The sequence below is a fragment of the Zootoca vivipara genome, chromosome 10 (genome assembly GCF_963506605.1).
Source record: "Zootoca vivipara chromosome 10, rZooViv1.1, whole genome shotgun sequence".
Taxonomy (NCBI): domain Eukaryota; kingdom Metazoa; phylum Chordata; class Lepidosauria; order Squamata; family Lacertidae; genus Zootoca; species Zootoca vivipara.
In genome coordinates, this window is record NC_083285.1 from 43,772,456 (window position 1) to 43,838,881 (window position 66,426).

Genomic DNA, 66,426 nt, shown 5'->3' on the forward strand with positions numbered 1-66,426 from the left:
GCCCTACTTGGAAATATCAAGGACTGCTGTATACGATGCATGTGCTCTCTCGCAGAGCCACAGAACTTCCCCCAATGTCATGAGGGTGACCAGATGCAAAAGAGGACAGGGCTCCTGTACCTTTGATAGTTTGTTCCACAAAGTCAACATTAAAGGTAAAGGGCCCCCTGACCATTAAGTCAAAAAGCACTGTGCAGTAGTTTATTTTTAAAAGGATTTCCAGTAGTTATTCCTAAAAGATTTGTACGAGTCAGGCCCTGGAATTTTCTCAGAACCCCTTTAACTTCCTAAATATTTCAGTTTCTGAGGATAATAAGACTTCAGATCACTGCTTTCATCAGCCTTCACGTTGTGGCCTAACTTATATGTTCTCTTGGGAGAGGAAGAGGATTAAAGTAAGAGTCCATTCTACACCCTCACCAAATGACAACCCAGGATTTGGAAGCAGGAATGGAGCAGTGGCTATCTGGGCAGACATCTGGTCTCCTAAACCTGCTTGCACCCAGGTCTGCCTCACCTATGGACAGCCCTTTAAAAAATGCCTGATTTGAATCCGGCCCAACCAGTTCTGTTGACTGATAGCAAGACAGGTAATTTGTTTTTTAAAGCATCATTCTTACACAACAGGAACATTCATTTTCAGATATGAATGCATATCAAGTGAGCACTGGCTTACTTAGTAGATAGGGGAGATATCAGCTGCAAATCTTGGCTGCAACTTGACAGACTTCAGCTGCAGCCGGAGGCATGTGCACTAATTAGTTATTGTTATTAATAATACTTAACACAATTATTTAAATGTATACAATTGTCTATCAATGAATATTTCCTGGGCGGCATATAACAAAAAACAGGAGGGCCAGTAATCTTAGTGACTTGACACTAATAACTAAAGTGAATTAGAATGACATGCTGCATTTAATCAAGTGCCAAATATGCGTTTAAAAGTCACACCCCACTTACAACACTTTAACCAACCTGATTATTAATCAAACTTATATACAAAACTTCATCCAAAGATCACAGGGTGGTTTACAACATAAAAAATACAAAATGAAAACACAAAATACATACGGTACCCTAACAACAACCAACAACAACAACCACCCCCTTTCTCAACACTTTTAAAAGAACATAGATTGTTTAATCAGTTATATAGTTACTACATAACACAGATTAGAGCCGAATACACTCTGCTGCCACCTGCCTCTTGGTCCTTTCCTGGTCTCTGCTGCAGAGGTGAAAATTCTCCAGGTAAAGTCAACTAGTGGAAGGTGGAAGAGCAGGTAGATCTCATTCCCTCTCCCCCAGTCTCTCACTAGTGCCTGCAAACGCCTTCTTCTTCTTTCCTGGGCATGCTGCCAAGAACAGTTTGCACTGGTTCAAAATGTATTGCTGTGGGGAGCCCACCAAAGTAAGTGCTTTGCTGAGAGGCAGTGACTTCTGGAACTATGATGACCCTCAACCACCCAATGGACCACCACTAAGTGCACAGCTTGCTCATTGTAAACTGGTTAGATTAATGAAACTTCCAGGTTTTCAGTGGATAAAATAGTGGACAAAAATGACGTCAGTATTTAAAAAACCCCACCTTGTTTATTATCATTTTATACCACTGAAAGACTTCGCTGTTAAGTATGCAGCTTTCAAATTACCTCAGGATGCTTAAGCAAAGGGTGCTTAAATGTAAACATCTTTATTTTAAAAGGTTTCATTATCATCATCATCATCATCATCTATACCACCCTTCTTCTGAACATCACAGGGCAGTTAGCAATGTTCTGATTTTCATGGTAGGAAAAAAATTGCAGACATAAATTCAACTGGTCTCTGCATAGCTCAGCGATTGGAAGTATGTATGTACGGTATGTATGTATGTATAAGACACCATTAACAATTAGCTTACAGTCCAAGTTTTTGATAAGAAATCCAGCAAAGGCTGTTTACAACAGATGCTACATAAATGGCTCTGGGAAGAGCAAGGCATGAAGGCAACAGCCCTCCCATCTTATTTCACCTTGGGGATCTAGGTAGTCTTCAGCGGTACACTGCCTTTGACGATGGAGGTTCCATTTAGTTTAAATTTATTTCAAAGTGCGGGTGAGTTTTGGGGGTTAAATGGATTTCGAGGCCACATGCCCAACCGTAATTTAGGGAGGCAAAACTGTGCCCTCCTTGGTTTTTTTTTTTTTACTCCAAGTCCTCCACGCCTAATGGAGAACCTTGTCTCACAATTTTTGTCTGTTGGTTGGCAGAGTTTAATAAAGTGGTACCTTGGTTTACAACCATAATCCGTTCTGGAGGTCCGATTGTAAACCAAAACAGGTTGTAACCCAAGGCGCGCTTTCGCCAATGGGGCCTCCCCCCCCAAAAAAGGAGGGGAAAAAAGGGTTGTAATCCAAAATGGTTGTAATCCAAAACGGTAGCAAACCAAGATACCACTGTAGGAGTAACAAGGCGCAGCTCCTTCAGTGCAGGGCACCCTCCTTGCTTCATTATTTAGGCTGAAATGCTAACCCCTGCTACCTGGGAGTAAGCCCCATTGAAACCAATAGGACTTGATTCTGAGTAGACTTGGCTAAAATGGCCCTGTTAGCATTAAGGGACTGATGCTGGAATTTTCTCTCTGTGTGTGTGTGTTTGTGTGACATTATGCAACAGGTTCTTATGTCGTCTTCACACTTTGAAGACCAGTATATGATTCTCCCCGCCCTCCAGCTCTTCTTTAAGAAGCCTCCTTAGTTTCTCCTCCTCCCTTTTTTATTTTCTAATAAGTGAACACTTGACCGTTAAAACTGTCAATTTAAAGGCGGGCAAAGGGCAACAGCGAAAGCGTGCGCCACTCTTTGCCCCTTCACAAAGATGGCGGCGGCGTCCCAACCGCGCCATCAGATGCCCGAGGCAAAGATGGCCGCTCCGCCTCCTTAACGTCGAGACGCAATGGCCTCACGCACGGAACTACGCCACCTTCGGATCCTTTGGCTGGCCAAGCAATGAGGTGATCGACTAAGCGGCGGGGAGGAGTCGTTCCGACGGATTGTGGTTGGCTGAGCGTCGATCACGTGAGACTGCCGGAATTTGTTCGCGGAAGTAGTAGTTGGGGTGAGTAGTGGCTAATTGAAGAGGTGAGTGAGTACAGTACAAGTCTTAGAGGACAGGGGAAGGGTAGATATCTCTTCTGCGTGTTTCGTAGTCCTTAAAGTGTGGGTCTCAGTGGCTTGATAAAGGTTCTGGGGTCTAAGATAAGCAAGGGGGTGGGGAAGCTACCCTTTCTGCTTTATTTTCTGCTGCGATCGCCCATTGCACTTCTTTTCCATATCCCACCTTTAAACCAGAACCCCAGGAACTAGGTGCAAAAGACATAAGTTTTATAGTTCGCCTCTGACCACATTCTGAGTCCGGGAATTTGCTTCCAGTGCCAGAACTGAACTGAGCTCATAGTCCTTTCACACAAAAGCCCACTCATGATTATAACTCTCATCATTTCAGCAGCCCAGTTTAGGTAGAAAAAGTCGTTGCTGTTGTTAAACATAACAGTTGTATCTTAGTGGAAGTCTGCATGCCCAGCAGCTGCTAAAGGCAAAGGAACCCTGCCAGAAAAAATAAGGTGATATCCCCATGTGCTGTGCCTAATTGAGTGGAAGATGTAAGGCTTTTAAAGCCTTCCATATTTTTGAAGTGTTAAAAGTGTTGTGATCAGATAACTACTTGATGTGACTAAAAAGCTTGAACTTGTAACCAACCTTTTTATATCTGTTAGTTGAACTTCACATTCACTTTAGGAATGTGCACACTTTCTTCATCAGGTAGAACCTATGCAGTGCTGCATTTCATCTTGGAATATCATGCAAGAGATGCCATGTACAGTTTCTTAAAAAAGTTAAGTAAAGGAAGCTCTGATGGGTTTCAAAAGGTAATGTTTTCCAGCTGGAGAATTGGTTTGTTGCTCAGTGGAAGACAGATTCACATATGCAAGAGTTGGAAACTATGTTAAGATCTCCAGACTTTGAGCACAGTGTATGGTCCACAGGAAAATGTGATTTTGGGGGCTCTGAATTGCCGTAGTGAAAACATGAACATGGTTCAGTACTGTAAAGAAAAGTGTAAGAGTTGGGCAAATGGAAATGTTGGAGACATTAAAACGGCTCCTTTTCTGAAAGTTGGTGGAAGGAAGTAACAAAACGGAAGTTACTTTAAAATTCCAAAGTTTGCCAATTTTTTTCCCTTTGTTGGTTTTTAATATGATTGAATTGGCTTTCTGTTCCTTTTCTCCTTCTGTATGTATTTATTTTGTGAATATAAATACATTATGTTGCTTCTCTTGCTTGCCCTTTTCATCTCCTGGAAGTGAAACCATGAAAAAGGAAAGACTGAATGCAAAAATGTTAGGCTGCTTATTCTAGTTATCAGTTTGAGAGCCCACCTCTCACCCCTCTCGGTCAATGTTAAGGGGCAAGTTTTGCCATCTTCCCTACTTTGTAGGAATGCAACAGCTGTTTGTGTACATGTCGGTTTAAACACACTATCTGCTTTGTGTGAACCCTAGCTATTATTTTAAATAAAGACCTCATATCTCAATAGCTCCAACCCTTCATCTTCAGTTCTTTTTCTTGGTCACTCTAAAATGCAATGGTGTGGGACAAAATCTTAATGAGCATAAACTTACTTGCCATTTCCCTTTATACACTCAAAAGTGAATTGGAGAAAGTACAAACCAAACACACAAAAATGAACAACAGTAACATTGCTTAGACATAATAATTAAGCAATATATAAATGCCTTAAATAAATAAAACAATAACATTACAAAAATACAATTGAAAATTACCAGGAAGCTGCATAAAATAAGTGACATTTTCACATTGGAGAAATGGTTTTTAATACAAAATAGATCTTCAGTTGTTAGTGGAAAGAATATAAATGTGTCTCCTTACAGATCATCCTGGGTGGGGTGTTAATAAAGTACAGTAGGCTCCAATATATTGAAGATATATTTTGAATGTGTTGCCTTCCCCTTACATCAGGAATTTATGAAACCTGTGGCCCTCTAGATATAGTTGAATTCTAAATCCCATGAGCCCCATCCAGCAGTGCCAATGGTCAGAGCTGATTGGAGTTGTAGTTCAACAGTATCTGGAGGGCCACAGGTTCTGCTTCCCGGCAGTAGGGAATATGATATTCCTCCGTCATGTGATGAGAGAAAATGCCAATTGTTGAGCTACACAGAATTTCAATTGTGCTTAGCACAATAAGGATAAATACACTACACACAAACTAGTTTTATAAGGAAGGTATAGGAACTAGCTGGATGAGTTCTTCTTGGTGGACTACTAATTGAGCTATAATGAGTCTAGACTTGTAGCTAGGATTACCAAATTGCAAGCCAAGTACTTACAGTAATCAGGAATGGGGTACTTGTCGCCCTTAAGACGTTATTGGACTCCCATCGTCCCAACCAGTGGCTGTATGGGGTGCCTCTAGTAATTTCTTGCCCACTACTCTACATGTCTTAGATTCTCTACCCCGCTCACAAAAGTAGGCACCAATTTGCATAAACTTTGTATATGCTTTGTGTCATATTCCAATTTATATCCTGTTTTGTTGATCGGGTGGAGGACTCAAAAATAAATCCGTGGCCGCACACCAAGTAATAAAATGTTTGACCAGCAGAATGTCAACAGGTTTAACCTGTTGAATTTCTGCTTGCCATGCAGCTGTGGAAAGACAAGAGCGCCCTGCTTAATGCCAACCCTAAACCGTGGAAATAATTCTAGTTTCATGAGATGTAAACTTTTATGTTACAATAGGTCTTTCATTCAAGATTCAATTAAAAAGCAACCAGTGTTTTTAAATAGCATTTTTGGTGGGTTTTTAAAATTATATCTCTTAATAATTAGGGCAGTGTTATTAGCATAGGTCAAACAGACAGCCATTCTCTCTTAATTTTTAGGGTTTGTATCTTTCACACAAATATACCCATTTAAGTGTTCATACCAACAGCAACAGTCCAAGAATTTTCTCTCATGGGAAAGCAATTAATCACCCCCTCCAATACAATCAATGCTTTCTCAGTCACAGAGAGAGAGAGACGCCGACCCACCCACAGGCAATATGAAAATACTAATTATGGATTTTATTTGCATTTTTTTGGAAATGTTTACATATAGAAGAAACAAGAATTTTGAATGCATGAAAATGAACCTGAGTTAGAAAGGGCACAAACTCCTTGTCTTTGCTGATGCTTAGTCACAGCTGTGCTAAAACTCTGGATTTCTCAATTGTTTTTCACTGGACAATAATCACTTCCTTACCAGGAAAGATGTAAAAACGGTTTCAGAATAAGCCAAGAAATCCCCTCGGAACTAAGAAGGCAGCTCTTCTCTATTGTCTAAATTTAGAATAAAACTTGTCTGTGACCCAGACATGAAGTCCTCTTACTCCACTGTCTTGAGGAGGGGTTCACTGGGTCCTGTTGAAGCTGTTTTGAGGTCTTCTCCTTGGGTTTCTATGAGTAACCCCACTAAGAGTGAGCAGCCTCCCACCTATCCAGTCTAGGGAACCACCCACTAACAGTGCCTCAGACTTATATGGATGGAGCTTCAGATTCTTGGCTCTCATCCAGTTTATTACCGAGGCAAGACAGTGGTCCAGCACATTCACTGCCACATGGCAGTGTCATCAACATTTTGCTGACGGGGTAATCCAAAGCTGTGGATGACCCCCACTCAGCGGTTTCATGGAGATGTTAAACAGCATCTCCTGACAGAGGCGCTCCTAATCTAGTTGGGAGATTCATTTGCTACATGTTATATTTAATGGGATGAGTTACATTTTTGAATTTAGGGATGGGAATTTTATCAGGCTATGGAATAGATTTGCAGCTCTTTCTAATTTATATTTTAATCACATGTTTTTGCTGGTTTTTTTTTTTTAAAGAATAAAGATGTTTTATCATACTTTGTTTGGCATCTATAGATATCTTTACAGTGGTACCTCGGGTTACAGATGCTTCAGGTTACAGACGCTACAGGTTACAGACTCCGCTAACCCAGAAATAGTACCTCGGGTTAAGAACGTTGCTTCAGGATGAGAACAGAAATTGTGCGGCGGCGGGAGGCCCCATTAGCTAAAGTGGTACCTCAGGTTAAGAACAGTTCCTGGTTAAGAACGAATCAAGTTCTTAACCTGAGGTACCACTGTATTTTAAAAGGTTGCGTAGAAGTCTAATAAATATTTAAAATGTTTTTTAAAGACCAGGAAAATGATTATGCTGAGAAGATGATGCATTTAGTGGATGATGGCATTATCTGAATGCGAACTTTGATCTTTCCACAGCATTGAACGAAGATAGCTTGCACTGCTTTTTAAAGACATGCAGTTCTTTGGTCGGCTTATGAACACTTTAAACAATGTCACCGGCTTGTTTTCAAACCCTTTCCGGATCAAGGAGGTATCCCTGGCTGACTATGCATCTCTGAAACCTGTAAAGTCTGAAGATAGGGTAGTGCTGTATGAAAAAAGTTCATCTCACTCTTGGGAGTGCCTTCTTCTTAACCCCAATAATGCAAAAGTTGCTTTCCGGTGAGTGGCAGGGAGACCTAGTTTAATTTTTAGCTTCAAGACCTTAAGAAACTCTGATACAAAACCTCTTCCTAGTAGGAGAGGGTGAAATTGAGGTTGGATTGGGAAGAAAGGGGATCAAGGGGACTATGCAGGAATGAGAGAACATTGCTATAATAGCATAGGTTTTCATAGTTACTGTCCACCAGGGTTATAGGTTAGGCAGGTGGGGTGGAGGACAGTGGTGGCTGGTGACTATTGGTAGGGTGAAAGGCAGGGTGGATAAAAATCAATGATTTTTTTAAAAAAATCAAAAAAATCGGATTTTTTTGATTTAAATCGACTTTTTTGATTTAAATTGGATTTTTTTAAATAAAATGCTTTTTGAGGAAAATATATTACCATCCAAAGGTTATTCCATCATGAAATAAAGATTAGTTTTTTAATTATGTAGAATAAGGTTGTATATGTTTAATTTTTTGGGTAAATAAATTTCATTAATCCATTCACAATGTCATGCTCTTCCAGAGGTTTTTGTAAGATTATTGGGCAGTTTCTCTGCCTACAAGATATTATCACAGATGCTTGGTTTACTTTTGCAGTTCTCAAAACTGAATTTGACTTAACAGAGATCACATGCCTCTTCTTCACAGCAAAAATGTTATAACATGAACAGAGTTGAGAAAAAAACCTTAATCCTATTGTTCTACAAACCTATGAATACAGAAACGACCCCTTCAGTGCTAAGTTTCAAGAAGTTCAGTGAATAGAATAGAAACAATATTTTTCTGATTGTTTGGAGTGGACAGTATTTAAGTTTTTCATGTGTAGGCTGGGCTGACAGTCTAAGTTTCTTTATATATATATATATATATATATATATATTGTTTAGCCAAATTAGTTAACAAACATGGATGTTTGTTTAAGCAAATAACATATGCTGTAATGTTATTGTTTCAGTTGAATAAATCTATTTAAATTGTTATTATTAAGGTAATGATTATTTTTCTCCTTCCTAAGTACAACAGTAAAGTTGTCCAAATATGAATAACCCATTAAACTGGGGATAAAAAACTAATATGAAAAGTTGTTATTCTAAAAAATCTTCATCTACTTGCATATTAAAGTTATACCAGGAAGAATTAGTCTTTATGTAGAAAACTATGATTTAAATCAAGCCTTACTGACTAGTGATTTAAATCGTGATTTAAATCAGATTGATTTAAATCAGATTGATTTAAATCAAATCCACCCTGGTGAAAGGCAGGGAGACCAGAGCCAATGACAAGCAGAGGCAAGTAACTTCAGTTTGGCCACCATCCTCCTCCCTGCTGAGTTCTGCAAGGGCAACACCCAAGACTAAGGAGGAGAAAGCTGGCAGAGAGACCCACCCCCTGGAGTTGTTGTAAGTAGGAAGGCAAGCAGGCTGGCTGAATTGGAAGGGGCCACGAGGCTCATCTAGTCCAAACCCCTGCAATGCAGGTATCTTTCACCCAATGTGGGGTTCGAACCCTTGATCCTGAGATTAAGAGGCTTCTCTATCAACTGAACTATCCCTCAGGTGTGTTTTGGTTCTTCTCTTTAAACCTTCTGGAGAGGATATATAATTGTCCTGTTCCAATAGGACTTTTTGACTGCTAAGTTTGAGTGAAGTCAAATATTTGCAGCAGCAGCAAAACATTAATAGTTCCTGCTGATTGACTGGGGTTGTGGGTGTTTATGGTTTTGCATATTCTTTTATTGGATTTTTCTTAATTGTTTTAATCTTTGTTGTGAGCCCTACCGCAAACTGGAGAAGCAGGCTCCAATTGTTCTAAATAAATTCATTTTGTAGGCTCTTCCAGGTAGACCACGAAGGATTTGCCCTTGAGCACTACGAGCTGTATGCAAATAAGTTGCGCCCCTTCTATGAGAGTTCCCAGAATCCTTTGCAGCTGGAGGTTTTGCAGCAACTGACGGACTGTTTTCGCAGCCACCCTAGCTGGTCGCTGGCTCATGTAGCGGTAGACGTTGGTCTCCTGGAGAGCTTCCGTCACAATCACATCCTGAGGTATGAGAACTTGGGCTCCTTCTAATGGGGAATGACTTAGATTGCAAACTTAGTTCAGGGCATTTCAAATGGGAGTCTGGGGGCCATCTTAAAGCCTTTTGCAAATCTCCCCTCCTCTCCTTTTAAGCCCCCAAACTCAGATGCTTAAAAGGGAACCACGGGAAAACTTGGAAAAAGTTACTATTGATTTAATAGGGATGGGGTTTTAACTTACCGGTAGGTGGGTGCTATTTTGTTTGGCGGGTGGGGTGGTTTTAAATTGTTATTAAATGCCAATTTGGATTTTTGGATTTGTTGGCTGGAGTATTGTTTCCCAGCGTGGGGCACACACCCCACAGGAGGGCAATTTGATTTTTAAGGGGGGCAATTTGAGAATGAGTTATTAACAGTTAATGGCCTTTTAGGCTTCCTCCACGTGAATAGGAGTTCACTTTTTGAATAATATGAATTATATGTCACGGGGAAGGAGGGCATCAGGATTTTAGAGATGCTTAGGTGTGGCATGGCCAAAAAAAGGTTGGGAACCACTGGTTTAGGGGCTTTTGTTGGGGAGTGTATTGTTTATTAGTGTGTATACATTAGTATTGTTAATTGTTTGTTTTTATTATGTGCTTTGTGTTTTGATTAAACTTATTGTGTATTTTATGCTTCATATATAGTACCTTTGTGTTGTGAACCGCCCTGAGACCTATGGATATAGGGCAATAAACAAATTTAAACAACAACAACAACAACAAGCTCTGTAGCTCTCCTCCTGCTCCACTTTTAAGTTTCCGAGATTGAGTACTTAAAAGGGGAGCTGGGATAGACTTGCAAAGTGGACAGGTTGTGTGTCCTTGCCCAATTGTTAAACTTGACCCTTGAGGCAGAACCTGTTAAGGATCAGGCCTGTGGATCCCGAAAAGTCCCTGCTCTAATGATTGATTTCAATGGCTCTGGCTGGTCCCATTGGAATTGAACAGGACTGGGGTGGCAGTTCTTCCAGTCACTGATCTTACCCTAGATCCTAGATGTTAATCTTTCCTAGAGTACCGAATATTGGAAGAGCAGCAGCGGTAGAATTTAGTTTGCTGTTCCACAAAATAACGTTAATGAGCTTTTCGAAGCAAACCGTTTGGGGGGGGGGGTATGCGGTTCTGGCTGGTTTTGCCCTTGGGCCCGGCGGTGTGCCCAGAATGTCTCCATCTTGCATTGCAGCTGCATAAACAGCAACAGCGGTGACAATGAATGCACTCCGGTGCACATGGCCTGCCAAAAGGGAGACATGGAGTGCCTGCGGGAGCTGGTGGAGCAGTGCCATGCCCGTCTAGACGTCACGGACAAAAATGGAGATACCGTCTTCCACTACTCTGTCCGAGGGAACAACCCTGAGATCATAGAGGTGAGAATGTTAACAGAGAAAGGTAGCTTTCCTGGTAGAAAGAAGAAAATGACGGGATAGGTGTAGAAGCAGAGGAAATAGGAACTTCCCATGTCTGGAGAAGCTGGAGGGAAGGGTTAGACAGCGGCCCTTGCCCATTCACCAATTTTCTTCTATACACAATTTCTGGTCTGGTGTTCCTGCTGAGTCATCTTATCCATCCTTCAGAGTCTCTACACTTGAGTGACATTGTTGAATTGTTGCAGCTCATGGGCAAGAGGTCAACTGCCGCTTTGGACCACGTGAACGACGAAGGAAAGAGCCCTTTGCACCTGGCCTGCCAACTGGGCAAAGAAGATGCTGTTCATGCTCTTTTGAAGGTCAAAGCTAAGTGCAGCAACATGGGAGTGCTCGGCTACCCCATCCACATTGCTATGAAATACTCCCAGAAAAGGTGTGTCTGCTTTTTCCATTTGGATAAGAGTGCTAGAAAATAATGTTTGCTAATATTTTTGCATTAACTATATTTTTATTCCCCCCCCTTCCTCCCAAAGGAGCCCAAGGTGGCCAGCAAGGAAACAAGGCCAACATCTGAACCGCATTTAAACAGAAACCACCTTTTCTCACAACAAATATGTTTCAAGAGTTTGCCTGAAGAAATGGCAACGTTCAGGCCACACATTTAAAGCACTGTGGTGACACTTTAAACAGTCACAGCTTCCCCCAAAGAATTCTGGGAGCTGTAGTTTGTGAAGGGTGCTGAGAGTTGTTAGGAGTTACAGCTGCCCCGCCCCTGATTTAACAGTACAATATTAAAGGGATACATGACTGACCCGTGGAGTGGGCGTAAACCTGGACCGGTTTTCCTTGGAGCCGTTGCTGGCACACCTGCCACTTCCAAGGCCCAAGGCACCATGCTTCCCTCTTATTTCACATGCGCATATCTGCAAACTAATTTATGGAGCCTTGGAAGTGTCCCCTACCTACTGAATATTCAAGGATCCATGCAGTCAGCGGGCAGGTGTTTGTCGTATCCCTTCATTCATTTCCTCCTTGTTCTTCTGTTCCAGATGTGCTGAGGCCCTTCTTGATAAGGAGATCAGCCAGATTCAGTTGCTAGACCCACGCTATGGAGCAACACCACTCCACTGGGCCAGAAATGCTGATGTAAGTGGGTAGTCTGCTAGCTGGCCAGGCATCTTGGCTTTAGCTTTTAAGAGTCTTGCTCTCCTAGCCATGCCTTTACAAAGAGCTCCTTCCCCATCTCTGACCTTCCGATCTCTGTGTAGGCTTGCTGGCTCCTGGGTCTTTAATACCTCCATGGCACTAAGATGCTTGGGAGGAGATGGTGGCATGTCTTTCCCTGCCAGAGTATGTCAGAAATGGGATAAGCTTGTACCTGCTGACTTTTTCCTGATGCTAAAAGCAGCCTTCCCCATCTTGGGTTTGGGCTACAACTTCCATCTGCCCCTGCCAGCATGGGTTGATGGGAGTTGTAGTCCAAATAATCTGGAGAGCATCCCTTCCATATGGACCTGTTTATCCTCTCCTCTTCCTGACCTTCTCCAGCTGGAATCCTCCTGCAAAGGCGACTGTGGAGATTAATAGGGGTTCTATTGCAGCATGCAGCAGGCATTCTGTGGAATTGCCTCCCAAGGGAGTCTAACCCTTTTTATTGTTTTTAGAAGGACAATAAAGCTATTAATCAACAGGGCATTTAGAAGTAGTTAGGGGACTTGGGTGGCATTTTTATTAACTGGTTGCTCTCACTGCCAGTATTGTCATTATTTTGATGGCCTTGTTTGAGTTGGTTTTTAGAGTTCCATTTGTAAACTGATTTTTGTTCAATTATATGACACTCCCCATCCGACTCCCAGTATCAGGTGATTTACAGTTTTATTTATGTATTTACAGTGGAACCTCGGTTTATGAACACCTCGGTTTATGAATTTTCGGTTTATGAACGCTGCAGACCCATCTGGAACGGATTAATCCATTTTCCATTACTTTCAATGGGAAAGTTTGCTTCAGTTTATGAACGCTTCAGTTTATGAACAGACTTCCGGAACCAATTACACCCATGCTTCAGTTTATGAACGCTTCAGTTTAAGTACTCCGCGGACCCGCCTGGAACGGATTAATCCACTTTCCATTACTTTCAATGGGAAAGTTTGCTTCAGTTTATGAACGCTTACTCCGCGGACCATCTGGAACGGATTAATTCACTTTCCATTACTTTCAATGGGAAAGTTTGCTTCAGTTTATGAACGCTTCAGTTTATGAATAGACTTCCGGAACCAATTGTGTTCATAAACCGAGGTACCACTGTATTAAAATTCTATATTGCCCTTCATCCGAGGATCACAGGGTGGTTTACAATATAAAGACACAAAGATACACAACATAATAACAAACAAAAAAGCAGTAATCCCCCAGTTTAAAAGGCCATAGATTGTTTTGAGAACAGCAACCTGAAAATAAAGCATGCAAGAATCACAAATATAATACAGAACCAGCTACCTCAGAGTCCAATGCCAGCTTGGAAAAAAAATGCTTTCATTGTTTTATGGGACAGAAGAAGAGAAGCAAGGGAGCAAGAATGCTCAAAGTGGATATCACAGGCCATAGGACTGAAATGTTTTCAAGTATTTATTTTTTTCTCACATAAATGTAACAGTTAAGTAAATATTTTGGTGTGCCTGAAATCTAAAATATTTATCTCCATACAAACACTGTAGTGCTTTTATCAGCACAGAGGGAAGTCATCTGATTAGCCTTGTGGAGCTTTGGGTATCTAAAAAATTAAGTTATCTACAGGGCTATACTGTGGGAGTTTGCAAACAATCAGCCTCAAAGTTGTACAAAATAGATTTCTAAGATAAGCCCATGGCTGCAACCCCCCCCCCCAAAAATACAGGCTTTCCTGACATAAACAGAAGTTAGGACTTTTTGCCATTTCCTGCAAAATTAAAATACTGGCTACATAAAATTATACATAAGCTTCCCAGACCCCACTATAAGGAAGCTGGATCTCCTGAAGGACTTTTGTACAGTGGTACCTCGGTTTATGAACACAATTGGTTCCGGAAGTCTGTTCATAAACTGAAGCGTTCATAAACTGAAGCGAACTTTCCCATTGAAAGTAATGGAAAGTGAATTAATCCGTCCCAGATGGGTCCGCGGCGTTCGTAAACCGAAAATTCGTAAACCGAGGTGTTCATAAACCGAGGTTCCACTGTATTAGAAGCCCTTATACAAGGCTACGGTATCCTGTGTTACACAAGAGCCAGAGCAAAAGCAAAACAGAATGTGATGAAGCAGAAAGGCACATGCCAAAGGGTGCAGTTAAGCAGAAAAACTACAGTATATTGTTATGGTAACTGAGGCATTTACTGTGAATTGGATGTCCCTCTTTCTGTTGAGTTTGTTGAGTTTGTAGCTCAGAGGGAAGCGGATGGAACCAGCCTCATAAGCGAGCGCAATGTGTGAAATCTGTACAATGTCTTTACTGGTGAGATAATGTGTGAGTTGAGACAGGAGCCTTAAACTTATCATTTTTGCGTTTCTATGAGCCATGGATTCATCTTTCAGAGCAATAATTCTTCTCTTTAGCCTTAAATCTAGGTTTTAAAAAATCCTAGGCATCTTCCTTTTTAAATATTTGTTTATTGTTTCCAAAAGAACATAATCAAAAGAGGAAAATGCCATCCCAGCCCCTGAGCACAATCCTATTCAAATACATGCAGTGATTTCTCATTTGCATAAAAAGTATATTCCCATATGCCCCTGGTACCGTGCTCGTTTTTATCATTGAAATAAATCTGACCTCACCTGTCCCAGTGAAGAAGCACTTGTGATCCAAAGGGTGGCTTTGTGCCTTTCCACCTTGTCCCCTAGATGACCCGGCTCCTCATTGACTATGGCTGCGAAGTGAACGCCCTCAGCAAGACAGGGGAGTCGGCCCTGCACATCGCTGCCCGACGGGGGCGCTTTGAATGCACCATGGTGCTGCTGACGAATGGAGCCGTGACAAATGTGAAAGGGGCGGATGGCAACACCCCGCTGCACCTGGCCATGAAGGTGGGCTTCTCACCTGCTGGGTGCTTGCTTTTCCAGAACTGAAGGGTGGGGCAGGGGCTGAGAGGAGAGAAGTGCATAACATCTGCAGAGAACACCCCCCTTTTTCTTGAGTAATCTTCTGTTGTAACAATCTCTGTTCTGGTTCAATATCTAGACATAGCCCAGGGGTGGGCAACCTTTTCGGCCAGGTGGGCCGGATCCTAAACTCCAAAAGCCCCATGGAGTAAGTTTGGTGGGTGGGGCACGGCAGCTCAGCTGTCTGTCAGCTGGCATCAATATGACATCAGGTGACAGAGGCACATCTGAAGGACGTTTCCAGGTGGTTTCAATGGAAGCTGCTTGCAGATGCACTTCAAAGTGAAGGCCACACCTTTCCCTCCCTCCTACCAGGCATCACATACAGCATCGGGGCAGGGCAGGTGAGTGTAGTTTGGGGGAAATGACCTTCCAGGCCAAATTAGAACCCATGTGTGCCTAATGAGGCCCATAGGCCAAAGTTTCCTTATCCCTCAATCTTCCTTTCCTGAACATTTTTGTTTGTGTCTCCACACGCAACCCGTCTAGTTAAAGTGAAGAGACTCACAGAAACCTAGCTAGGAAGCTGAGGCTGGAGGGAGCTCCTGGCAACACTTTTCTCTTTACAAGCTCTTTTCCTCCCCGCAGCAAGACCATCTAGAAATGATCAAGGCCCTTATTGTGTTTGGAGCAGATGTGGAGGTCCCCAATGACTTGGGGGAGACGCCGGGGCTGTTGGCGGCCAGGATCAGCAAAGGTGAGAGGGGGGACCTGTGGGGAGGGAAAGGGGAATATGGGAGCTGGGTGGAAGACAATGATCCAGCACTTCCACTGCCACAGCTACAGATGTAAAAGAGAAATAGAGCTGTGTGTCATCAGGATATGGCAAGCAACATACTCCATAATTCTAGATTTGGAGAATCCCATTTGTGACCTCCTGGCCTCTTGCACAGATTTGTTCTGCCCAGTGGAGGGATGGTGAGAATCTCAGGCCTAAGGAGCACAGACAAGGACCCAGCTGTGGCGTAGGATTCTGAGGCCCAGGCCATAATCTCAGCAGGTTGCTTAAACCACATTCCCACCCCCCCTTGAGGCAACCACCTGCAGCCCTGTGTTTTTTTCAGACCAGGTACATGGGATTAGTCTGACTCAGAGCAGGCAGCGGTGACCATTTCCTTTCTATTAATGGATTTTCCTCTCTAACGCATGTGACGCTCTCACCATGCCAAAGGTGCCAATCGGAAGGTGCTCTTAGACCTGCTGAAAATTGTAGGGATTGACCGCTTCCACCCACCTGACATATCACCAACTGCTTCCACTTCCCAGGAAGGACTACCGTCCCCAAGGAGCACTGACCAAAACCTAGGTAACAGACTACCTAGCCCTGTGCTTCTCTCTGTGTCTCTGCTTCACTATCACTGTTTTAGGACCACTTTTTCTTCCAATCTGGGAAGGCATTTACATGTCAAAATAAACGTGACACTTGAGCACGTGATCGTCACAGTTGAGGGTTGAACCATGGTTTCCTGATGCAGTGTGAATGTGCTGGGGAAACCATGGCCGGTGACTAATGGCACAGTGCTGGGATTCTTCCTTAAGGTCTATTGCAGGGACGGAGAAGCTGTGGCTTTTCAGATGGTGTTGGCTTCCAGCTCCCCATCAGCACTTGTTGTTAGCATAGCCAGTGGTCAGGGATGATGGGAATTAGCTTTGCCATCCCTGACCACAAACTTCCTGACAGTATCAGTCATTTCTCTCTCTTTCTCCTTCCTGTTCTTTTTCTGCTTTGCTATGTTTATATGCTAATATTCCAGAAAGGACCAAATGATGATGTAGCTCCTGGTAAGTGTTTTAGGGGAAGCAGGAAGGATTGCCATGTTCAAAAGAAGACAGGGCTCCTGTGCCTTTTGATAGGGATGTTTTTATTATATAATGGTCATGGCAATGGACTGTGTGCTTGCTATCTGTCTTCCTTTGATACAGCAATTAAAGGTATAAGAGCCTTGTCTTCTATTGCATAAGGACATTGGGGTGATGGAGAACTCAGCTCCTAGACTCTGATTCCTAGCCTGCTGTACCTATTTCTAAGCATCCTGCTGAACAGAATATTTGCCTTTCTTTTCCTTGCCTCCCTAGAATTCCAGGACATCATCCATGTCTCTACAGCACTTAGTACCTTGCTGAAAAAACAAGATGTAGTTGATGTTGGCACCGAGAGGAAAAAAAGGTATGTGGGTGTCATTAGTAAGATGGACTTCATCTAGTCTGCAATTCTCTGTCCTGATGTGAAAAATGATAAGACTCAGAGAGGAGACCTCAGCCCTGTATGCATAACATCACATGAAACCACAATTAATGGTGTACTTTGAGTGTGCTGATTCAGGAGAATGAAACTAGGATACCTGGCTTAGGGTTTCTTCTGCTCCAGACAAATCATGGTCTGTAACCCAAGAGCAAACCTTGGCTACAGACTATGGTTGAATTGGAGCAAAACAAGCCACAATCCTAGGTTCAGCCAGGAGTGCTTCTCCCACACACCAGAAGGAAGAAGTTGCCCCAATTTGGTGCGTTCATGCAAACTATAATGTGTGAATGAGGTCACTGCATGCCCAGAGAGGAGGGACCCCTACCCCCTTTTTTTCCCTGCCTGCTTGCATCTGGCCCTCCAAACATTGCTGAACTACCAACTCCCACCAGCCCCAGCAAGCACGACCAGTTGTCAGGGATGATGGGACTTGTAGTTCAGCAACATCTGGAGAGCCAGAGGTTCCCCACACCTGATCCTCAGCATACCTTTCAAGAACTACAGTTCTTCCTCACCTAGGGCAGGGAAGATATTTTGATGTTGCTCCATGAGGCACCTGAATCTTAGGAGTGAATATGACCTTGGGAACATTAAACTCCTTCTCTTCCCTCTTCCCTCCCCTCTCCCCTTCTCTAGTCAAGACCGCCTTTTGAGTCTGGATGGTGGGGGTGTCCGGGGCCTGGTGCTCATCCAGTTCCTCATCGCTTTAGAGAAAGCTTCAGGGCGTCCCATCCGGGATCTGTTTGACTGGGTCGCAGGGACGAGCACGGGGGGAATCCTGGCGGTGTCTGTTATACTAGGTAAGGAAAGAGCAGCTCATGTGGGTCCACAGGTGGAGGAGGAAATCTACCTGGTGTGGGAAGAGTTCTGGAGTGAAAGAGAAAGGATGAGTGTTGGGTATCTTCCTGGCCTAAAAGACTGTTCCTGCCATCTGTGAGAGAAATGGCCTTGACTTACTGCAGCTGGGGGATGCTATTGGACTTCCAACTCCCATCAGCCTCTGCATGGCCAAATGCTGAGGATTATGAGTAAAGCAACATCTGGAGGGCACCAGGTTGGAAAAGACTGGCTTGATGGATAATTCAAGAAGCTTTTCACAAGAGATGGTTGGAAGCGGGTTTCACATTTCTGCCCAAGCTGCCACATGGCCAAGCTGACTGTGTGGACTCTGATCCAAAATCTACCCAAATGTTTGCTTTAGTCTGGTTTTGCAATGCTTGGGATTTTTGCAGAATTTGCAAACAGGGGAGGCACATAAACCATACCCCTGCTCCTTGGTGGTTCTTCCCCTTTCTCTTTCATGTCTTCTCCACTAACCTTTATTCCACTTTTTCTATCCTTATGGCTGCTTTTGTACAGGTGAAACTCTGAAAATTTGAATATCGTGCATTTATTTCAGTAAAAGGTGAAACCAATATATGAGATAGATGCATGACATGCAAAGCAAGATATGTCAAGCCTTTATGTGTTGTAATTGTAATTATTTGTCGTTAGGCGGGTCAATTATAAATGGAATGTTATTAATGAAATGTACAGTAATAGCGATGTTTATTTTTTATTTTTTAAATATTTTTATTAATTTTCCAATTAAAACCAATTATATCACATTCAATATTTCAAATTATACACATATATATATCAATCAAACCGAATGTTATGCCAAATCATCTAAAGAATTTTTTATTTGGGTTCCCATGCTTCAAGAAATTGAGAATTCCTCGCAACTGTCCACTGCCGTCTTTTTTCTAAAGTTCAAATCGTCAATAGCGATGTTTATTTTTGTATTATTGTAACTTTGTTTTATTACAGTGGAATTTTCAAAAGAAAGCATTTGTAAAAAATAAAATAAAAAATAATAAGTTGCATTACTGAAATAAATGCACTTTTCGACAATATTCTAATTTTCCGAGTTTCCGAGTTTCACCTGTATATTGCAGCAAAACATGGGCCTTCATGTTTTCGCAATAAGTTATTTTATGGGTTGCCAAGCACTCCAGATGCCCTTCGAACATTATGGAGGAGGAAACATCGTGTGTGTGTGTGCGCGCGCACCACTAATTCCCTTCTGCCTCTCAGGAAAGCCAATGGAATACATGCGCTGCTTGTACTTCCGCATGAAGAACGAGGTGTTTCGAGGGTCGCGGCCCTATGAATCGGAACCCCTTGAGGATTTCCTGAAGAAGGAGTTTGGAGAGCATACCAAAATGACGGATGTCAAGCAACCCAAGTAAGTAAAACAGCAGTGACTGGTGCCCTTTGCAACTAGTGTGGAGGAAGGCGGGGGGGGGGGGCAACTGGGGGCAGAGCTGGAGCCAGTGATAGGCGGTTCCAAACCAATGACAGGCCATGCTGACTAATTCTAGTATTGTCCCCGACCCCCCTCCTTTCTACAAGAATGAAACTAAGAACGAATCCAACATCCAGGATGAGTTTTAAGTCAGAAGGCAGGCAGGTGGGGGCTGACTGAGGCCAGACTGAGGATAGGAGGATTGCCCTAATGGACTAGACCTCCACTGAGCCAAAACCAGAGGGATGCTGGCTTTGCGCTTAATCATGTTGGCTTCTTGATCTCCTGTCCCTGGAGGAGGGAGATCATATCTATGACCATCTGTCTGAGGCAGGACCAGAAAGCACATAACATGGTTTTTAATATTTAAAATTATATTATGTTTTTATATGTGCTGGAAGCCGCTTAGAGTGCCTGGGGCAACCCAGTCAGGTGGACGGGTTGTTACTGTACTGAATCTAAGCAGGTTTGGGTCACTTCAGTGCCAAGGTGGGAGGATTGCCTGGGGATGCTGCCTTAAAACCCCCTAGAAGAGAGATGGGATATAAATATAATAAGACGCCACCGTGGGAGCAGGGCAGGGGCGGGGGAGTGCTAGAATGCTGTCTGGTCAAGTTGTGTGGGATCAATTTCAATCTGTTACCTCCAAGGATGTGGACAGGCTGCTTGGACGAGTAAAACCAACCACCTGTCTCCTTGATCCTTGCCCATCCTGGCTTATAAAAGCTAGCCGGGAAGGGCTGGGCGATGGACTTTGCGGGGTGGTGAATGCTTCTCTCTGTGAGGGAGCCTTCCCACAACTGCTGAAAGAGGCAGTTATTAAACCGCTTCTTAAAAAACCATCTTTAGATGCGGCCAATATGGCCAACGATCGCCCAGTCTCAAATATTCCATTCTTGGGCAAGGTGATTGAGCGAGTGGTTGCTGAACAACTCCAGGCATGCCTGGAAGAAGCGGACCATTTGGATCCCTTCCAGTCGGGGTTCAGGCCTCATCATGGGACTGAAACTGCCTTGGTCGCACTGGTTGATGATCTCTGGCGGGCTAGGGACAAAGGTGAGAGCTGTTTCCTAGTTCTGCTGGATCTCTCAGCGGCTTTTGACACCATCGACCATAACATCCTTCTGGACCGTCTAGAGGGGTTGGGAGCTGGGGGCACTGTCATGCAGTGGTTCCGCTCCTTCCTCCTGGGCCGTGTTCAGAAAGTGGTGGTGGGGGATGAGTGCTCAGACCCCTGGGCTCTCACTTGTGGGGTGCCTCGGGGTTCTGTCCTCTCCCCCATGCTTTTTAACATCTATATGCAGCTGCTGGGAGAGATCATCAGGGGGTTTGGACTGGGTGTTCATCAGTATGCAGATGATACCCAGCTCTACCTCTCTTTCAAATCAGAACCAGTGAAGGTGGTGAAGGTCCTCTGTGAGTGTCTGGAGGCGATTGGAGGATGGATGGCGGCTAACAGATTGAAGTTGAATCCTGACAAGACAGAAGTACTGTTTTGGGGGGACAAGGGGCGGGTGGGTGTGGGGGACTCCCTGGTCCTGAATGGGATAACTGTGCCCTTGAAGGACCAGGTGCGCAGTCTGGGAGTCATTTTAGACTCACAGCTGTCCATGGAGACACAGGTTAATTTTGTGTACAGGGCGGCTGTCTACCAGCTCCATCTGGTACACAGGCTGAGACCCTACCTGCCCGCAGACTGTCTCACCAGAGTGGTGCATGCTCTAGTTATCTCCCGCTTGGACTACTGCAATGCGCTCTACGTGGGGCTACCTTTGAAGGTGACCCGGAAACTGCAATTAATCCAGAATGTGGCAGCTAGACTGGTGACTGGGAGCGTCCGCCAAGACCACATAACACCGGTCCTAAGAGACCTACATTGGCTCCCAGTACGTTTCCGAGCACAATTCAAAGTGTTGGTGTTGACCTTTAAAGCCCTAAACGGCCTCGGTCTGGTATACCTGAAGGAGCGTCTCCACCCCCATTGTTCAGCCCAGACACCGCCGAGGGCTGAGTGCCAAGGGCCTTCTGGCGGTTCCCTCACTGCGCGAAGGAAAGCTACAGGGAACCAGGCAGAGGGCCTTCTCGGTAGTGGCGCCCGCCCTGTGGAACGCCCTTCCATCAGAGGTCAAGGAGATAAACAACTACCTGACATTTAGAAAACACCTAAAGGCAGCCCTGTTTAGGGAAGTTTTTAATCTGTGATATTTTAATGTATTTTGGTATTTGTTGGAAGCCGCCTAGAGTGGTGGGGGAAACCCAGCCAGATGGGCGGGGTATAAATAATAAAATAATAATAATAATGTGTGAAGGTGCCATGTGCTGAGTCTGTCTAACCCAGTATTGGCTTGTCTACTGTGGTTGGTAGTTAGGCCCAAAGTCACAGGAATCATAAAGATGGAAGGGCCTCGGAGGTTATTGAGCTCAATTCCCTGTTCAGGCTGCCACTACAGCATTGCTGACACAGATGGCCAACTATCATCATCATCATCAACAACAACAACAACAACAACTTCTATTGCGCTAGCCATAGGCCATGGCATCATTCAGAAAAATAACGAAAGGAAAAACAGCAATAACCACAAAAACCTTCAGGCACCACACATACAATGTAAACCACGGTCACAACTACGAAGATTGTTTGTTGCATAAAATAGAATAGCAGAAGATTCTCTAGTAAAATGTGCCAGATTAAATACAGTATCCGAATCCCCTTTGCAGTTGACTGCTATCTTATCTAGTTATTTCTTCCTGATCTTCTTAGCTGCCAATGCTTAGAGTGCTACTTTATAAGTTACAAAGTCATCCGTATCGCTCAGCAGCCATTTCACCCTTTCCACCCTATTCAAGTGAGTTCCATTCGGAAACAGGGTTTTTTGTGTGAATCGGTCTCTTGGGTCTGTATATAATGAGCACTGCAATAAATAGTGGCACAAGTCCTCGCCACAGGGTTGCCCACACAGACAAAGTCTCTCTTCATAATGTACTTTGCCGTAGCGTCCATCCAACACCGCCGAGGGCATCGATTGGAATCGTAATTCTGTGAAAGCGATTCTAAGCACGGCAAGTGGGAGCTTTGACAGGAAGAAACTGGCCCGGGTATGCTCCGTTTTAATAAGTGGGAACCATGGTGAACTCTTGGTAGAAGCCATCATGGTTAGATGCCTTTCTGCATTGGACCCAAAGAGACAATCTCTCGAGTGCCTCTTGTCCATCTTCATAGTCACCTGAAAATCTTGTAATTGGTATTGGGACAAGAGGCGTTGGATACCGTCCTTCCAACATTGGGTCTGTTTCTGTTCTGTGTGTGACATAGCGGGGAATCTCTCCTCCAAAAGATATAATAATTTAAGCACAGGTAATCAATTCTAGCCTGTATGGCCAACTATCTCCAGTGGAGCCTTCACTACCTCCCAAGGAGATGGTTCCATGTCAAATAACTCTTATCATTGGAAATCTCCTTACGTTCAGCTGGACATTTGCTTCCCTGCCATTTCCGCCCACTGGTTCTAGTTCTGGTCTCTGGAGCAACAGATCCTGAGATCCTTTAACTGGAGATGCCAGGAATCGAAGCTGGTACCTTCTCTGTACCCTCCTCCCCTTACAGCCAAGCTGAAATCTTGTCTTCATTCCTCAAAAACCCCTTACAGACTCATGTTGACAGCGACGCTATGCGACCGGCAGCCTGCTGAGCTCCACCTGTTCCGGAATTACAACCCTCCAGAAGGAAGAGGCAAATCCCAGTACAAGTCCTCGGCTTTGTTTCAAGCGTTGACCAGGCCAGAAGGTAAAAGACTCGCTTGCACAGCGCTCTTGTGGAGTCAAGTTGCTTGTTGCAGAAAAGCAAGCTCCTACTCAAGGATGCTTCCTCCCCCTTCCTTGTCTTTTGTGTGTGTGCGTGGTCTCCAAGCAATACTGATCATATATGTTACGATGATCTCCATATAGCATGGATCATGTCTTGGGTGAAGTTGGAACAGTCTCCCTAGCTTGTGTACTTGCAACAAAATAAACCCTGTGGAATTGTGAATGCAACAGTGTACCTATTCCTCTCTTCTCAGAGGTTCTTTCTGTTCAATAGTGGCCAGCAGTACTTGGTACCACAGTAGAAGCATACTATGCAGGGCGGGATTAGTGACCCATCCTCTGCTATTCTTTCTCCAATGGTTTAGGTGCAGTCTCAGAAATGTGATTGTGTTCCCTCATTTGTCTGGGCTAAAAATCTACCTATGGATTTATCTTGTATTTTTGGAATCCAGCTGTGCACGTTCCAATCAACATATTCCCTGCCTTCATTTCACTTTGTGCAGGAAAGGTATTTGTGATATTGGCTGGCACAGTCAGTCCTCTCCTACTTTTTTGTGTTGTAAATGTGTGCAATCACAGTCGTTCATCCTTTTCTCCTCTCTGTCCATGAGCTTTTGCCAGCTGTTGTTCTAGCATCAGAGTTTGTCTCTTACGCCACTTCTGGCCAGTCTGTTTCATGCTTCTGATTGTTTCCTGGTCCTTATTTGCTGTTGCCGCCTTTAAAAGGTTTCCTAGGCTGTCACTGTGAAAGTTCTCTGAACCCTTGGTGTTTGCTTAGTCATTTGGATGTGATCCACTTTGTCACTTGGGCACTGGAGAACTCACAGCTGAATAGGGGTCTTTCGGCCTCCGCTCTCCCATCTTTCATATGGGGATAATAATGCAAACATGCTTTAGATCAGGCATCCCCAAACTCCGGCCCTCCAGATGTTTTGGACTACAATTCCCATCGTCCCTGACCACTGGTCCTGTTAGCTAGGGATCATGGGAGCTGTAGGCCAAAACATCTGGCGGGCTGCAGTTTGGGGATGCCTGCTTTAGAGATTGTTCTTATGTGGATTATTGAGAGATTTAAGCTTTTCGAACCTCTAACGCAGGGATGGGGAACCTGTGAGCCTCTAGATACTGTTGGACTAACATCAGGCCCAGCAATCATGGCCAGTGGTCAGGGATGATGGGACCTGTAGTCTTGCAACATCTAGAGGGGCACAGACTCCCCACCCTGCCCTGTAGTACTATGTGCATTCTTAGTAGCAGCAGATCTTGTCCTAGCAATCAGCTAGATGCACATAGTTTAGTATGTGGAAGGAAAGACACATCTTTCTTTGTTTCCCCCTCACAGATCAGCTGATGTGGCAGGCTGCTCGTTCCAGCGGAGCTGCCCCAACGTATTTTCGGCCCTTTGGGCGCTTTCTGGATGGAGGTCTGCTGGCCAACAACCCCACCTTGGATGCCATGGCTGAGATCAATGAGTGCAACAAAATCTTAATCCAGAATGTAAGCTTAAATGGCACTCCTCATTGCCCTTAAAATTCTTGGGTTGTGGCCCGCTCCTACAGAAGAAGCATTTCCTCCTTTGCTAAAAGCACCCAGAGCAGCATGCAACATAATCATAGTCAATACAAAGTACAGATGGGGCAACCGGTTTTTAGCAGCAAATAACATAATGCAGTAAAAAACAAACAAAACCCCTACAACAGCACCAAGTGTAAAATACACTGCACACTAAAATTGGCAGCAGTAAAACTAGGTGTTAACCCTTTAAAAGATGACAAAAAACAGCTTTGGAATAGGTTCAGCTTTGCTAATCGATGATCTTTGCCTCCCATTCTTCCAGGGTGAGGGTCACAAGGTGAAAAAGCTGGGAGTGGTGGTCTCTTTCGGGACTGGGAAGGCACCACAGGTCCCTGTGAGCTCAGTGGATGTCTTCCGCCCCTCAAACCCTTGGGAACTGGCCAAGACTGTCTATGGGGCTAAAGAACTGGGCAAGCTGGTGGTGGACTGCGTGAGTATTAGATGTGGATGGATCAGTGGAATGGAACAACCAGATGTTAGCAGAGAACATCTCCATTTGGTGGGGATGGGAAGGTAGCAATATGTTTAGCAGCTCAGACTCCCAATACATGTGAAGGAATTGCCTTGTAGGGTTTCGGATGGAGACAATCACAACCCTGCTTAGAGATGATGGAGACTGGACCCAAGAGCTTCTGTATGCAAATCAGACATCCCACCACTGATCTCCAGGCCCTTCTCCAGATCCTATTATAAGGGTTTCATTGCTAAGGAAAGTCGATTCATTGATTTGGAGGAGCCCTCTCAACCCCAATATATTCAACAAATTTTTATGAACCACGGGGAAGTCTCAAAGCAACATCTGGAGGGTATCGTGCTGGCTACCCCTGCTTTAATGTGACATGCAAGCACAACCACTGTAGACTCGCATGGACAAATTTGGCTGAAGTGAATGGACTCTGAGGTATTCCCTCATGACCCAATCTGCAAGTTGCTGCCACAATACAGACGTTAAAATATTATGAGTATTATGAAGGCTCTGAAAAAAACCCAATTCTGTTTCTACGTAGGGAAAACAGTGCATTTTCTTAGAAGCGTTGTGTTTAGGAGAAACTTCCCCCTCTAAGCCATATTTGTGCAATACATGCCTGTTTTGTCTTAGACTTCTTTTACCTTGTAGTCCTGGGTATTTGAGTCGTAGGATGGAACACTTCCTAATTGCATTGATGTCTCTTTGCAGTGCACTGATCCAGATGGGCCATGTGTGACCCGTGCAAGAGCCTGGTGTGAGATGATAGATGCCCATTATGTCAGGTACAGGACTTGTCTACCTTGATGTTCTATGCAGGTTGGAAAGAGCACGGTGGCTGGAACCCTTGAATATCCAGTTCTCGGAGACTGCATGGGTGGGTGGTTTGCACACAGAAAGTCCCAGGTTTGATCCCTGGCATCTCCAGTTAAGGGCTGAGAGAGACCAAACCCCCTTCCCAAACCCTGTAGAACCACTGCTGGTCATTGTAGAGCACATTTAGCTAGATGGATCAAAGGTTTGACTAGGTAAAGCAGAATCCTCTGTTATACTAAAGCAGGTTAGGATTGTGCCTCTGCTAATTATGTAAGCTAACAGCAGAACCTTATTCAGTGGCAGACTTTGGGCCCTCAAATTTCAGCGGTGCCCTGTGCCACGTTAACACACACACACACACACAAACACACACACCTTTTGCACTTTGTTCTACAGCATTGTTTTGGTGCCCACACATTGCACGCTGTTCTGTGCAGCAAAATTCTTAACACAGAAGCCCCTGCTTATATGTAGGGGGTTTGTGCAGTTGGGACACCTGTGCAACACAGGTGAGTCCTTTCCTCGCAGCACTTTGATGGCAGGTTTAGGCAGAGTGAAAGTGATCTGGGTTGCATTATATGGAGGTGCAGTCGAGGAGTGAACTTGGAAGCAGGCAGAAAGACTTTGGGGCAGAAGCATAGTAAGGGCCTCCCAAGAGCAACAGTGCTCATGAAGTAATGTGTCTTACCATCTGAAGAACAGGAAGGAGAAGGAATGTAAAACCATTAAGTCCAGAGTTTAAAATTACCTAACCGTGCCAGAGAGGTGGTCGGTGTTAACTGAGAAGATAAGTCTGGAGAGAAGGGGGAGGGTTTGGGTGAGTCAAGAGCTTAGTCCTTAACTGTGGAGAATGGCTCAGGCTGAAGAACTGGGGCAGGCACGGCGGATTTATGGGGAAAGCAAAAACCCCACTGGCCCCTTCCATCACCTGATCAAGCTACTAAGTCAGCTTGGGCATGTCAAGTAGGAGGCTGCGATACCTCTTCCTGGCCAGCTGTATCAGTTGCACCTGAGAGCAAAAGAAAGGAAACTGAAAGCGCCGATGTGACTGCACCTGGCAAAATGCCACGGAGTTAAAGGTGTCCAAAGAGTTTGCCTGCCGGGGCCCCTGATTTGAGATTGTCAGTGCCTTGCACCCGTTGCACTTTGGGGATCTCTAACTGAATCTCTGCTGCACCATAGCATTCTCTTGAGTATTGGGTTTTCTGCCTTGTTTTCCATTGCCTCTGCCTTCTATCTTGGAGACTTGCCTTTTCATCTCCAGTTGCCAGGCATAGGCAAAACTCTTGCCCTCGTTCCCATCTCGCAACACCCTAACACATTCTTGGCACCTGCAGGTTCAACCCTCCTTTGGAGTTGGATGTGATGCTGGATGAGGTGAGCGATGTGATCCTGGTGAACCTTCTCTGGGAAACTCAGATGTACATTTTCAAAAACTGGGCAGAATTTCAACAGCTGCTAGATATGCTCCTGGTTCCATGATGCTTTGCAGCTCTGCCATGCCTCCCTGCCGCAGCGACCCTGGATTCTCAGCAAGGAGTGGTAGATTCCGCTGGCCTCTGGCTTGCCCCTTCTATTCATGGCAAGAAACCGACTGGAAGAATCGGAGGGCTGCACCCACCGAAACGTCTTTTCAGCTTGCCCAGTTCACGTACTTGCTGTGGCTGTTCTTTCCGGGATGCCTGATTCCAGTACACCAGCTGCCTGGAAGGGGCTCACTACGTTTCGTTTCGCTTGGCTTGTGTGTGATAACATGGGATCTAACTGACCAGAGTTGGACTATCTCTGCTACTTCTGGGCATATTGAGCCAGATGCAGTGTCTGACATGCTGGGTTTGACTAATGTGCCTTGCTGTCCAAAATCATACATGAGCAGTTAAAACAAATTGAATTGCTTGTTTCTCTTCCCCCGTGCCCTTTCCTGGTTGTTTTTTGCTTCCTCCTTTCCAGTTCCTCCTCGCTTGATCCGAGTGGCGGAGAGGTGAGAGCAGGAAGGATGGGCTGGGTTTGACAAATGATTTCAGACAGTATTTGCCCACCAGCAGCGGTGTGGAAGGCTTTTTCTCCCCACTTATGAAGAACTTCCTTAACCAGAATAGACAGTGTACAGGGGATCAAAAATTAAACTTGAGTTAGCGAGGCGACCTTTAGTTGTCAGATCCAATGGTCAGGCACACATTCCAGGGTCCGTTTTTTCCTGTTCTCCCATATATTTGTTTCCTTACTAGAGTCACACACCCCCATCAGTGCTGCTGCCTCCCCCCCCCCAAAAAAGTGCTGCTAACAGTAACCTATTGGCTCAGTTTGCATGTCACAATAAACCGTGGTTAATGGTTTGCCTTCCACTTTGCTCTTCCCTTCTAGCCACTAGGAGCAGCAGCAAACCACAATCCTTGGCTTAGCAGTGCATCCAAACCTGGGATGATTTGTTTGTGTCACTCAAGCGATTTGTGATTGGTAAGCCCAGAGCAAGGCTTGACTTGACATCTTACTTTGTATGGAGTGAAATGAACCACGGTCCTTGAGCCCAGGGATCGTGGTTTGTCGCTCCCACTGGGGGAAGAACAAAGTGCAAGGAACCTTCTGCGCTCTAGGGATAAGATGTTACATCTGGTTCCCATAATGTGCAAACACTGCCACTATTCTTGCATTTTGACTACTTTAATAGACTGTACTGGAACTACAGAAAAAATGTCCTGGAGAATGTGAAATCTAATTGGTGTTTCTCCCGCCCCTCTGCCCCATTTTTGTAAATCACTCTTAGTTTGTATAAATGTAACTCAGAACTGTAGTGATGTTAATAGACTCTGATGTCTTCGTGAAACTGACACAATGTTGAATAAAAGGAAATGTGTGATGCGAAAACTGACTTGCGCTTGAACTTAATACAGCTTAAAGGGCTGTAGCTTGGTGGCAGAGGGTTTGCTTTGGATGCAGAAGTTCCAGGTTCAATTCCCAGCATCTCTAGGTGCGAGTGGGAGAGACCTCTTGTCTGAAACCCCGGAGAGCTGCTGCCAGACAGTGTAGACAGTACTGAGCTAGATGGACCAATAGCCTGACTTGTATAATGCAGCTTCCTCTGTTTCTGTGTTCCAAGTGTGAGACTCTCTTCTCTGGAAAGGAGCAAGCGGTTGTCATGGGTGGTGCAAGCTCCTTTCTGAAAGACCACGAGAACAGCATCGCTGGTTCAGTCCCATGCTCCAGCTGAAGTCCGCACCCAAAACCGTAACTGAAGACAGTTGCCCCCTCTGTGCTCTCAGTTGCTGGCAGCATCCACAGCTCCCTCTTTTTTTTAATGCAGAATAGAATTAGGGTCCTTGTACAGAAGATTGTTTTATATGTAACTGTCCAATAGCAAGCCTGCAGCTCGCCAGTTTATAGCGACTGCCTATAGACTGTTTGAGTGAACGGCGTATGAGTATTCAGGAGGAAATGGGCTAAGGTGAGGGAGGTGCATCTAAATGACTTGGAATGGAGGACTGAGATGAAAGCAAAATTTGATCTTGAATCTGATCTAAGCCAGCTTTTCCCAAAACTGGAGTCATGTTTTCATATGGAGATTTCAGCAATGTGATTCTGCCATTTGCTGTTGACGCTCAGAATCACTTCCAGTGTTTGACCCCTTGGATACAAGATCCAGTATATGCATACATGGTCCTTAAGCGAATCTGTTTATACAAACAACCACTAACCACTTGCTTTAGAACAGGAGTGGGGAATTAAAACACTTCAGGTGTTGCTGGACTACAATGCCCATCATTCCTGACCACTGGCCATACTGGCCAAGGCTGGTGGGAGTCCAGTGACAGTGGGCTACAGATTTTCCCTATCCCTTTAGAGTGCAGTGGCCAAGGGCGGGGATGTAATGAGGCTGAGGTCTAACACAAACTTGCAAGCTCATTGGCTCATGTTTAACTTCGCTTTGGTGTTTTTCTTCCATGTTTTCTTCCATGCTTTGGTGTTTTTCTTCCATTCCTTGGCTCCCCCCCCCTTGTGTTACGTGCCTTGCAACGACAAATGTCATGTGTGAATTTGGCCATCATGGATATTGTGGCAGTACCTTCACCAGGGGCTGCTATCATAGGACTTGCTAGTGGACATACCGTGTTTCTCCAAAAATAAGACACCGTCTTATATTTATTTTTCCTCAAAAAAAAAAACACGGTGGCTTATTTTCAGGGGATGTCTTATTTTATTATTATTAAGTATGGTACAGTTTAACCTACAAGGTTAAACTGCCTATCACTATGGCTTATTTTTGGGGTATGGCTTGTTTTCGGAGAAACACGGTACCTGGTCATTGCTTAGTTCACTTGTGCAAGTTAAAATTGAGTTGTGGCATTATAACTCCATAAAAAAGTGGGGAAGTTTTGTAAGGCAACATCTCACTACTTTTGAAGTTAGCGCTTTATCAAGGTGACGCCATGGGTATCCATGTTGGGGTCCCTCCCTGCATGAACCATAACCCCCAGATTCCCAGCTTGCTTCCTTTTTTAAAGTTAAGTTTCTAGCATTTGTAGACCCTGAAGTATGAGGGGGGGGGGGAGTACATATACCAATCTCTTCATTTTTAATGAGAAATTAGCCTGCTCCCTGCTTTCAGTATTTTACTCCTTCCTCATGGATGCTCCCTCATAAATATTCCTATTGGATGCCCATGTCTATAACATTGGTTCTAGAACCACATGAAAGAGATTGCGACACTTGTGGACAACAGTGGATCACAAAAGAGGACATTTACAGTATAGCTGATCCCTATGCATTCTGTATTTCAAGAGATAGGCGTGTTGTGGGTGGGTGGGTGGGTGGCAGCCTTATGCAGTTGTTTCACCCAAGACGACGGTCAACTCGATCATACAGTGCTATATGCAGGGAGCTGTATATTGAAACTGGCAATAAATAATTGAGGGTGACGTCACATGACCTTCATGGCTATAGCAGGATTCCTCCCTACCTGGTATCTGGTTACACTTAAGGATCAAGTTCTAACATCCTGGCTGGTGAATTATTAAACCCCCACTAGCAGTGTTTTTCTTTTCAAAGTAAGTGTGCCGTCTCTTCTGTGGTGTTAGAGAGGAGGCTTAGGGGGTGTGGAACTGGATTCATACATGTTCCTGAGGACTGCAGACCTTCTCAGCATTTCCGATCCTTGGGAGGAACTCTTGGGTGGTTGTTAAACACTCAAGGGGATGGAGCAGTCCTACAGATCTACCATCTCTATCTACAAGGTGAGGCTTGGTTCCTTGTGTGCGTGTTCTGCAACATAAGAACTACTATGGATTGGCTGAAGGGAATGTGAATTAGAAAGACGTTCCTTAATGAGGGGTTGCACAAGAGAGGGATAAAAAGGAACCAAAGATCTGGCACTGGGGGGAAATAAATAGGGAAATTTGCTCGATTCTTAACATCTCTGGTCCAGATGGCACAAATTCAAGGGATATGGATTTTGTTTTTGTTTTTAATAATGTATTTATTAAGGATTTTCAAACAACAAAACATACAAAAAATACACACCCACATCAAGCAAAACAAAAATAAAATACAAAAAATACAAGAATGCAAAAAATATAAAAAACAAGAAAAAACAAAAATTCTAACTTATAGCACTTATTTCCAATCTAATGACTTCCTCGTTCCCTCTCCTTCTGCGATTCTTAACTTCACCTCTGTAGTAAAGTCTAAATCTTATATATATTCTACCTATAACTTTAATATTTCCTTATTTTTTCTATCTTATACATCTCATCCTTTTATATTCTATCTATATCTTACTTCTTAATAAATTTATCAACTTCTAACTATGCTTTTCTCTTACCATTGTATTATCTACAACCTCTAATTTATCTCCCTCACTTCCAAGGGATATGGATTTTGAACCCGGAACAGGCAGTCGCTACAATCTGTGACAGCACAAACCACGTGGCGCTTGCACTGAAAGAGGCTCTTAACCTGATCTGGTTTGCGGACAAATTGATAGCTGCTTCACCCGTTATGTAGCATTAATATTCACTGCCATTATACTAGAGTTTCCAAGCAAGCATGGAGCGACTGGAGGTGGGCGCCCTTCCTAAACACTCCTGGCTGTGTCCTAGAGAGCTCTCAAGCCACAGGCCCCAACATGGGTACATAGCATATTTCAGAACATGCCACTGCTTTTCACTCTGGTGTAGTCATGAGACTCACAATTGCTGCATAATATGTAAAGTGGCTCTCCTTAAGTTGGAAGAAGCAGAAGTTGGGTGTCCTGCTTTTTGCTGTTTAACACAAGGCTCACACAGGACTCCTTCCATGAGGGAATTCGATCCAATTCAAGACAGACTTGGACTTCAGGCTTAAAGATGCGGCACATGAGAGAGGCTGCAGCAGAGGAGATGCCAGGGTGGGCAATATCTGAAAAGAAGAAGGTTGCTATCTAGCTGTTCAGTGGGGTGGCAATGGACATAACACTTCTATTCTTTGCATTTCAATCATCCTGGGGTTATTGCTATTTGCTATTTCTACACTATTTGGCCTAGCTGAGCTGAAACAGTTAGTTGCAGGCGACAATCTGTTGTTTTACGTTTAGAACAGAGTTCTGTCTTACTTGCCTTCCTCTACACGGAAAAGCCTCCAGTGCTGATCATTTCGGTTGCCTTCCTCTGAATTTTTCATAACTCTGCAATAGCCTGTTCCAAAAAGTGGGTGTTTCCAATTTGCTGCCAAGGTTAGCGAAGCCATTGAGGTGCCTTTCTGTTTTTACTGGACTCCAGCTCACATCAGCCCAGCCAGCATGGCCCAAGGATCAAGGATGATGGGAGCTGGAGTCCAGCAACATCTGGCAGGCACCACATTGGCTACCCCTGCCATAGGGAGTGTTGCCACCGAAAAGGTTTCCTCAGATGATTTGAGAGCCATGCTAATTCGCTGTTGTATGTGTTTTGTTTTTTAAATCCTTCCTTCACGTGGATGGCTAACAGAGCATCCTGGAACAGTTTAACCCGGCTCTGGAGAATCTGGTGTACCTGGGTAACAAGTATGTGCAAGCTTTCCATGGTGAGTGGCAATGTTAGCTGACAGGTGAGAGGTGAATATTTGTGTCCACCATGTTGGTCCATCAGTAGCCCTATGGAGATGTTTGATGTACACCTGGAAACTAAGATTGTGCCTGTTGACTTCGCCTCCTCAGCATGCCCAAGGACCACATGTAGAGAAGAACACCTGCACAAGGACTCTTGTGTACATTGAATCATAGAATCATAGAGTTGGAAGAGACCACAAGGGCCATCTAGTCCAACCCCCTGCCAAGCAGGAAACACCATCAAAGCATTCTTGACATATGCCTGTCTAAGCCTCTGCTTAAAGACCTCCAAAGAAGGAGACCCCACCACACTCCTTGGCAGCAAATTCCACTGCCGAACAGCTCTTACTGTCAGGAAGTTCTTCCTAATGTTTAGGTGGAATCTTCTTTTTTTGTAGTTTGAATCCATTGCTCCATGTCCGCTTCTCTGGAGCAGCAGAAAACAGCCTTTCTCCCTCCTCTATATGACATCCTTTAATATATTTGAACGTGGCTATCATATCACCCCTTAACCTTCTCTTCTCCAGGGTAAACATACCCAGCTCCCTAAGCCGTTCCTCATGAGGCATCGTTTCCAGGCCTTTGACTATTTTGTAGACATGACAGGAATTGCATATGTAGTGCACATGTAACATCCCAAGCACACAATTGATGCCATTGTATATAATCTCCAGTGCTCGACCCATGGTTGTCCTGAAGGGTGGAGCCAGCAATTCTAATCAGAAGCCCATCCACCTTACTCCTATGCCAGCTGTCCCAACAATAATTGGAGGGCACCCTGTCTGAAAAGGCTTTCACAGGCAGGGCCGGCTCTAGGTAGAGTCCCGGGTGCGGGGTGTGAGGGCGGTGGGCCGGTAGGCAGGGTGCTGCGCCCTGCGCCGGAGCGATTTCCGCCCCTCAGCACCAGGGCGCGCGACCTGCTCGAGACTGCCCTGTTCACAGGGGTTCTGGGTGCTGCTGACATGAATCTTCTGAAGATGGTGGAAGGAAGTGAGGAGGAGGGGTGGGCCAGGGAGGGCGGCAGCAAATGGAAGAAAGCAGAAATGGAGAGTAAGGGGAAAGCGCTGTGAAGGAGGAGCAAAAAAGATGAGGAGGGAGTTGCAAGCAGGGAGAGGAAGCCTCCTAATTCTCCTCTTTGAAATTTCTGCAGCGTTATCCGAGGCTGCTGATGTCTACTTTACAGCAATCCAAAAGATCGGGGAGCAAGCCCTACAGAGCTCTACTTCACAAATATTGGGTAAGATTCCTGCTGCTGCTCTCTTCTCTTCTGCAGGTCCTTGACCCCACATATTTCCCTGGCTGCATTCCTGTGTTTGTTCAGAGGGCAGGGGGTGTTATTGGGTGGTTGTTTTTATTTTGATTATATATATTGCGGTTTTGTATTTTGATTTTGTTCTGCGAACCACCCTGAGACCTCCGGGTATAGGGCGGTATAGAAATTCAATAAATAATTGAGAAATAAGAGCTGCAGAATGTTACCTAGTCTAGAGATGAAACTGGCCTATTGTTTTCCTATATTTTTATAATACTGAATTCAAGAAGAGCCCCGCTGGATCAGGTCCAATTGCCCATCTAGTCCAGCATCCTGTTCTCATGGTGGCCTACCAGATCAAGCCGAACCCAAGGGCCAGAGTGCAACCCTCGCCCACTTGGGATTCCCAGCAACTCAAATTCAAAGGTTTACTGCCTCCCACAGTGGAAGCATTAGAGGTCTTGGGCAGAGTTTGGGTTCACATGTCATATTAAAACATAGCTTAAAAGAAACGATGGTTTAACAGGAGTGTGCAGTGTGCACTGAAAAATTCTCACTCTGTTCCTGCTACTTTCATGCTGCTGGGAATCCAGCCAGAGCCTAGTTTGTTGTGTCACCTGAACCTTGGTTATCACTTGTGATTTGTTTACAGAGAAACAAACCACAAGCCTGGGTCTGGACATTGCAGCAAGCCAGACTCTGGCTTCTTTCCCGGTAGCAGACCAGGAGAGGAGTGGAGAGAAAACATTTTGGCAGTGTTCACCACCAGTGGCGTCGCAACGGGGGGGGGGGGAGTGACGGGGCGGCGGTGCGCTCCCGGTGCCACGTCTCTTCGGGTGACAAGGCGGCAGCATGAGCAGCCATCACGCTGCTGCAGCCACATGTGGAGGATCCTCTGTTTGTGGCTGCAGCCACGAGCAGAGGATCCCGGCACTGCGCCGCCGGCAAACTGCTACATAGTGCGCTTGTGCGGCATCGCTACGTACGGCGCGTGCGTCGAACATAGCGACGCCGCACATGCACGCTACATAGCGACGCCCCGTCCCTGGGTGCACACTCCGGGTGCCCGAGCAGCTTCCTCTGCCACTGTTCACTACGAAGCTCCATGTTCATGTGAAACCATAGTTCATTTTAAACTCTTGCTTGAGGCAGAAATCAGAAGAGAACTGTTTATGATAAAGGCATTCTTCGAGTGAATGCTGGACTTCTATTTTATTTTATTTTATTTTATGGTAAACAAAAAACAAATGAAACATCAAGCTGAAAGTAATTATAAAAACAGTAATAAGAACAAGGAAAATAACACTGTAATATATAAATATACAAATATAAATATAATTGCATAGTGGATTACGAGGTTCATATTTAAACCAAACGCTGTGGGTTAAATCACAGAGCCTAGGGCTTGCCGATCAGAAGGTCGGCAGTTCGAATCCCCGCGATGGGGTGAGCTTCCGTTGCTCGGTCCCAGCTCCTGCCAACCTAGCAGTTCGAAAGCACATCAAAGTGCAAGTAGATAAATAGGTACCGCTACAGCAGGAAGGTAAACGGCGTTTCTGTGCATTGCTCTGGTTCGTCAGAAGCGGCTTTGTCATGCTGGCCACATGACCTGGAAGCTGTACACCGGCTCCCTCGGCCAATAATGCGAGATGAGCAGTGCAACCTCAGAGTCGGGCACAACTGGACCTAATGGTCAGGGGTCTCTTTACCTTTACCTTTATGAAATAATACTGTAATGAATGGGCTTATATTCAAATGGCATGTGAGAAATGTAAGATGCTTTTTTAGAGTCTTGTGTGAAAATATCCTACAGAGCAACATAATATTTTACATTCCATTTAATTTCTTCTTCATCCGCTCATGTAGTTCAGAAATTTTAAAACTGGTTTTCAACTAGAAACTCAATTTTAAAGACAGCTAAAAAGGAAATCAGCTCCACCCTCCATACCTTTGGTTTAACTTCAAAGAATGCAATCTTACACACATTGAGCCTCAACAGCAGTCAAACAGGACTTACCCTAGATTGCATTCTGAATCGCTTCTCACAGACTTTTCATACAGGTTATCAAAGTAATTATCATAACTGAACTTTTGTTCCAAGATAACACTTAGCATAAGGTCATATATCACTGGCACTTGGATAATAGGTCATTTATTGTTTTCAGTATGTAGTATGTTTGACAATTTCTGTAATAACTTTTAGAGGGCAAAGTTCCTCACCAGTCTTTATCTGCCCTTGAATTCATTCTTCCTCATGTCACCCTGTCAGAACAGGATGCTGGACTTGATGGGACTTTGGCCTGATCCAGCAGGGCTTGACTTTTGTTTAAGAATTTCACAAAGAATTCTCTTTTTCTTTCCTTCTCGAAGGTGAAATCTTGATACAGATGTCTGACACCCAAATTAACTTGAACCGCAAGCTGGAAGCAGTCGTGAGTTACTGGGAGGGAAATTTGTGCAATAATGGGAGGTTGCATAGGGAAATAACCGAGTCTCTTGCTTGTGATTCTAAGATGGTGGTTGGGTTTCATGTGTGTAATAGAAAGGAGAATTTATTTTCCTGTTGCTTTGCTTGCCTATTACTTACATTTTCTTCATGCACAAGGAATAACATGTGTGAGTCTGCACTGTACATGTTTGCAACTGCTTGCCACTATTTTTTATTTACGTACTTTATTTATTTATATTTACTGTACATAGTTATGCTTAGAAAGATTTCCATATATGCTCAGCCATAAAACTCTCTAAGCAGTGTAGAACAAGTAAAAATATAGGTATCTGTAAGGGGGAGGGCTTATAGGGAACAGCCCCCCCCCATCAAGAGCAGCCCATCTCCCAGCAGTAATGAAAGCGAAGGGTCGGAAGGGGAAAGTCATGAGACGGAGAGGGAGTGCCAGAGCTCTGGCAACATCCAAGAGCCACTGCTCCTCATACAGGAAGAGAGGGAGGGGGAAAGAGAGGACGGGCCAGAGACCTCCCCCCCCCCGACACTGGAATTAAGGAGGAGGAGAAAGGGGAGGAGGTTTACTGTCCCGCGACTCTTATGTTGGTCAAGGTCGTGAAAGGGGGCAGTGCCAGATTCTGAATCGGACTGATGAGACATGAAACCAGCAGCTCACTTCACTGTAAATAATGTGCACCAATAAAAGTTCCTGAAAGACAAGCATGTGGAGGGTCGTTACTCAAGAGTAGTCTCAAAAACCCTGACAGTATCTAAAATATATACCTATCTATGGGCATGCTGAAATAAAGCTTTTGGCAGGTGTCTAAAATGATATTGGGTGGCTGTCTACCTCACATCAATAGGCAGGAATGGCCTCTGTAAAGTGGGGGAGGTGGTGGTTGTGGCCATCCTAATCTAGCTCTATAGTAGAGTCTAGTTTACATGACTGGTCACAGTTCTCCAGGGTTCAGGGATCTGAATGGATCTGTCAATTTCAGCTTCTCTCTGTTTTCCATCCCTGCCTCCAATCTTTCTTTCAGTTCTTCATATTTCCCCATCCGTTTGAGATTTTTTAAAAGTACCAGTAACCATGAAAATCCACCAGCATTTTAGTGCATTTTCTTTCCTAGTATCCACATCTGTATGCAATTTCTTCTCATGTCCATATTTTTGCAAAACATTTTCCCCTAATGCAATGCATTTTTGTGTGTTGTTTTTGCTAAGATATGCATTTTTAAATGCACACTTGACCCCAGTATATGCATTTTTGTACACATTACTTGACTGGAGTACTGCATTGCAAAATTTAGTGAATATTGAAGGATGGCTGTGTTTTGGTTCTTGGATTATTTCAGAAAGTGAGAATTAGGCAGAATTGCCTTTATATTTCAACTGAATCACATTTCTCCCCCATCCCTACCTGAACCATCCTCAGTCTTCTGAGCTCTGCTAATAATTATTTAGGAACATAGGGATCTGCTCACGTTCAGCCTATTTGTCCATTTAGTCCAGTGTTGTCTACTCTGACTGGCAACATTTCTCCAGGGTCTCAGGCAGGAGGAGGGTCTTCCCCATCACTTGTTGTTTTGAAACTGGAGACGCTGGTGATCATCTGCATGCAAAGCATGTTTTCTCTACCACTGGGCTACGGCCGCTTTCCCACTTAATGCCCAGTTTTTTGAGCCAGGTGAGTGATGCTGATTTGGTTCCTAACAACTTCCTCTTCTCTGAGCAGGCGCAGACCTTCCATGCAGACTTGCTGCAGCACATGGAGAAGAACACTAAGCTGGATGTGCAGTTCATCAACGTGAGTGCCTGTCTTGCCCTTGTCTTCCGCTTTGAGCCACCCCTTTGGCTCTTGAAAGGCCTTGGCCTTGCACACAGCACTGTAACACAGAATAGCAGACTAATGTGCTGAGAGCTGCCAGGAGACCCCTAATCACAGAGCTATGATTCCCAGAGTGGTTTAACAGTAAATTATTCTTCAGAGATAACTCTGGAAACTGTAGCTCTGTGCGGGGAATAGGGGTCTCCTAACAGCTCTCACCACCTTTAACAGATTACAGTTCCCAGGATTCTTTGGGGAAAACCATGACTGTTTCAATTGGTATCATAAAAGTATGGTGTGGTTGTGTACCTTGACTCAGGAGCAATGAAAAAGTACTTTGTTGTTGTTAAATGTACACTCAAACCTCACATCCCGAATGCCTCCGTTTTGGAATGTTTCGGCTCCCAAACCCAGAAAACCCGGAAGTAAACGCTCCAGTTTTCTAACGCTTTTTGGGAAGCCGAATGTCTGATGCAGCTTCCGCTTGAGTGCAGGAAGCTCCTGCAACCAATTGGAAGCCGCACCTCTGTTGTCGAACATTTCAGAAGCCGAATGGGCTTCCAGAACGGATTACGTTCGACAACCAAGGTTTGACTGTATTCAAATTTATTTCAGCAAACTATTGTGCAGGGATTGGGTCTCTCTATCTCCCCAACCCCCCCTTAGCCGGGAGTTCAGGTTTTTGTCCTTATATGTACATATTTTAAAAACCTTTTCAATGTGCCTGCTCATAGGATAGCCGTCAGCGATATGAGAAGGAACACAGACGCAGAACTGCCAACATAGATAAATGCATTTCGGATCTGTGGAGAATGGAGAGGACTCGAGACAAGAATGTCTGGGAGATGAAGGTGTGGAACAATATGGAGGCCCCTTGGCACTGCCCAGTCATTGCTCTTCAGCTGAAAGATAGGAGTGGAATTGCGATTGGCTTTCCAGACAATTGGGAGTGGGGATCTTGTGCTTTTAAAGGGCATGCACCCACCACTATAGTCTGTCCGCACCAGTGGGTGAGACAGAACTGCTTCGGGTGCTGCCATTTGAAGCTCAGCACTCGTGGTGTAGTGGTTAGGGTGTTGGACTATGGCCTGGGAGACCAGGGTTCAAATCCCCACTCAGTCATGAAGCTCACTTGGGTGACCCTGGGCCAGTCACTGCCTCTCAACACAACCTACCTCTCAGAGTTGTTGTGAGGGCAATTTGGAAAGGGGGAGAGAGATGTACACCACTTTGAGATCCTTGGAGGAAAGGCGGAAAAGCAAAGCAAAAATAAATAAATACATGGAGAAAATTGCCTCTTGGTGTGGGGCGAGGAGATATGACGAGTTAGTGCCCCTGGGCCTGCTTGACTCCCCAGTTCACCCACCCAGCTGCCAGCTGCTCAGCCAGCTCCTGTGGGGCTCCTCATAGCACTTTCCGGCCATTCCTATACCTCACTCTGAGGAAGGGGGTACCTCTTCAGAACAAGGAATTCTCGGTGAGGTGTCCCAAGAGAGTGCTGTGGTGTTACTGCCGTAAAAAATTAAAATTACTAGTCGCTCAACAAAAAAAATAATAAAAGAGAATTTCTAAGGGCTGCAGCGAAGCAGCAGGTGTGAGCACACGCTTGGGCCCCAGAGGGCTCACTCTGAGGAAGGCTGACAGCGATCCTTTCTCCCCTCACTCCAGGAGAACATGTTGCGCTTGCACACCGAGATGCAAGAATTTGTCACCGAGAGCCAGAAGGCTGCTGAGCTGGAGGAGAAACGCCGCTACCGCTTCCTAGCTGAGAAGCACCAGCTACTCTCCAATAACTTCCTGCAGTTCTACACCAGGGTAAGACATATGTAATATGAGGGAGCTATGTAGGGGAAGGACGCCTCAGCACACCCAGATTTGGTGGTGGAGGGGATGGCTTAATTTGGCATTAAAGGAGAAACAGGGAACTCGTGACGCTCCCCAGGCGTTGCTGGACTACAGCTCCCATCATCCTTGATGATTGGCCATTCTGGCTGGGGCCGATGGGAATTGCAGTGGAACAACACCCAGAAGGCCGCAGGCTCCTCATTTGTTGTATTAAAGGGAGTCTGGTTGAGAAGCCGTCTCTTGGAGGGAACCAAGAGGCTTTCACTATAGCAAGAGACCCCAGTGCTTACCATGAATAGTCACAAATCACCCAGTTAATCATAGAATGTTAGAATGTGACAGTGCTTGAGGAACCCTAAGAATCTGGATTTCAAAGATACCAAGTTTCTAGCCCTCATGGAAGCAGCCAAGACTTGGGAAATATATAGCTAACATTATTTGCTTGCTAAAAGCTCAGAAACGGGGGAAGGTAGGGTATCCATTGCCCGATGATGAAACTTTAGTACTCAGCACAATTCTGCAAAGTCAAATCAAATTGCCTACAAATAACATAACCAAACACTGCATATTGAACAAACAAGTGTTCAGTTTGCATAACTGTATATATTCCAAAATAGAAAAATTCCGTGTAGAAAGACCCTTATATATAGTGGGAGGGTGGGGAGGGGTATTACTCAGAAGGGTGGTGGGAATGGGTGATGGGCTGATAGGTGTGGTAAACCTGTTGGCGACTGTTAATACCCCTCCCCACCCTCCCACTATATATAAGTGTCTGGTGACTTCTGTTTCAGTGTATCTGAAGAAGTGTGCATGCACACGAAAACTCATACCAATGCCAAACTTAGTTGGTCTCTAAGGTGCTACTGGAAGGAATTTTTCTATTTTGTTTCGACTACGACAGACCAACACGGCTACCTGCCTGTATATATTCCAAATGCATTGTTTGGTTTTGTTTCTGAATCTCTTAAATATAGCATCAAGTGGCCATTTTTACAACTTTACTCAGCAGGCAGAAATATGTGGGATCTCTCCTGTTAGACAAAGATTGGTGGTAGTGGTGATTTCTCCTTGGTGCAATCTTTGGGACTGCCGTTTTGAATAAACTCCCAATTCCCCCTCCCGCTTCCTCCTGCTTCCCCCTTTGTCATCATACTCTCCAGACTCTGTTATTGTCTTCTTTCCTCCTGCGAAGGCCTGTGCCATCATTCAGAGCAAGGCGCCGCTGTGGAAGGAACAGCTGGAAGCCACCCGAAATCCTGCCCCAGCCTCGCTCAGCGGCACAACGCTCAGCCCAGGTCATGCATCTGGCTCTCTAGCTCCTGCTCCTTCCCATCTCGAGATGGTAAGAAGATGAAAGAAACCTTGGGCGGGAAAGGTTTATGAAACAAAGCACACCTGGGGTATACCGTAATCCCCTAAGTCGGTCATTGGGATGCTGTGTGCAGTTCTGGCTGGACAATCTCAAGGAGGATATCCCAGAACTAGGGAAGGTGCAGAAAAAGGGCAACCCAAGTGGGTTTGGGGGTCGGACCAACTTCCTTACCATGGAAAGCTAAATCAGGATTGGGGAACCCCAGGTCTGTGGGCCAAATGTGTCCCTCTGGGCCTCTCCATCCAGCCCTTGAAACTATTCCCAAGCCACACACCCTCCCTAGCCATACCTATCACTGGCCTTGTTTCACACCCACCTTGAGTGTTTTTGCCTGGCTGGAATGTGTCCTTGAACTTTATGACTGCCTCTTGCTTTGCCTAGAAGGAGGCTAAAGAGGGAGGTGGGTGGGTGCCTGTAGAAACTGTATAAAGGTGAAATGTACTGTACATTCATTGCTCCATCAACTTTTGCCTCTGTCCCATCCACTGCTGGCATATGACTCAAGGTGGTTGCCCAAAAGATAATGCCTAGCTCAGACTAAAAAAACGTTCCCCATCTAATGGTGTTTTTGGTTTGGTTTGGTTTGGTTGTTTGTTTGTTTGCTTTTTTAAAAAAAAACATGACTTAGTCCCATGCATATACCAAACCTTTAAAGTACATTTCCCACTCACAAAGAATCCCAGGAACTGTTAAGAGAGATTCTAACTGTCTGGGGTACAGTTCCCATAATCCTTTTTTCCTGTTTTTGGTGCAGGGAGTGCTTTATAGGTATGATGCCTATGCACCCTAAAAGAGAACGTAATACAAAGTTAATAACATTAGGCATGGTGTGGAGAAAATTGGTAGTTTTTATTTTCCCCGTTCATAAAACACAAATTCCCAGTCAGCCACCCAAATAAGTTGATTGGCAGTTCAGGATTTCTAGTGGTTGTGAACTGGGCGTCTGGCCCAGAGTGTGTCACAGGAGATGACAAGATGCCTTAAGGATTCCTTCCAAGGATCCTCTCCCCTGGGATGGTTTTCACAAAGTGCCTGCTCTTCCTCTCATCTCCTTGTTGCAGCCCCAGAGGCCTCTGGGTGATTTCAGTTCGGTGATAACAGGGCGAAGCGCCAGTTCCTTCCCACAGGAGACGGCAGAAATGTTGCCTGCCTCTCAGCCAGAAACAAGGAGGAGAACCCTGCAAAGAACTCCCTCTATCGGTAAGATGTTTCAGGGGAGAGGGAGAATCCTGGGTTCAAGAGGAGTCAGGTTGTCCCATCTGATAGTGGATGAAGACTCTCCATTAAGAAACATTTCCCCAAGATGCCTTGGGATTCCTGATATATGGGTAGGCGTGGTGTGTTCAGATTCATTGGAGACAGTGGTGAACCATAGGACCCGAACACTTAAGAACCATTGTAGTGTCGAAATTAAGAGTGTTGGACTAAGACTGGCGAAACCCATGTTCAAATCTCCAGCCAGCCAGCATTAAGGTGACCTTGGGCCAGTCCTTATCTCTCAAACTAACCTACCAACCTACCAACAACCAGTGTGGTTATGATAATGCAGTGGTCGGAGGAGGAGAGAATCATGTATGCCACAATGATCTCTATGGAGTAAATGTGGCATTACATATATGAGAGACAAATATGGCAATTTATCTAATCCATAGACCAGGGATGAGGAGCTTGGGGTCCTCTAGATGTTGCTGGACTCCAGCCCCCATCAGCTCCAACCATCATGGCCAATGGCTACAGATAACTGCAGTTGTTGTCCAAGCCATAGCCACAGGTTCTCCACCCCTGCCAAAGACAAACTCCAGAGTTGTTATTGTTGTTGTTGTTTACAAGTGTCATTTGACCTATTTATGGATAAATTCATGTGAACTATATAGCTCACTTTTCTAGCAAAGCTGGGATCCTCCAAGAGAACTAGCATCTCGTAATTTCTTGCAGGCTCTGTTTCCACCGGCCAGCGTTCTCGTTCCAGCTCCTTTGGGGAGCAGGCAGCAGGAAGAGCAGAAGCTGGGGGCAAAGAGGGGAGCAGCAACAGTGTGCTGAGAGTCCAAGCCATAGCACCCCACTCCGCTGGTTCCAACCGGACCCTTTTGCAGTTCAGCGTTGGAGATATAGTCACCGTGCTGATACCAGAAGCACAAAATGGCTGGCTGTATGGCAAGCTGGAAGGTACATCCACGTAAGTCTGCTCACACATGGATCTGTGAGAGTACAGGAATAGGTTGAGGAGGTTCTTGGCTTTTAGGGCTTCGGACCACGTATTGAAATTTGTATCATGCTTCTGAATTTATGCACACCACACATGTTTTTCTTTGACTTGGAGCTTATCTAGGGGATCAGTTCAGATCGGGGCTATTGCACTTTACAGCCTCTGGGCGCGGGTGGTGCTGTGGTCTAAACTACTGAGCCTCTTGGGCTTGCCAATCAGAAGGTTGGCGGTTCGAATCCCCGCCACGGGGTGAGCTCCCGTTGCTCTGTCCCAGCTCCTGCCAACCCAGCAGCTCGAAAGCACGCCAGTGCATGTAGATAAATAGGTACCGCTGCAGCGGGAAGGTAAATGGCATTTCCATGTGCTCTGGTTTCCGCCACAGTGTTCCATTGTGGATCAGAAGCGGTTTAGTCATGCTAGCCACATGACCTGGAAAGCTGTCTGCGGACAAACACCGGCTCCCTCGGCCTGAAAGCGAGAAGAGCACCACAACCCCATAGTCACCTTTGACTGGACTTAACCGTCCGGGGGTTCTTTTACCTTTACCTTTTACCTTTTTACTGTAGGCCAAAACATCTGGAGGGCTGCAGTTTGGGGATGCCTGTCCTAGAGAGCCCCATGTGGGGAAAGGGAGAGTCAACGACAGTTTAAAAGGTAAAAGGGACCCCTGACCATTAGGTCCAGTCATGACCGTCTCTGGGGTTGCGGCGCTCATATCGCGTTATTGGCCGAGGGAGCCGGCGTACAGCTTCCAGGTCATGTGACCAGCATGACAAAGCCACTTCTGATGAACCAGAGCAGCACACGGAAATGCCATTTACCTTCCCGCTGTAGCAGTACCTATTTATCTACTTGCACTTTGACGTGCTTTTGAACTGCTAGGTTGGCAGGAGCTGGGACCAAGCAACGGGAGCTCATCCCGTTGCGGGGATTCGAACTGCTGACCTTCTGATCGGCAAGCCCTAGGCTCTGTGGTTTAACCCACAGCGCCACCTGCATCTCCTAATGACAGTTTACCATTGTAAATTTACCTTTATACTTCCCTTTTGCTGCATGGGAACGTATTTATAAGAGCAAGTAAATGTGGAGGAATTATAGTGATTTCTCCAGGTCCAGTTTTCTGAGTCTTAAAAGCAAAACAATACATCTAAACTTAGTGCAAGAGATGCAGGTTTTTTGAACCTCACAGCATTTCATCAGTTCAGTCTTATCAAATGCAGAATCAGAGCAGGGCTCCTAGAACTGTAATTGTATCTTCTGTATCCCTTATATTGTAGGGAACCTGAGGCGCTAACATCCCATAATAAAAGGTGTGGTGACAATGGACATAAAAGGTGACTGTTTTCATGTGTTTTGGTTTCAGAAGTGGCTGGTTTCCTGAAGCTTTTGTGAAGCCTTTGCAGGAGGCGAGAGACCCCGAGGAGACCACCCCCAGGTGCAGTGAACTTGCTTTGCATCCATGGTGATATTCAGACGTGCTGTTCTTTGCTCTTGGGCAGAGGTGGAGCTTCATGCTCTGGCACTGGGGGCGGGGCTGGTGCCCATTCTGGGGGCGTGATGCGCCTCCTGGAGGGGCATGACGCACGTTCCGGGGCGGGGCGCGCGTTTTGGGGGCGGGGCGGCTGCGATGGCGAACCTTGGAGCCCGCCGCTCAGGGCGGCCTGCCTCTACCACCCCTATCTTCCTACACCCCTGTTCTTGGGCGAAGCCTTGTTCAATGCGCCCCCATAAATGAACTCATGGATTAAAATAAGTTCAAAAAGAAGCAAATATATACAGCTAGCATCAAAAGTAAAACAGTTCAGCAAAAGACTGGGGAAATGGGAAATACAAGTTTTTGCTCAGCTCTGGAAAGATGTCAGCGGGTGCCCAGCGAGCCTTTCCAGGAAGAACATTGCAAAGCTACTGAAAAGGCTGCCTCCCTGGTGCTAGTTAGGCATGTCATTTATTTATTTGGGGAATTCCTGTGGAATTCTTGGAAAAAATCCTTCGTATGTTCATTAGCCTCTGGTGAGAATTTCAACGTGCTGGTATATGTGGAGACAGGCAATCCTTCAGGTATTCTGGCTCCAACCAGTCAAGGCCAAATACATAAATGTGCCCCCTGCACCCCAACAGCTTTTGCCAGTCTTTCTCTCCCCCCCCCACTTTCTCAGAATGTTTCCTCTGCGGAGTAGTCGCAGCGTAGATGAGCTCCTGGATCGTCCCAGCACCCCATCAGCCAGCAATTACTGGCACAGCCCCAGCAGACCTCAGTCTCCAGGTCCTTCTCCTGCTCTGCTGGGGGCAGGCAGCCGCCGGAGCAGCTCGGCCAGCACCGCAGCCAGCTCAGACTCAAAGGTAAGTGCTTGTGCCATTTTGGGGGTGTTTGGGAAACCTGTTGCAGGGGGGCGGGCTACAGGAACAGAGCAATAGATTTGGATGAATTAACGATACACAGCAGGGTTGAGGAACTTGTGGCCCTCCAGAAGTTGTTGAGCTCCCACTCCAGCCAGCCCTGGCCAGCATGATGGTGGGAGGTGAAGTCCAATAACACCCCTGGTTCCCCAATAACACCCCTGGTTAAGTCCAATAACACCCCTGGTTCCCCACCCCTGCTGCTTTCTGACAGTTGGCTCAGATTCGATTCACAAGTTACACAGGCGATGCACCAGCTGCCAACAAAGGGCTGGTCTGTCATTCAGCTCCAGATCTGTATGCAAGGGCTAATTAGGTGGCTATGGGAGCCACATAGCTGCAGGAAATCACCACATCATCTAGATTCTAGACAATGGCCTTGTTCTGCTTTTGCTTATACTGACTCTATGATTTGGAGTGGAGCTCAGTGGATGTGTCCCCCCCGCCACAATATGGCATGAATCGGCCACCTACCTCCTGCGATGGGGCAAGTGGGGGATCACAGGCCCAGGGGCCACATGCAGACTCCCTTGCGGCCCTTGGGACAGTTCCCAGGCCACAACCCCCCTCCTCTGACACATCTCCTCTGCCCACCCCTCAATGCCTCTTGACAACGCCTGGATGGAGAGGACAGAGGTGTGTGTGTCTGTGTGTCTGTGTGTGTGTGTGTGTGTGTGTGTGTGTGTGTGTGTAAACAAGCCAACTGTACAAAGATAAAATTTATATCAATTGCTGCTCAGCCCACTTTGGCCTCTCACTAGTATGTGGCCCCTGAAAGGTTCCCCCAGATAGGAAAGTGGCCCTTGGTCTGAAGTTTCCCCACCCGTGTCCTAGGGGCATAGCCACTTGCAGCCGCCTCCCCTAAATCAAGTAAATAAATAAACATCCTTAACTGACCAATTGTGTCACAGATAACATTGTTCTGCCCGCCCCCAATCTGAAGCCTTCCCTAACTAAAATAAATCCTGGCTACGCCGATGCCCTGTGCCATGGCGTGGAGTGCTCCCTTTTCTCCTCCCTTCAGCAGCAAGCAGAGGCCCAGTTTTCCAGCTTGCATTGTGTGTTGAACTTGTCTTCCTTCCTGCCACTGGGTAGAGCAGATGCGGTTCTCTCACCCGAGTGGCAGACTGCTTAGTTTCTACCGTTGGGGGGGGGGGGGAGCTTTTGCTGCCACGCTTCCCTCTCATGCAGATAACAGGTTAAGAGGGCAGCTGGCCGGCGCTCTCTCTGACTAGCCAATATCAGCAGCAGGGTCTGCAAAACGAACTGCAGGCAGAGCCACTGGAAATTTGTTGATGAGAAGGACATGCATGACACCTAACGAGAAGATAAACGAACCAGATGACAAGTTCTGAAAACAAGAAGGGAGTAGGATGAGAATAGCTACCCTAAAAGTACCCTTTTACATGAGCCCATTTCTTGCAACAACGGTACCATTAGTACTTCACCCTGAAGATTAGGACCAAACTCGACTGAGGGCAGATCCACACATCATACATTTGAAGCACACTCAATGTGCATTTACTTCCCACAAAAAATCCCAGGAGCCATAATTTCCACCCTGCAGAGCTAGAATTCCCAGCACCTTAACCAACCAGTTTCCAGGATTCTTTGGGGAAGCATGTGCCTTAGATGTGCTTTAAATGTATAGCGTGGATCTGCCTGCAGCGTAACATGAGTGAATGGGTGTGCATGGTTTTAAAAAAGGTAACCAGGGGCCCAGGCAGCTTTGGGAACCACAAGGGGCATGGAGGGGAGAGTTTATTCCTTCTCCTGTTCCTAATGAAAATCATCTCCCCTGAAGCTGCTATTTGCTTCAGACAGGAAGCATCCGTTGGACCAATGGAGGCTTCCCTTGCGATGCAAACAGGACATGATTTCATTTGTGGAATTAACACGGCATTTAGTTTGGGTAAGGAAATCCCCTGCAATTCTCTGTTGGACGTCCTAGATAGACATCTCAGTACTTCTGCAATACCTCCCGTTGCATCTGCTTATTGTCCTCATTCAGGACAGTCCTTCTCTGAGCTGTTCTTCTCTTTCAGTTTACAGTAGCCACCCACAACCTCAAAGGATAGCATCCCACGCCACCCTCATCCATAGCCACCTTGACCCCTTGCTTTGGTACCCAGACAGAGGGAGCACCTCAGTCCCTTCTCTTTCGCTCCCCAGGGTCCCTTCAGTTCACTCCTCTTCTCCATGACATCTCAGCCTGATTTCTGGTGGCTCCGGGGCAGCAGCTCTTTCTGCTAACAGTAGGACGCTGAGTGTTGAACGTGGGCTTGGGTGGGGCCACCTGGCCAACTGATGGAGAAGCCTTCCTTTTCTCTCTTCCTCCACTGAGCACTATGGAGCATCTCTTCCAAAGGGCCTGTCCTGGAAGCAAAAGGATGCTAGTGTTGTGGTCTGGCGGATTCTCAGCTTCTATGAATGGAAAACCCAAGGGGGTTGGTGGGTGGTTGCTGCTTGCTGTGGACTGAGAGTTTGGCCATGTTCACACGAATAGTTACTTCAATTTAACAAATGCACTTTATGAAATGAAAGATGTCCTTTACACACCCATGTTCATACTGTTACAAAAGTTGGACGCCACTGGAGCGGTTGACATGAGGAAAGTACATTGGCTCCCAGTATGCTTCCAAGCACAATTCAAAGTGTTGGTGCTGACCTTTAAAGCCCTAGACGGCCTCAGCCCAGTATACCTCAAGGAGCATCTCCACCCCCATTGTTCAGCCCGGACACAGAGATCTAGCGCCGAGGGCCTTCTGGCGGTTCCCTCACTGTGAGAAGTGAGGTTACAGGGAACCAGGCAGAGGGCCTTCTCGGTAGTGGCACCCACCCTGTGGAACGCCCTCCCATCAGATGCCAAGTAAATAAACAACTTTTAGAAGACATCTGAAGGCAGCCCTGTTTAGGAAAGTTTTTAATGTTTGATGTTTTATTGTGTTTTTAATATTCTGTTGGGAGCCAACAACAGTGGCTGGGGAAACCCAGCCAGATGGATGGGGTATAAATAATAAATTATTATTATTATTATTATTATTATTATTATTATTATTAGACTCCCTGGTTAAAGAAGATTAATAACTTATCCTGCACTGTTAAAAGACAAAGACCTGGTCTTCCTCTCCTTGGCTGCCAAAGCAGCTCTCAGCAATATTTATTTATTTAATGCCCAGATGGAATTGGGACCATTTTTAATTTTTTTTTAGAATGACCAGAAAACACAATAATGATTGATTACGGATCTAAAGCTCAGTGGAGTGTGAATGCATAAGGGAGCATCCATTGCTGCCTTTCTGTACCCTGAAAATCTACTCCAGAGAGTTGAGGAAATTGGGAGGGGGCGTGCAGAGGAAGAAAAGGAAGAGGATACCCACAAATGTTGGACATCTTATGTAGCAGGTCTCGGAAGCACCTCTCCCTTGGCGAGCTGTTGCCAGGTAGAATACACTTATGTTGGCTACGGCGACAAAAGACTCCACCCAGTTTGGCATTTGTGGGCCAACTTGTCATTGAGACAATGATAATGCATCGGTTGTGGAATTATACTGGACCATCCACACAACGTTACAGTTGCTCTGGGATTCTTCCCCAGTGTTATTGTATTAAGGCCATCTGGAGGGGCACTACAGCACGGCAAAAGCAGGGCAAAAAGTCAACAACCTTGCAATGTAAAAAGTTACAGAATTCCAGCAGGAAAGTTACAGGACATGCACTGATTGGAAAGGAAGCCGTATGTTTGCCTGGAAACTTCTGCAGGCATAATCAGTATTGAAAGTGGAGTTATGTATAACTGTCCTGATCACGAATGCACAAAGCTTCTTACCTTTGTATATATGACAGGCAATAGGTATTATAAATTCATAAACAAAATATGCGTAAAAGAGGAACATATGCCAATGGAAACCAATCCAACCTCTGGAATAAGCACGCCTGGAGGGCCTAACGCTGTTTCTTTCTGTTCGTGTGAACACAGCCTTGGGTGTGTTGCTGAAGTGTTTAGACATCTAGAGAGCCTGAACAGGCACGAAAGCATTCCCAGGTCAAAATCTGCCTTGTGTGGATGACCTGGATTTTGTAAGCTTACCATGTTGGAGGGATTTTGACGTGACTTCCCTTTTCAGACGAAGTCTTTGCAAGTAAGAAATCCTGGGGAACAAAGCAGCACAATAAGCAACACTGGACTTGCATCCGAGGTCCCTTTTGCTCAGATTGGAGAAGGCCATTCTGGGATGAATGAGTCCTGTCACCCGTGTTTCAGTAGGCAGGTCTGTCTTGAGCAGGAGTAGCTAACTTGTGACCCTCTAGACATTGCTGAACTGTATATCCCACCATTCCCAGACTGCATGGTCAATGGCCAGGGCGGTGGGAGCTGGAGTCTAACAATATCTGGAGGTCCAAAGGTTAGCCACCCCTGTTCTACAGGCTTCTTCCTCTTCCCCTGGGGGACCTAACCTCCAGGATAGGAATATAGGCAAACCGAGCAAGCAAACACACACCCTCAGTAAATTTCATTGCAACAACTGAACAGTAACTTATATATTTTTTTAAAGCAAAACTATAAACTCTGAACAACCAGGTTTGATATTGAGTGGAATGGATCGGCGAATGTAAATTGGGGGTTGCTTTTGGGGGGGGGGGCTGTTTGGATGTGTATTGGATGTGCTTCTGACCAGCTGCGAACTACCGGTATGAGTGCAGACACCACTTGAGCCTATACCTGTGTGCTTCGCATGTCCCTTCCTTTCTCATTTTGTCTCTGTTGAAAATTCATAAGGTATTCTCTCTCTCTCTCTCTCAGCCTTCACCTTTTTTCTTTTCTTTTCTTCTTTACTGCAGAAGCCAGCAGGGAGGGAAAATCACCCAGAACTGTTTCCCAGGTAAATGTGTCCTTTTTCTTCTGAACAATATACTCCCTGCATATGTTAATGCCATTACTTTTAAGAGATGCTTTTAACTCAGGCGTCAGCAAACTTTTTCAGAAGGGGGCCGGTCCACTGTCCCTCAGACCTCGTGGGGGGCCGGACTATATTTTGGGGGAAAGAAATGAATGAATTCCTATGCTCCACAAATAACCCAGAGATGCATTTTAAATAAAAGGACACATTCTACTCATGTAAAAACACGCTGATTCCTGGACCGTCCGCGGGCCGGATTTAGAAGGCAATTGGGCCGCATCTGGCCCCCGGGCCTTAGTTTGGGGGACCCTGTTTTAACTGTATTTCTTTGGACTATGTGATGATGCCACACCTCACTCACACATTGGGGCAGGGAGTCATTTTCAGCTTGAGGGCCACATGCCTTTCTGGGGGCCACATGTGGGTGTGACCAGTAGAGTACACCCTCTACACAAACAAACAACACACACACACACACCCTCTAGCCTCCATCCAGGCAAGTGAGTGGCATTATCAGAGTTCAAGAACACATCCCAGTCATGCAAAATACAGCCAAGGAGGGTAGGCAAGGACTGCGGTCTGGGGAGAAGAGGTGCAGTTTGTGAATGGATATGTCCTGGGGAGTCTCAAGGGCCAAATGGAAAGACCTAGAGGGCCACATTTAGTCCTCGGGCCTGAGGTTCCCCACTCCTATTACACACAGTCAAAGAGTATTATTTTGTCCTCTTACATACCCTCCAACATTTCTCTAATGAAAATAGGGACATCCCATTCCATTATGATAATTTTACTATTTATACCCCACACATCTTACTGGGTTGCCCCAGCCACTCTGGGCACCTTCCAACATATATAAAAACACAATAAAACATTTAACATTAAAAAAAATACCCCTTCCCTATACAGGATTGCCTTCAGACAGCTCAGGGGTCGGATAACTCCATATCCTCCAACATTTCTCCAATGAAAATAGGGACATCCTAAGGAAAAGTGGGACGTTCCAGGATCAAATTGGAAACTGGGGCGGCTTCTGTAAATCAGGGACGTCCCTGGAAAATAGGGACTCTTGGAGGGTCTGGAGTTACAATACCCAACACTTCCTAATGCAGGAGGTCTCAAATACAAAGAGGGACAGTCCAGTTGGCCTAACTCAATGGTGATGTTTGATGATTTTTAATGTATATCATGAAAAGATGGACCTCATCATTCAGATATTCATTGATTAATAGTCTGAGATGAAAGAGCCTTTTGGCTGCCCAGGCAGCAGACCCTTCGAGCAAACCCTGATCAAAACAGGAAGTATCTAGTTCACCACATTTCTCTGTTTCATCTGAACTGGAAAACTACAGCCACCAGCTTTGGAACAAGCCAGGATATTAAAGCACAGTGTTTTGATACCCTGAATTGTTCCAGAAGTGTCTGGTAACAATAGTTTCCCTGTTTGGCTAAAATGGAAGCTAAGGTTAATGAGAGACTTCCTGGCTCGCTCATGGCTTGTGTAAAGGAGCTTGTACACATCTAACTTATTAAGCCCAGAATATGATGGTGATGATTTATTAAATTTATATACCACCCTTCATCCGTAGATATCAGGGCTGCTCACAATATAGAATGACAATATTAAAAACATAAAACACATAATAAAAATAAGAATAAAGATAACCCAATAATTCTCTCCCCCCCCATAACACATTAAAAAGGGCATCGGATGTCAATCAGCCAAAGGCCTGGTTGGAGAGAAATATTTTTGTATGGCACCTAAAGGTGTACAGTATAATAAAGGCGCCAGCCAAACCTCCCTGGGGAGAGCATTCAATAATAATAATAATAATAATAATAATAATAATAATAATAATAATTTATTATTTATACACCACCCATCTGGCCGGGTTCCCCCAGCCACTCTGGGCGGCTTCCAACAAAATATTAAAATACAGAAATCCATCAAACATTAAAAGCTTCCCTAAACAGGGCTGCCTTGAGATGCCTTCTAAAGGTCTGGTAATTGTTATTCTCTTTGACCTCTGGTGGGAGGGTATTCCACAGGGTGGGTGCCACTACCGAGAAGGCCCTCTGCCTGGTTCCCTGTAAAATGGGGAGCCACAGCAGAAAAGGCACGTTCTCGTGTTGCCACCCTCTGGACCTCTCATGGAGGACCCTCATGAGATGATCTCAGGGTCCGGGTAGCTCAGGGGTCCCCAAACTACGGCCCCCGGGCCGGATGCGGCCCAATTGGCCTCCCAATCCGGCCCGTGATGACCCCCGCCGCCCGCTCTTACGGCACGATTTTTTCCGCCCGTGTGCGTGTGCGCATGCGCACGGGCGCGCACTCCCCTGCCCTCCGGCCCGCCGCGCGGTCGGCGCGGCGGACACCGGCCCGAAGCCCGGTAAGTCTGGGGACCCCTGGGGTAGCTTCATATGAGAAGGCAGTCCTTGAGGTATTGTTGTCCAGAGTGTCCATCAAAACTAGGACACTCTGTGGAAGACCATATCTGGTAATATCTGACCGTATCTATTAATCTAGTAATTCATCTGACACCAGGCACTTTTCTGAGGACCACGGATTGTATCCAGTGTGTTGGTAGCCTTTATGTTGTAATGGAGTTAACTGTATGTGGTTGGCTTGAATGCGTTTCCAAAAATTTAATCTCCACCTTTCTTTTTCCTCTTCCTAGAGGTACCAATCCTTTCGCTACAGTCAAATTGCGCCCAACGGTGACCAACGACCGATCAGCACCTGCCATCCGGTGAAAGCCAGCTATGGTTTTGGGAGGGTGGGTGGCTTGTACAGAAAGTTGTCCTGGACAACCCTTCTCATTCCTGAGCTCAGGCTGTCATTATCTTGGGGAAGCTATTTCTCCCAAAGGGGCTAGCCTGAGTGGAGGGCACTTCTTCACCCTTCTTTTCCATGTCTGCTCATGTTGTAGTGGTCAATAGGTCCCAAAGTCATTTTGTTTTGTTCTTTTAAGGCTCTCTCCCCCCCCAATCTATGCAAAAGGTGCGTTTCTTTCCCATTTGTAGCGTGCATTTTGCCAGGTTGTGCTCTGTGCTACAATTTCCCTGCAAACTTTGTGCAAACGAGTGAGGATGACCATGAACAGGCTGTCCGGAAGTGACTTTGGACTGGGCAGAGAAACAACTGCTTCAGGCTGAAGAGCGAGAGACATTACAGCAGAGAGCAGTCATCTGATGTAGGACATAAGTAGGGCACTCTAGGAAGGGCCCTCAGAACAAGTCTGTGGGAAAGCCTTCAGAAATCTTCTGTTGGTTGATTTCATGCCCGGACAGCTCAAGAGATACTGGTCAGCATGATATAATCCAAGCCAGTCGTGACTGCCATACAAAACATATTTTCTAAAACCATTGAGGGGGACCGTTAATGTTCAATGGTCAGCCAGTAAACCTAGATGGAAGTCGGTCTTGAGAGACTGCCATGTAAACTTCCTTGCTCAGGTAACTTGCAGAATTGTCTGCTTAACTGGTAGATTTTAAAGGCATCCTTGTTTGAAGATGCCTGGATTTCTTCTCCACACCCATTCATCACAGACCACCGTGCTACCAGCTTTGATAAGCACAACTGGGAAGAGTTCTAAAATTGCTGAGGAGATCTAGCGGCACTGCATTATTTCACACACACCCAATAGGTTTCTGTAAGTAGCACTAACAGAAATGCTTTTTTGGGGGGGGGGGAATGTTTTTTTTTTGAGAAAGAAAAAAAGAAAGAATAAAGTAAAAAACCAATAAACATCTCCTTTGGGTTGTGAAGTGCCTTTTGATAGGGGAGGGGAGACACACTTCACGGAAAGCAAAAGGTAAGAGCAAGTTGCGGTTGTTGGAGACCTTTCCCTTTTCACCTTCACTACTTCTCTTTGCAAAGTGGTATTAAAAGGTAAAGGGACCCCTGACCATTAGGTCCAGTCGTGACCGACTCTGGGTTTGCGGCGCTCATCTCGCTTTACTGGCCAAGGGAGCCAGCGTACAGCTTCCAGGTCATGTGGCCAGCATGACTAAGCCGCTTCTGGCGAACCAGAGCAGCGCACAGAAACGCCGTTTACCTTCCCGCTGGAGCGGTACCTATTTATCTACTTGCATTTTGACGTGCTTTCAAACTGTTAGGTTGGCAGGAGCTGGGACCGAGCAATGGGAGCTCACCCCGTCGCAGGGATTCGAACCGCCGACCTTCTGATCGGCAAGCCCTAGGCTCTGTGGTTTAACCCACAGCGCCACCTGCGTCCCAAAAGTGGTAGGCAAATGTATCAGTGTTTACAGAACTAGGAGGTTAGGAGGAAATGCAGGATTGCCCTCTTCCTCCCATGCAAGTGGATTTGCCAGTCCTTGATTTCCCTTGCCTCTTGTCTCTTAAATAAGATGCAATGGGATGGTGATTTTGAAGAGGGTGAAATGTGCAACCAGATTTCCAGCGTGCCCAACTGCTTCCTCCCTCTCACACTTCACTATGACCCGCCCCTGCCAATCCACAGTACAGTACAGTCACATCTTGCATGAAATTAACTTGCACAATTTCAAACTTGCGTGGTTGAAATTGCTCAAATTAAGAGTCAGAGTTCAAGAAAGCTTGGGAAAAACATGTACGTAAGTTTTACCCCCTCCCCCCCAATACATTTTTATTATTTTATTATTTTTGTTTCTTTAACATCATACAGCAATCAACAACTATACAGCAAATAGCTCTGCCAAGCTTAGACTTCCCTCCCTCCCCTCAACAGGTAATTTATTTAATTCCACTCGCTCAATTTCCTACTTCAGCTAAAGTTCCGTGTTGTAGGATTTATTTCTGAGAAAAAGGGCAATTTGAAGGTTGTTAACTGCTGCCACTGACTCACAAATTACCTGAGGGAGGCCACTGAGAGGGTGGGTGTCCTTTTACCAAGGAGGCCTGCTTTTGCATTGTCACCAAGAGACAATCTGCTAGGCGTGGAAGCATCATCAGGGTATTCTCAGAAGATCTAAAAGATCAACTTGTTTTACGTTACTGAGGGAGGTCATCCACTAGGTAACTGGGCCCCAAGTTCTTTAGTGCTTTAATTGCCAGGAACAGAACCTTGAACATGGCTCTGTAGTTTACAGGCAGATACTTGAATATGTGTTAAGCCGGGTGTCCCACTAAACACCTGGGCAGCTGCATTTTGTGCAAAATGCGGCTTCCAAACAAGGTGCAAGGTCAACCCTGCATACAACGCCTTATAGTCTTTGCATGAAGAATGGACTCCACTCCACAAAAGCTTAAGCCATAATAATCTTGTTAGGTAGTGCTCCAAGACCCTGGTTTTTTTTTGTTTTGTTTTTTGCAACAGGCTAATGTGACATGTGGAAGCATGACCCAATGGGTACAGCAGGGGCTTTCCAGTGGTAATTTCTGTGATTGCAGTGACATATTCTTTAGCCACTGGGCTTTGGGGAATAACCATCCCCATTCTGGGTCATGGATGGAGAAGAAATTTGATTCGGTTTTCATTCAAAGGCAAACCTTCCTAACCCACATTTTCCAAAACAATACGCAAACCAAAACTCAAGCATTCTTTGGAAGTCATGTTCCCCCAAGTCCTAAAGTTCATGTCGCCAGCCAAGTAACATGTGTATAAAGTTGCATATGTTACTGAAGAAAACATACAGCAATGCATTATGTTAGGGGAAATTGCATACAGAAATGTGTATAGGAGGAGAAATCCACACTGAAATGCCGGTGAATTTTCATGTGGACTTTTTAAAGAATAGAATAAAATCGCAAACAGATGTGGAGAACTGAACTTTAGATGAAAAACTGAGAGAAAGTGAAATTGGTTGATTGGCCCATCCCCTAGGCACATGTCTCTCCATGTAAAATGCAGTTTTCAAAACATTCAGGGCATGTAGCAGAGAGAAGATTCTCAGTGTTTCAACCATTCTGACAGATAAATTAAGACACCAAGAAATCCACCGAGGCTACTGCCAGACTGTTGGTATTTTGCGGGTGAGATTCAATCACATATTGACAAATTCAGGTTACTGAATTAATGTGGATTTGTTGATCCTGCGCAGCGCATCAAACCCACTTCTAAAAATCCCCAGACTTTTTGCAGTAAGGAAAGTGATGAGGAAATTATTGGAAAAAGTGGAACCACAATCTCTTTATGCAAAGTCATGTAACCTCCCCACAAACAAATCAGAATGGATGCTCAATAAACAGTAGACGCCTTCTAACCTCCCCAAAGACTGTATGGATAAATCAGGATGAATGAGCATAAACAAAAAATCTCTGGAAGTGACCCTGGAGCCTTTGAGCTGGATTTTTGCATTTTTGCTAGGGTTGCCATACGTCTCGAATTTCCTGGACATAGCCAGAATACTACAGTCAGAAGCAGTGTCCGGGCGGAAACCGCTAATAATGTCTGGGAAAATCCAGACATATGGAAACCTATGCCGGCAATGTTGTTTTGGACAATTTTCCTTAAAAATAGCTCAAAACGTCCTTTTTTTTTTTTGCAATCTTGCTCAACAACTTTGGGCAAAACTAAAGAAAGCTAAACAACTCATGTTGTCATGTGTCTCTTGCTTTTATCACAAGAGGAAAATATACAAAGTTTCTGCGGAAAGCAATTGTTTTGCATCGTTGTTGTGTTTGGGGTCACTTTCATGTCATACATTTAAATCACACTGCTTTCCCCCCAAAGAATCCTGGGAACTGTAGTTTACCCACTCAAAGAGCTACAATTCCCACCACTCTTAACAAACCACAGTTCCCAGGATTCACTGGGGAAAGCCATGTGCTTTAAATGTGTGGTGGAGCTGTGACCTTGTTTATGCATTTCATTGTTTGCCTGTTGCTTCAGAATATATCTTCTGATACAAACCTGCCTTTCTAAGACAGCAAACCACCTTATTCAAACATGCTGCCCTGAAGACGCTCTTAACATGTAAAATACATTTTAATATTGAAGAGAATACTAATTATTATTATTTTGTATTTTGTATTAATAAGATCAAATTCTGCCTTGTCAAAATAAACAAGAAATATGCCTGGATATTGTTATGCGGCAGATCACTTCTCTGAGCAGTGAGATGTTCCAGCAATATTTATTTCCCACCGTTTACATAACAAAGGGTTGAGCCCGTCAGACCTGCCCAGCAGGTTTACCCTGAACAAAAACCAGCTGAAGCTCACAGCAATATTTTCCTTTGCCCGCTCTACTTCCTTGAACTGATACAGCTCCCTTCTGCTTTTACCTGGTGCAGATACCACCCCCCTCACTTGCAGAAACAGTTTCAGGGTCCAGCAGAGAGAGACTGTTGCCATGGAAGGCCTGAGCAGAAAAAGATCACCAGATCTCAGGACAAAATGTCACCAACATGAAAAACTGGATCACACGGAAGTAATGTTTCTGACATCTGCATGTTGAAAATGATAGCATATTCTTGCAGAAAGAGACACTATATTTCTCTTTCCTCCCAAACTGCTAAATGAGCAAAGGATGTTGTGGAGGTGGACAATGCTGAGCTAGACGGACCAATGGTAAGACTCAGTATATAAAGCAGTATCCTATGTTACCTGAACAAGCAGCCTGGTGCCTTTGACATGCCTTTGGTTGTTCAGTCTAACCGCCACCAGGTGGCAGCAGAATCTAGCAGTCCTTTCCCATTTCCCTCTCAGTTCCTGTAGCTGTTCCTTTGCTAAGGAAGGTCCTCAAGGCCAGCCCAGGATATTTTGCTGCTTGAGGTGGAACAACGAATGGTACCTCCTCCCCAGGGCAAGGTGCATGGTGTACATGGCTGGCTAGTCCAACCCCTGCAATGTAGGATCGAACCTGCAACCTTGGAGTTATCAGCACCTCCTCTTCCTCTTCCTCCTCCTCCTCCTCCTTTGGCGATGACTCGTAGCCGAGTAAGATTGTCTTCCATGAACACTGTTTTAACAGTGAGTCCGGCCAATTCTGGATCCACACAGTGGGGACATAGGTTTCCGGGCAGGAGTTGATCATGGCGAGGGTTTGCCAAGCGTGCCTTCCTCTTAGCACGTTTCTCCCTTGCGTTCTGAGTTCGAGCGTCTTCAAAGCCCATGACACCTTTGGTAAAGGCTGTTCTCCAGCTGGAGCGCCTGCAGGCCAGTGTTTCCCAGTTGTCAGTGTTTATACTACATTTTTAAAGATTTGCCTTGAGAGAGTCTTTAAACCTCTTTTGTTTATCAGCACCACACTCTAACCAACTGATCTATCCAGTTAGCAAGTCAACAAGCATAACTGGCTGATTGCCAGGTGAGGAGCTAGTTTCGATTGCCAGCCCTTGCAGGCAGCATTGGAGGTAGTCATCCATTGATACCCTTAGCCCTCATGAATTTGGCTAAGCTGCTTTTAAAGTACCCATGCTATATCTTTCATCGTATGGGTGGAATAATAATAATAATAATAATAATAATAATAATAATAATAATAATGGGAGAGAACTCCAGAGTTCCTTGGCTTGGTAGTAAATTGGCAGCTAGTGTAATTCTCTCAGGACTGATGTTGTATGATCCGTAAGGAGCTGACCATAGCTGCAGGGTCTGAACCATCTACAAGGGCAGCCCCACAAAGAATGCATTGCAGCAATCCATTGGGAAGGTTATGAGCCATGCGTCAGAGCGGCAAGGCTGTCCTTTTCTTGGAACAGCTGCAGCTGGTGAACCAGCCACTGTTAGTTATGACGTTTACCTTTTCCCTACAGTAAACGGAGACTATGCTGCGCCACACCCTCTCTCTTGCCACACAAACCTGCCCTGCCCCCCCACTTGCGTGGAGTTTGGTTTCTCCTTCAGTGGCGCCAGGTGTAGCGCCTGTCAGTCACCTTTTAAACCTGGTTTAATGAAAATCTCCCCGGCGGTGGTGGCCGGGACTGGGTTCGCTGCTGTAAAAAGGAGTGAGTGAGAAGAAGGGAGCTTGTTTTCTTTCCCTCGTAGACGCTTGCGTCTCAAGGCCTCACGCGGGACTCTGCACAAGCCCCCCATTGTTGCCTGAGCCCTCGCGGTCGGGAGTGGAAGGGGGAGCAGGGAGAGACCTGCTGTGGCTCCTTGAGCCGATTAGCCTTATTAATAGAAATTAAACCCCGTCTGTGAGCTCTGAAAGCCCCTACACGCTCCCTTCCCTACCTGTGCTCTCACTACTTCCCCCCCTGACAGGAATGTATAGATAGGGAAGCGGGTGAGGGAGGGAAAGAAGTTAAGAAGCTTATGAGGATTAGAAACCAAGGCCTTTCACTTCTGGGGCTTGGGAGGGTAGGTATTAAAACCTACCTGGGCTCATTGGTGACATGAGTGCCAGCTTGGGTTTTTTTTTTTCTACGGTGGCCTAACCTCACCCCCACTGCCTTTGCCCTTAAAAATATTGTGCCAACAGACTCTCTCTATCCCTCCCATTGTGTGCTTTTCAGGACTGCCATTTTTCTACCCCTTGATCTTGCAAAACAACAACAACAACAACAACAACAACAACAACAACAACAACAACAACAACTCTCCTGCAACAGGTTAACAGTAGCATTCCATGCACAATACATTTTGAAATCGGTGGGACTTACTTCTGAGAAGATTGCAGCATCAAATATTTCAATAGGAAGACATCTCAACTACTTTTTGCAATACACCAAAGACAAAAACTTGCACAAAATGGGGAAACCGTAATGGAATGCACACAACTAGTATTTTCAGAGAGGGCTCTCACTCGAAGATACTACAATCCTACAGCACTATGGGGCTTGCTGTGGAGATGGGGAAAGAACAGTGACCATTTTCAAAAGACACAGTGATTTTTGCCTATAAAGTGCCTGTAATTTGCGATAGGGGGATTTTTAGAGAGTCAAACACCATGGAATTTTAATGTAGTCGTCATAGTAAACATAGACTTTCTGACTATACCTGTCCATTTCTGAATATTCATATAATATAGATACCTTCTTTTGATCTTGACGTTTTCTCTCTCATATACACACCATGAAAGGAACCTTATTTTGGCTCAAACCCCCCCCCCCCCAATGATATTATGAATGTGAAACATGCAGTAAGGATTCATCAGTTTTTCTCACAGGAGTTATTGACGGTTCATTCATTGTGACTTCATCCAAATAGGTTTTAATCCATTCTAATCCAAACTGATTAAAATCCATTAAAAAAACCCACCCACTATTGACTTTTTGTGGTTTGGAAACGCATTGAAAAGTATGGGATGAACAAATGACTTGCAGGAAGGTGTGTAAACGCCTTACTGGCAAATCAGTTCCAATGGGAGTTGAATGCCATTGACGCACAAGTGCCCTGCAAGCAGATGCTCCACAACTTTGGCATAAGCTTTTTGTAAACAAAATCAGGATGAATGTTCAATAAACAGGTCACCCAGAAGAGCACTTTATTAGGCAGCCGTAATGTGTACTGATATGCAACATGAAGTCATTGTTTAAATTGTCTGCAGATGGAGCTGTTGCTTTACTTACCATTGGCGTGGTTAGGGAATGCATGAGATAGTTGTCTAGACGTTAGTGCTATGGTGAATCTGACACTGAACGTGACTGCTTCTCATAGGACAATGTAGAAGCATGTGGCTCCCTGGGATGTTCATTTTGACCTCTGCATTTCCCCTGCTCTGAGCTTGTGTCTTGTCAGTGTCATGCCCTATGATGGCATCCTGCCAGCATCATTCCTGCAACTTTATTTTTTCCCCCCAAATAATTTTTATTCATTTTATAAGAATAAAAAATACAATACTACAAACTGACAAACACCGTATAAGACGACTGGGCATATAAGACGACCCCCAACTTTTCCAGTTAAAATATAGAGTTTGGGATATACTCGCCGTATAAGAAATACGACCCGGCATATAAGACGACCCCCGACTTTTGAGAAGATTTTCCTGGGTTAAAAAGTAGTCTTATGCGCAGGAATATACAGTATATATAAAAGGGCAACAACACAGATTTCTTATTTAATCCTAATTTTCTATAACATCTTGGGTGAGTTCCCTTGTTCTCCTCTATCTGAATTTCATTATGATACATCTTTAGCAGTTTATTCTCCATAATCTATTAACCAAAACCTAATTATATTACATCATTATCCATTAATCCTTTCATAATTTCTACGTTTATCATTTCTAACTTTCAATCCATATATTTACACTTATCACCTATAAAAACTTCTCTAAGGGAAATAACTTTCTATATATTGCAATATTTCTTCAAATAGATCTTAATTTTTTTTCAGTCTTCTTCCACCGTCTCTTCCTTCTGGTCACGTAACCTCCCAGTCATTTCAGCGAGTTCCATAAAGTCAATCATCTTCATTTGCCATTCATTAATACTGCAACTTTATTATGTCCCACAGGGCTGCTCTGATCTCGGGAGCCAGAACCAATGCCCCCCCCCCAATCCTGTAGGAAAACCTCAAGAGCAGAGAGGGAGGAAGCTTAAAGACTCTTGCCCTCTCCCAGCTACCTCTCATTTTGGAGAAGCTGGATTACAGGGGGATTGTGGCCCAGGCATGCCGGCTCTGCTCCTTCCCATTGGCTGGGAAAGCCTCTTAAAAGTGGAGAAGTGGTTTCTTTCTGCTAGATCAGCAACCTATGATTCTTTAGCGACTTTAAAACATAAGCAGCCGCTGACCCACATCCATGCTGTAAACACTTTGGTGCTTGAGCTGCAGGCTTCGCGGAGCCAAGGGGACTCTGGAGGAGGGCCTGGAAGCAGCTATTGATCACCACAAGAAGACCCCATCAGCACCAGGCTTTCGGGATCTTTGAGAGCTGAGCTAGGAAAGAAGGATGCAAGGGATCAGAAGACTTCTTCCAGGGGTTCTCATTGGATGCCTGTCATGGAGTGAGTTCTGAAAGGTTGTCCCCTCCTCCTCCTTCAAACTAGCCCTAGGCACTAGGAAACACTCTTTGGATCCATCTCCTTCGAAGTCAAAAAGTGAAAGGGGAGGCACAGCCCACCCAAGGTCTGTATCTTAATATGGAGCATGATATTTTGTATTTCAAGTGTTAGCATTGTTATATGTGTTGGGAATTAGTGGCCCAAGGAGGATGCTCAACTCAGGATGCATCCTGGTGTCATAACATATTGGGCAAGGGATAGTCTTAAAGACTAAGTTAATTTGCACTGGATCCTTTGTGCTGCTTGTGCATTCAGGTGGAGAGTCTCTGCTGTTTTAGGGTTGGGGATCCAAGAAACTGGCCTACCGGGTTTTGCAACTTATACAAAGTTTGGAGTTTGTGTTGAGTCCCTTAATTTGTGGAACCTTGTGTCCTGGGTTATGTTGTCTTGGCTTGTTTTAAAAAGAGTGCATATCAGCCATATTGATTACTGGACCTGAAGGGAAATCTCTGCTCCCCTGGAGTCTGATTATTTTTATGCCAGACTCTGTGTGCGTGTACATGCTCTGTATAGATATGTACATGATGTACATGTAGGCCTCTGGCTAAGGCAGAGTGGCCAAAAAAAGAGGAGACACATCAAGAAGAAGAAGAAGAAGAAGAAGAAGAAGAAGAAGAAGAAGAAGAAGAAGAAGAAGAAGAAGAAGAAAGAGGACACTGATCTGCATGAAAAATGGCATGTGCCATTCACGTCCCAGGTGTTAGGCGTTGCTTATTTTTATATTCCAAGAGCCTTCAGACTGAGGCAATTTGTAAAGCGTAAGCCTGTCTTTGTATCCATGAAGGCTAGCAAAACTGAGAGAAAGGGGGGCAAACAAGCTCCTAAGGCAGGTTTATATCAGGTCTGGGGAACCTGTGGCCCTCCAGATGTTGTCGGACTCCAACTCCCATGAGCCCCAGCCAGCATGTCAGTGGTGATGGATGATGGATGATGGGAGTTGGAGTCCAGGAACATCTGGAGGGCCAAAGTTTCCCATAGATCCCATGCAAAGGCTGTTCTAAATGATGGCTCATAATACAGTGAGTTATTTGTGTGGAGCAGATAACTTTGCAGCTCAAGTGCTTTTTATTGTGCCACTGAAAATTCTGTGTGTGGCAGCTATAATGTATTGACTGCCATGAATATGGTCTACAAAACATCATTGCAAAAGGCTCCACCCTGCTGAATCCTTTGCATGTAGGCAAAAATGCACAAGTGTCCTCCGGCTGCCTGAAGCAAAAGACAAGATGGCACCTGTTCCTGTTCCATGTACAAAAGCCAACCAGACTGGGAGCTGAATGTCATTTGGACAATAGCAAATGGGACCACATCCTCCTGAGGACAGCAGGCTAGCTTAGAGGGTGCAGGCCACAAGGCACACACAGTTCTTTCCTGCTCATCAACATTTGCCGCCTGAGGTGGCTGCCTCACTCTGCCTCATGGTAGGACTGGCCCTGAGCATTAAATTGACATCTAGTGAAAGTCCCAGTCCCAGTGCAGTAGCTTCGACAAGTATTCCTGTGTTGGCTCTCTTCCATAGACAACTAGGGATGCCAGAGATTTCCAACGAAAAATGGAAACGAGAGCAGAGATTGCCCATGCTTACTTACTAGTTGTCCCAATGTCCAGAATGGAAATAAATCCCAGGAATATGATCAGCATTGGCTGTTGGTGGTGCTTTCAGTCTGCAGATGTTAGGTTTCCCCGCCCCTCCATTCGCATTCTGTTTCCTTTGCACTGAAATGAATGGGGTGGAATAATGCAGTGCTAATGGTATTACAAAAAATATGCAATTAATTACATAAATTACGTGAGTTACTTAATTTCCCCGTGGTGGACAGTGAGCTGAATAACGTCTTGATAGGTGGAAGATGAACTGCAACAGAATGGAAACACAGCTGCATGTGATAAATGGAGAGTGAAGTGGGAAATATGCCTTCTTACAACCCCAGAGATAACACAATGTAAGAGCACTTGGCCAGTGCTGATTCCACAGGTGATGGTGCAGCCCAGTGCCTGGGAAGTGCCTGGAGTTTCCCTGCAATGGGCAAAAGCTGTACACATCTTCCTCTTGGGTACAGATAAGGTACCATGGTAGTTACGGTACTGCGTGACACTGTTGGTGTTGCCACAGCCACTGAAGCGCCACGGGATTGGGCAGCATGGCCTCCTGATGCTAATGCTTTAGTAACCTCCCCATTGCCAGCATGCTCAGTATCACAAAAGTCATGTGTTGTTGCACTGGAAAACTTGTGGAGGGGGTAGCAAACTTACACAGACATTCTTGACCAGCTTAAGGCTTTGAGACACCTCCACTGCCCCCTTCCAATCCCCTGTTTACACCCATACTTTTGTACTCAACCATAGCAATTGCACACAGACAAATAATCTGTCTGGCACGCACTCACACAATAATTGCTTAATTTGTGCTCTTGGTCACAACTTTGGGCCTATTTGTCTGCGTTTAAGGTCTTTCAGAAGAACGGGCCATTGTTTTCTGCCTTACAGCAGCATGCGGAGCCTTCAGCAAAAGATTGTATTAATGGTTTTAAATCACACCACAGATCATGGTACTTTAACATTTAAAGCTAGGCAAAGAGCGGGAGAGGATATCCAAGGACCAGAGGGGAATAAACAAGCTTGAAACTCAAGGAGGAAAGAAAAAGTGTCAGAGCCTAGATATTCTGGCTCCAAGCTGGAGATATGTTGTTATGTCTCCTAACTGTCCAGAGGAAGTAGCTGTGCCAGAAATGCCAGTTCTTGCTTCTTGCTGTTTCCTTGAAAGTACTATAGAATCATAGAATTGTAGAGTTGGAAGGGACCCTGAGGACCATCTAGTCCTACCCTCTGCAATGCAGGAATCTCAACTAAAGTATCCATGACAGATGGCCATCCAACCTCTGCTTAAAAACTTCTAATGAAGGAGAGTCCACCAC

At 45.2% G+C, this 66,426-nt stretch overlaps 2 protein-coding genes across 10 annotated transcripts; both read left to right on the forward strand.

The window, feature by feature from the left end:
- The first annotated feature begins 2,859 nt into the window (after positions 1 to 2,859).
- PLA2G6 (phospholipase A2 group VI) lies at positions 2,860 to 31,096 on the forward strand. 7 transcript variants are annotated; one of them, XM_060279839.1, is made up of 18 exons: positions 2,860 to 3,125; positions 3,807 to 3,913; positions 7,336 to 7,581; positions 9,395 to 9,610; positions 10,808 to 10,991; positions 11,237 to 11,424; positions 12,041 to 12,137; positions 14,868 to 15,050; positions 15,714 to 15,822; positions 16,297 to 16,431; positions 17,202 to 17,292; positions 18,007 to 18,170; positions 19,447 to 19,597; positions 23,305 to 23,441; positions 24,804 to 24,958; positions 25,299 to 25,466; positions 26,214 to 26,287; positions 27,656 to 31,096. In XM_060279839.1, the coding sequence occupies exons 3-18, from the start codon at positions 7,373 to 7,375 to the stop codon at positions 27,798 to 27,800; spliced, it is 2,406 nt and encodes an 801-aa protein (XP_060135822.1). In that variant the 5' UTR covers positions 2,860 to 3,125; positions 3,807 to 3,913; positions 7,336 to 7,372; the 3' UTR covers positions 27,801 to 31,096. The 7 variants fall into 7 exon arrangements, with proteins under 7 accessions (XP_060135822.1, XP_060135824.1, XP_060135823.1 ...); XM_060279841.1 differs by having other exon boundaries at positions 3,807 to 3,879; XM_060279840.1 differs by having other exon boundaries at positions 2,860 to 3,102.
- A 188-nt stretch (positions 31,097 to 31,284) lies between these two features.
- BAIAP2L2 (BAR/IMD domain containing adaptor protein 2 like 2) lies at positions 31,285 to 59,476 on the forward strand. 3 transcript variants are annotated; one of them, XM_035128364.2, is made up of 14 exons: positions 31,285 to 31,546; positions 33,275 to 33,350; positions 34,526 to 34,612; positions 36,998 to 37,059; positions 38,806 to 38,877; positions 39,633 to 39,749; positions 40,567 to 40,713; positions 41,936 to 42,085; positions 43,177 to 43,315; positions 44,051 to 44,291; positions 45,688 to 45,756; positions 46,478 to 46,661; positions 51,561 to 51,601; positions 54,295 to 59,476. In XM_035128364.2, the coding sequence occupies exons 1-14, from the start codon at positions 31,508 to 31,510 to the stop codon at positions 54,368 to 54,370; spliced, it is 1,500 nt and encodes a 499-aa protein (XP_034984255.2). In that variant the 5' UTR covers positions 31,285 to 31,507; the 3' UTR covers positions 54,371 to 59,476. The 3 variants fall into 3 exon arrangements, 2 of the variants coding, with proteins under 2 accessions (XP_034984255.2, XP_034984254.2); XM_035128363.2 differs by having other exon boundaries at positions 31,287 to 31,546; positions 45,685 to 45,756; XR_009558278.1 differs by lacking the exons at positions 51,561 to 51,601; positions 54,295 to 59,476 and adding an exon at positions 44,888 to 44,975 and having other exon boundaries at positions 45,685 to 45,756; positions 46,478 to 46,513.
- Positions 59,477 to 66,426: the final 6,950 nt, after the last annotated feature.

Coding starts and splice junctions, on each gene's coding strand:
- BAIAP2L2 (XM_035128363.2), top strand. CDS start 31,508: ATGGAGCAGTCCTACAGATCTACCATCTCTATCTACAAG. Junction 42,086..43,176: donor CTCCTTCCCATCTCGAGATG/GTAAGAAGATGA, acceptor TCCTTGTTGCAG/CCCCAGAGGCCTCTGGGTGA. Junction 45,757..46,477: donor CCCGAGGAGACCACCCCCAG/GTGCAGTGAACT, acceptor CCACTTTCTCAG/AATGTTTCCTCTGCGGAGTA.
- PLA2G6 (XM_060279836.1), top strand. CDS start 7,373: ATGCAGTTCTTTGGTCGGCTTATGAACACTTTAAACAATGTCACCGGC. Junction 15,051..15,713: donor CGCTGCACCTGGCCATGAAG/GTGGGCTTCTCA, acceptor TCCTCCCCGCAG/CAAGACCATCTAGAAATGAT. Junction 26,288..27,655: donor ATAGATGCCCATTATGTCAG/GTACAGGACTTG, acceptor TGGCACCTGCAG/GTTCAACCCTCCTTTGGAGT.